This window comes from Pistacia vera, unplaced genomic scaffold (genome assembly GCF_008641045.1).
Source record: "Pistacia vera cultivar Batoury unplaced genomic scaffold, PisVer_v2 Contig798, whole genome shotgun sequence".
NCBI classification, from domain to species: domain Eukaryota; kingdom Viridiplantae; phylum Streptophyta; class Magnoliopsida; order Sapindales; family Anacardiaceae; genus Pistacia; species Pistacia vera.
Genome location: NW_022196665.1, coordinates 101,885 through 173,973, shown reverse-complemented (window position 1 = coordinate 173,973; position 72,089 = coordinate 101,885). Strand labels below are relative to the sequence as shown.

Sequence of the window (72,089 nt, the reverse complement as noted above, 5' to 3'; positions counted from 1 at the left end):
CCCCCCCCCCCCCCCCCCAACCCCCAACAGCGCGCCAACAGCGTAGAAAAGAGGAACCAAGCACCTTCTGCGAGAAAGAGGCAGTCTCGCTTGCACCATCCTCATGAGGATGCTCTGGTGCTTCACCTCCTGATAGGGTGTCACAATGTCTGCAGAATGCTTGTGGACAACGGAAGCGCTATGAACATTCTGTTCAAGTCGCTTTCGATGGATACTGGTCGAGGCAGCTGAAGCAGCCTCGATGCCTCTGTACGGTTTTACCAAGGATCACCTATCCCCAGCGGGACAATCCAGCTCCCAGTCACGCTGGCAACTACGACGAGGTGACTAGGGTTACCGAATTCTTGGTCGTGGACTGCCCATCGGCCTTCAATGGAATCTTGCGCGACCTCGTGCTGAGAACTTTCAGGGCAGTCACTTCCATTATTCACCTCAAGATGAGTTCTCCACTCCATCGGGGATACGGGAGGTAAGCGGATCGCAAAGCGCATCTCGCGATGCTATATAAAGGCGTCCAAATGGCCGACAAAGGAAAGGCATTTCACATGTGCGCCCCGCCAGGCCATGGCGATCACCGATCGGCCACCATCTGGTTCAGCGGAGGATAATATAGATCCGCGATTCAAAAATCCCCCTGAGCGGCCCGGTTGAGGATCTGTCTGAAGTTCCGGTTGATCCAAAAGAGCCGAGCCGAATGTTAAAGATCGGAAGCTGCTCAACCTCAGCTCGCTTCCGAGCTGGTGAGCTTCTTGAAGGAGAACATTGACGTGTTCCCTGTTCGCCCCGCAGATATGGTTCGGGATAGCCGGAACATTATTTTGCCATTCACATGACGTCAGCAGTTGAACCAAGCCGTTCGCCAAAAGAGAAGGGGATGGATCTGGAGCGGTACGCCGCATTAAAATCAGAAGTGGAGAACCTTCTCCGCAATGGATCTGTTCGCGAGCTCTCTACTCGACCTGGGTTGCAACCCATCCTGGTAAGAAGCCAAATGGCAAGTGGCAACCTGTGTAACTCACGCGCCTGAACAAAGCTTGCCCAAAGACGCTTCCCCTTGCCAAGAATCGACCAGCTCGTTGATGCCACCTCGGGGCACGACTGTTAAGCTTCATGGATGCATATTCGGGTATAATCAAATCCTGATGTATAAACCAGATGAGAGCATCGACCTTCATATGGATGGGGGTGTACGTTACAAAGTCATGCCCTTCGGCCTCAAGAATCGGCGGGCGACCTTCAGAGGTTATCAACTGATGTTCTCGACGCATAATCGGGGGAAAATGGGGTCTATGTGGACGACATGCTGGTCAATCTCAGGTCGCCTCAGAGCAATTACGCATCTCACTGAGATGTTTGACATACTCCGCTCTATAGAATGAAGCTGAACCCTCTCAAATGTTCATTCGGGGTATCGTCAGGAAGTTCTGGGATATATGGTCAATTAGCGGGCATAGAGATAAATCCCGAAAAGATTCCAGCTCTGCTCGATATGGTAGAGCCCGACCAGCAAAAGCAGGCAGGAGTCTGAACGGGCGAATAACGGCACTAGTCGCTCTATATCAGGCTAACAGACCGCTGTTTACCATTCTTCAATGTTTGAAGGCAATTAAGAAATTCGAGTGGCTTCCGAATGCGAGCAGGCATTCCAGAGTATAAAAGAGCATCTCGGAAGCCACCTCTCTCTCTAAGCCTCTTCCACAGAAATGCCTGCTCATCACCGTCCGTGTCTCAATTCGCTGCTCAGTGCAGCTTTAAACGGGAAGAGGAAAAAGCTCAGGCCAGTGTATTTGCAAGTAAGCGTCTATCGGATGCCGAGATGCGGTATCCGAATGGAGCGACTAGCTTTTGCTCTGTTGGTCACGTTCAGAAAGCTGCGACCTTACTTCCATGCCCATATAATCATGTATGACAAACTTACCCCCTCAGGCAGGTCCTCCAGAAGCCAGAGGCTCGGTAAACTGCTCAATGGGCCATGAACTGAGCAGTTCGACCTACAAGTACAAGCCCAGGTCGACCATCAAAAGGCAGGCTGTTCGACTTCATCTCTAATTTTCCTATCTGCCAAGCGAGCAGCAGCCTAGCGAAGTCGCAAGATACTATTCAGAACCTGTCGACCTGGAACCCTCAACGTCGACGGTCGTCAAACAGGAAAGAGCCAGTGCGGGTCTTCTCCTAGTGAGCCCCGAGGGGGCTCGAATTCATGGATTTCCGTTCGGGTTTAAGGCAACCAAATGAGTCTGAGTACGAAGACCTGCTGCCGGGTTGCGACTCGCCAAAGGAAATGGGTGCAACCGCGATCAGCATTTACAACGACTCCTATGCTGGCCGTCAACCAGATTTCTAGGGGAATACCAAGCCAAGGAATAGAACATGGTCCCGCTACCTGAAAGAAGCTAAGGTCTCTCTAGGGCGTTTAGCGCTTCGAAATCGCTCAGATCCCTAGGGAGAGCAACTATATAGCGGACGCCTTGGCAAAGATAGCCTCAATCATTAGATTCTGAGGCACCGATAGCATTCCTGTTCGTTTCGTCGATGCTTTGACTATCAGCTCGACCGAACAGGCCGTGAATGTGGCTCAGCCAGATTCCTGGATACTCCCATTGTCCAGTACCTCAAGGACGGGATCTTGTCAGACGACAAGGTCGAGGCAAGGGTCCTGCGGTAAGGTCTGCTCGTTTCACACTCAGCGAGGATCAGCTGTACAGGAGAGGATTCAGTGCCCCTTCCTTCCGATGATGTAACCAGGAAGAAACATACTACATCTGAGGGAATTCATGAAGGGATCTGCGGCAACCAACAGCAGCTCGATCTCTTGCGAACAAGGTTGTTCGCCAGGGATATTATTGGCCCCGAATCAAGAAGATGCGCACAACTTTGTCAAGACGTGCGACAAGTGCCAGCGGTTCGCGAACATCCGCGAGCCCGTCTCACGAGATGATTACCATGTCTAGCCCCTGGCGTTTTCCATGTGGGGATCGACCTTATCGCCCCATGCAGTTGGAAAGGGAGGGGTCAAGTATGCCGTGTCGCGGTAGTATATTTCACAAAGGTTGAAGGCCGAACCACTAGCCGCGATCACGACAGAAAGCTGAAAAGACTTCGTTTTCAGAACATAGTGTGCCGCTACGGAATTCCTCACATCCTCATCTAGATAATGGAAAGCAATTCGATAATGAGGAGTTCAAGCAGTTCTGCGACGAGCTGGGCATCCATAAAAAATTTGCCTCATTCGCCAGACCGCAAGCAAATGTCCAAGTTGAAGCAGTAACAAGACCATCAACACACTCTGAAGCCAAGCTTGGGGCAGCCAAAGGAAATTGGCTGACGATCTCCCTGAAGTCTTATGGCGTCAGGACAAATCCAAGACCTCACCCACCCGGAAACCCCTTTTTCGCGAGCCTATATGGCGTGAAGCAATGATCCCTTAAGGTCGGAAACTGGTTCTCTCTCGAGGGACTTGTACAATGAGGCACGAAAACGAGCGCTATGAGAGCAAGTTTGGATCTGGTCGAGGAGCATCGCAACAAGGCTTCGCTAGGATAGCAGCCTACCACCGAGCAAAAGGTTCTTCGACTCAAAGGTCAAGCGAAGAGACTTCCAGGTCGGAGACCTTGTGCTAAAGGAAGTTCTCTCTCAGGACCAGAGAGCCAAGCGTGGGTGTACTAGGACCTAACGGGAAGGTCCGTACCGGGTCGCCAAAGTAATCAGACCGGGGACCACCACCTCAAAGATTGAACGGCTCCAACGTTACTCGAGTCTTGAATGCCGAGCACCTCCGGCCATACTAGCATAATCCACAACTCACTCTCAGTCTTTGTTTAATTTCTTTTCAAGTATTTCTTGTTTCGCTCACAAAAACGTTCGCATATGTTCTGTCGCATGTAAAATTATATGTAATCGCTTAGTGTAAATCACAATTGTAAAGTGTACATATAGCTAAAGCGAACTGCATTGTAAGAAATATCTTCTTTAATGTAAAAGTCAAAAGACCCGATTACATGGGACAACCATTACGCTAAGGCTAAGGCTGGTCGGGGGGATCCTTCGAGCCGAACCCTGCCTGGTAGTCGGGTCCTTGAGCGTGCCGCGGCAGCCTGTCGTCCTCCTCGGCCATGATCCGAAATGTCGCCGCTGCCGCCTCCGGAGGTCGGACCATGTCCAAGTGGATTCTTGTCTCGCAAGGTAAATTAGCCCCGATTGCCCAGTCTGCGGCCGTTTTTCTCCATCTCCTCTAACTGATTCTGCTTTCTTCAATCAGAGAAGCCCTCTTTCCACTCTCTGGAGGTGCGGCCTCAAGAGCTCGCCTTTCTTTCGAAGCCTCCCTTCTCTTCAGCTCGCTGGCCCTGCGAAGTCACCTGGATCTCTGGTCCTTCTCTCCGCCCTCCTTAGAGAGCCTGGCTGGTTGTCCTTTGAAGTTCCTTGCTTCCTCCGCACGTCGATCGAGCTCCGTCTTTGGAATCCACTGTTCGTAAGCAGCGTCCTTTTGGTTTAGATAACCTGTTCGCCGCTTCGAACGCTTGAGTTCTTTTCCGCTTCACGGACTCCAAGCTCTCTTCAGCTTTGCACCTCTTCCTGCGGTCGCTTGTCCCCTGGCGGCCCCCAGCCCGTCTTTTCCATGGACATCCTCATCGCGAGCAACGCCTGCGAGCAAGATAGAATAGAAATAAACCAGAATAAAATTTCAAGTACAGCTCATTTACCTTGCTCAGATGCTGGAATGACGTGTCATCAGGTCGTCGCCCGTGTTGGCAAATTCGTCGTACACTCCGATAGCTCCACTCGAGCAGGCCATAAACTATTGGCTGCAGGTATTCGGGCAGACTCCCCAATGAGTCTAGAAACCGCGCGTCCTTCGCCTTGCCAACAGCGACCGCCTCGCCCAAGGGCTCCTTGCCCGACCTCCTGGGTTCCTGGCGCGACCTCAGAGGCTGTTCCTCAGATTCGGTCTCCGACTCTTCGGGCTGAATCTGCTTCCTCTTCTTTGACCTCTGGGCCGGGCCTTCCTCTTTGGCGAGCAGTTGGCGCCTAGCGGCCTGTTCCGTCCTGGTCGCTTCTTGCACGGCAGGGGGCTGGAAGCCGGGACTGTTCGCACGGCTGTGCCGGGATAGGACGAGCAGCTTGCGGCCGCCCTCTCCTCCTCGATCGAGGGAAGACAAATGGTGCTCGGCGGGGCTGCCCGGACTCCTTGGGGCATGGTTTTCTGCATTTAAGTTCGTTAGTAAGCAAACTTATTCTACGACCAGAAAGGAACCGGTATACTTACCTTCTGGGGGTTTTAACGACCCTTGTCGCTGAAAAACCGTACTTCCGCAAGTTCGCGGTTGTCACAAGCTCCTCGCGTCCCGGCTCTCCTCGTCCGTACTCCGAAGATACAAGCCTGTCTGGGTCGGCGAGTAACGCTTGCTCGTCGTTCTATTAACTGCAAAAGAAACAGGTCTTATTATGGGTCAGCGAGCAGATAATGAACCCGAAAGAAAACCTACTTGGATCCTGAAAACGGCAGTAGCCGTTTAAAAGAAAAAGAAGAACTTTGTCTCGTAGGCCCCCGCATTGCTGAGATAGCTGTGTACCCCGCAGCAATGGTAGGTCACCGAGACAAATAGTACGAGTCCTTGTCCCTACTCTTCTTAAGATAGTAGGCGACGCCGAGCTCCACCGCCGTTGGCTCTCCCAAGCGGCTGCTCGCAGCACGCGATACATCGCGACAGTGATGACGTACGCGTTTGGCGTCAGCTGCATCGGTGCGATCCCGAAATGATCAGGACCGACCTGATGAAAGATGGAAGGGAATCCTCCCTCCACCCCTGAAGATCTCTTCAGAGATCGCGGCAAGGCCATCGGCCGAGTGCCGCGACGGCCTAGTGTGGTCGAGGAACACCTCCGCGCGGATGCAAATTGCTCTTTATTCTATTATATTCCTCGGTGGTGAGAACCGAGTAGACATCGAGGGCTGCGTCCTCGGGAGCTCCTCGAGGACGAGCTGGCTCCTTCCTCGTTTGGATGTTGACGATTCCATTCCAGTCTGCACATCAACAGACACGGTCATTGAGGCCTTCGTGTTTGTCCCGTGCGGCGGCAAGGGACAAATTCTTAAAACCTAACATGACTCAAGCCGCCATCCACGCTCGAATCCAATGACGGTGTCAAGTCTCTGGTGAAACACCAGGAGACCCAACGCATCGCCCACCAAGCAAATGCAAAGAAAAAGAAGAAGAAGAGAATCTTACCTTCAGGGTGAGTAACCGAGACCGAAACTCGTTTCAGTTGCCTGAGAAGCGCCGATCGGAAAAGAGTGGTTTCTGGTTTGCTAAGGTTTGTCACTCGAAACAAAAGAAATCTCGGTACCTCATCTGAAAAATACGAGTTTTTATATGGATTGCGAATCACGTTACCACCTCTTGGACCGAAACGACAGCCCTCTTTCTCTCCCCGCATTAAATGCGCCCCCACGTGGCATTAAATGCCATGATAAGAGTCGTCGTTTCAAATGCGCTGCGCACTAATGCTGTCAAAACGGCGTCGGGTCACACACATGCATTTAAGTGTTCTGACAAACGCTTTAACGTGTGGCAGGCGCCTGCACGCCAGGACCAGGTTCATTGATTCTCTAAGACAGAAGGAGCGTCCATTAGACCCAGGTCGCTAGGACGAAGATTGTCAGTCCGTTTAGGCAAGATACGCGCGAGATCGTGTTCGCCAAGATCCTGTGCCGAACTCACCCCATTCAGGTCGGAGCGACCAAATCTCCAGTGTGACTTAGTTTCAAGGTTCGACCTCAACCTTAAAAACTAGGGGCTTCTGTTATGCCTGGGAAAATAAAGGACTGACGTGGGAAAGTCACGTGAAGGATGACCCTCCCGTCAGAGCACACGCACACGTCAACCTGCCAATATGGGCCACACGCGTCCATTTCCCTGCAATAATCGTGCGAAGTCAGCTTGGAAGAGAGCAATGGGCCTAAAGCCGATTATATCTTGACAGTCACACAACCCATGGATTTAATGATGATTACACGCTTCAGTTTGATATAAAACGAAGAAGACCCCTTCATTAAGGGATTCGGCCATTTTTACATTAGAAAACTCTCTCTCTCTCCTGTAAACACATTTACTTTTTCCAACTCTTCCGTAAGTCAGTCTGTTTTGCGACCTGACCCACACTAATATCAATACAATCAGTGGACGTAGGACTTCTACCTTAGCATCCGAACCACTTTAAAACCTCTCTTACATTTATTTCACTTCATACATTCATTTATCACGTGTGTTTATCCTCCACCCAGTGTTACGCACGTGACAATTAGTTGGTGCCAAAAACGAGTATCACAGAAATAGTCCAATTTGATGAAGGCATAAGCTGACCAGATGCAACCATTAACAAAGCTTGCCAATGAGAGACAGAACGGCATGTACTCCAGACTCTTCGTCTTTATAACTTTTCGCTGTTAAAATCAACGTGAGACAAGGAAAGATTGAAGAAGTGAAATGATTTACAAGTTTAGTTGAGTATTATAATAAAAGCTTATAGAATTGGATTTAGGAGATGCATAACACAATGGTGAGAGGTGAAGCATACAAAATGATGTTGAAGACAACACATATAATTCCAACAAAAAATGATCTGCTGGTCTGGGTGTGAAATCCCAGCGTGTTAGCACTTAGAAGTTATAACTGTATATCAGTCTGCATGCGGATTACTGAATCTGCATGCTCTGAATAAGATTTGACTATCATCTACCTCTATTGACCAATATTTAATATGTATATGTTCATGTTTTATATTAAATTATATTAAAAAGAGCAAAATATGAACAATATTGATAGATATATCTCCATAATTATGTAATTAATATGATCAAAACCAAAACTGAAAAGAAATATAAAACTTTTCAAATATGAACGTGTAACATAACCTTTGAATATTCCATAACTAAGCGAGAAATTAATCAAGCCAAATTTGGGTTTGACTTGAACTATATATAGCACTCATTAATCTTCAATATGTGATTTACAATATTTAAGTAATAAATATGAATAAATTCGCTAACTAATGACTAGATGTCTAACAATATTTGCTCTTGTACTTAAAATATTATGAATATGCATGGTTAAAATACCCTTCAAAATATATATGGTTAAATCATTCCTTATATCTTTGGAAGAGTGAGAATGTGGGAATATAGAATTAGAATTAATTAAGTTAAAGTGGACAATGTCACAAATTAATTAAGTTATACCTATTGTTTTCTTTCATTTTCAAACCATATGAAGCCGAATTATTTTGATGAGGTATATTCAAGTACAATTATTTAATGGCAGTAGATTGATAAGCTGTTCATTTTATTTACTGAGCATTTCAAATTGGCACTTCACTTGTGCGAAATATTACTTTATAGATTATTTTTAGAATTTGATTTTTTAGAATTTGATTTTTCATCATTTTATTATCAGAGTGGCGCAGCAGAAGCATGCTGGGCCCATAACCCATAGGATCCCGCGATCGAATCCTGCTCTGATAGACAGGCTTTTGATTTTTATTTATTTGTTTTTTGTCTATTACATAGCAGCAGCCTGAATGAACCTAAATTGGGCCTAAAGTGCCCACGTTTGAGGGTGTTCCATAATAGATTAAAAGTTTTCAGATTGCCACACTAATATATGAAGTTTGTTCTTTCAGAATTGCGATAGAAAAAGATGGAAGATTTCCTTATAGTAATTGTTGATGTGTGATTTTAACACCAACGACCTACACATACAAAGTGCTAAGCTATTCTAAGAAATTACACGTGATTGATTATGAGAGAGCTAATCAATATAATTGAATGCAAAGACTAAATAGTAAATGAAAAGTGATTTTTAAAGTGGTTCGGATACTTAAAGCGATTCCTACGTCCATTGTTTCTTTTATGTATGAGAGTTTACAAGAGGTCGTGTATAGCGAACAACGAGTAGAGGTACAATAATTGAGTATTTAGAGAGAATATCAAGTCAATCTCTTTCTTGTAGGTTATCTTTGCTCTGAAAATAAAGATTACAATCAAAATCAGAATGAGGGTTCAGGATCCAAAAAATGAGAGGGGGAGTCCTCTATTTATAGTAGCTGAATTTAAGGTAATGATTACAGATCTGCAAGTGGGTAGGTGTCGTGCAAATCCTTCCTTGCCTCATATTAGCTGATAACTTAGGAAATATCCTCAAATTATTTGGGGTTTGGATAGGTGTGCGGTCCTCAGTCACTTATAGATGAAACCTAAATCTGTTAAGTTGATGACAACCGTATTCTTTCTATCTTGGGGTGATATGCATCCTTTGGACAGCGTAAAGCCTTCCTAAACTCTGATTGGTGCTTGTTGAAGTAAGCTTACGTTAACCCTGATTTTTTAGGCATAACAGAAGCTCCCCAGTTCTTAAGGTTCAAGAATTGAATCTTAAGAACTTCATGATTATGTCGCGATCTAACTTGTCTTTAAGAATATCTGCTCGAGCTAACAGCAGAGAACAACCACATTGTCACAAATGACATGAGGCTGATGGCTTGATCTGACCAGCGAACTAAGTGTAGATCGTGACATAGATTTTGAGAATTACACAAGCGACCTGACGTGATTGTCCACAAAGGTCTATTGACCTGAGTTAGATCCTGTTCGGTGCTATAAAAATGTGTTTCGACCTCTCTCTGTCATTCACGACCTGAAAACAATTAGAACATTTTGCTGTCAAAAACTGAGAATCATCTCGTTCGATGTTCGAGTTTGACATGTGGAAAAAATGTCTTATTTGAATGACCTCTTCAAATGTTATTCATTGCGCTTGATAGCTGTCTTGGTCAATAAAATAAACTTTATCTGACAGACATGTCTCTGTGCAATAAGTGTCAGCCATGAGCATTAAATGCAAGCCATGCTGAAACGACATTCTTTTTTGAAGTATTTAATGTGGATGAGGGCGCATTTAATGTGGAGGAGATAATCATGCCGACATTTGACAATTTCAATAAAGAGAAGCGCCGGTTGATCTTCACGTGGATTGGTGACACGTGGTCATGATCAACGGTTGGAAGTGCATTACCACCCAAACGTCACTTATAAAAGAAACCAAATGTCTTCCACCTTATAAAACCCAAAGCCCATTCTAAGTTTTTCACAGAACTCAAATTTTTAGAGAGAAAACAACGCTTTTGCACTCAAAAAATTAGTTCATCCTCTTCCTGATTAATGAGCACTCAACGCTACGACAAAGCATCCGTCCCCAACAATCAAGACGTAAAGAAATTTCTTCCCTTTTTCTCTTTTTCATTTATGTCAAAAAGCTTAGTTTTTATAGTAATGGCAGGTATGGACATCTGATAGACTTAGATGATGAACATTCTTGGATAGTGTTTGAAAGAAACACTTTTAAGAGTCGAAACTTAGGGCATAGATCTTTAGAAAATCATGCTTAAGAAATTTTAGGGTTTTTGGTGGCTATGGAAGAGAAACCAGGGTTTTTTACTCTTCTGAGTCGTCGTACGAGGTAGATTATGTAGAGTTTGAGTCATCCTTACATGTCGCACCTTTACAGATTCCAAGGGCAATGGACATCCCTGAGGCGAGAATAGTTGGAGAGGGAAACTCACAACCACCGGGCACCTCGGCAGGTCTCGAAAACTCGTAACCATCGGCACCTTGGCGGGTCCTAAAAAGGTGATACAATCAATCGTCATGAAGGATGAAATTCAGAAAGTAATAGACTAGTACGAGATCAATGTAGACGTGTATCAATAAAGGTTGCACATGTTAGTGTATATTAGTGTATGCCCTAGAAACCATTCGTGTTGTCGGTTTCAGAGCATTTTGTCTTGTATCTATATATATCATAAATAATAGAAGAAAGAGTTCTTCAATTCATATATGTAAATTGCTTCTTTTATTCAATCATGCATTTAAAATAAAGTATGTATATGAATTGTCCAGATGATTCATTTAATAGGCAAATGAATTATCGAAAAGGGTTCCCTACAGAAGCAATATAAATTTGGGCAACTATATTGCACATTCAGCATCACATGAAAAGATTTTGTCCATTTTGGGATAAAATTAGTAGTTTAATAAAAGTTCCAGAAGATCCCTTCTGCACATTCGGAGAGAGTTCATACATACAGAATAGAAAATAAAAAATAAAAAAATTGATTATTTTTACTCATGCTACCAAATTGAAGGATTAATTTTGTCGAATTTAATAATTAAAATTATATGAAATTAAATGTAAAATTTATTGTTCAATAATCAATGCACATTTATACATATGCTTTAATTTTAAAAGAATAAATTTAACTATCTCTGGATGATCAAACAGTTCGATAGAGATTCTTGGATGTATTACTCAAAATGTTATGAGTTCTAGTCCCTCTTCATTTGCTAATAGGAATAGTCACTGAAATTCTTATTCAGCCAATAGTTTCAAGGTTCCAAATGATTATTTGAGCTCCACATTAGTTGGCTTAAACATCCCAAATCATAAAAAATAAAGAAAATCATATCTCATGTTACTGTTTATAAGGCTCACAGGTGAAGTAAATTGATAAGTACATGGATAATCATGTGACCTGCACATGATTGATTCAATAACTCTAGTAGTAACCACAGGATAAAAATATTTAAATTGATAAATTTATATTAAAATATACATTAAAGTAATAAATATAAAAAAAATATAATTTTAAAAATTTAATATACTAAATTATCAATTCTATAATTATTCTTGACAATTTTTAATATTTTAAACTTTACATAATTGTTTCATTGACAATTCCATCAAATATCTCTTTCATATTCTGCAAACGTTAGTTAAATTGTTTCATTAGTTAGTTAAACCAAATCCTCAAACTCTATAGCTTAGGATTTCGTCAATTCTTTGAACTCATTCAAAATTAACTCAATAATTAATCAAAATATATCAAACCCAACTTAAAGCAATAAGTAATTAACTTATACCTCAATATAAACAAGATTAATTCAAAACCTACATCAAAATCTAAGAGTTTAGTCTTCCAATTTCAAACCCATTTATTAAACTCAATAAAAACTTATAGCTCATGATTTTTCATCAATTACAAAAGCTAAAAAGAAAGATTTTAAACAACCGAAAGAAAAAGAAAAAAGCATCAATATACCTTTTAATTAACCTCTAAAAGAGTAGTATTTCTTGAGTAATTCAACTAAAGGAAGAAAAAAGTATGAGAGAAAATGAAGAAGAGAGAAAAATGTGAAAAATTGTTAATTAATACAATTTTTTATGGGGGCAATATAAATTTAAGTGAGATCAAAATTGTCAATACTTTGAAATATAAAGTTTTTTTTTTTTTTTCTTCTAGAAGTTTGAGGGAGTTCAATGACTTCAGTATTTTATATACTAGCTGATGGGCTGGTGAGGATAATTGATGTGTTTTTTTGTTTATATATGTGTGACTTCCTCTTTATTATTTATATTTGGGATGATATTATTGTATATATATTTTTATTTTTGGGTATATTTAGGATATTATTATAGATATTGGGCTAGTAGATTATATTTATTGATATTGAGTTAATGTTTATTGACGGTGGGAAAATTAAATTGGTAGAGTTTGGAAGTCCACGTGTATTAAGGGTGACTTTGCTCCTCGTCAGAGTCATACACGCCATACCGTTACAGGCCCTGTGTCAAATGATATAGCTCACACGCGTCTTTCCCGCAATAAATCGTGCGAAGTAGCCTTGGGAAGAGAGCAATGGGACATAAAGCCGGATTATATCCTGACAGTCACACCAACCATGGATTTAATGATGATTACACGCTTCAGTTTGATATAAATAGAAGAAGACCCTTTATTAAGGGGATTCGGCATTTTTACATAGAGAACTCTCTCTCTCCTCCTGTAAACACATTTTTTTCCAACTTCTGTAAGTCAGTCCGCTTTGCGACCTGACCCACATAAATAATACAAATCAGTGACGTAGGACTTGCTCCTTAGCATGAACCACTTTAAAAACTCTCTTTACATTTTTCACTGCATACATTCATATCACGTGTGTTTCTTAGCCAATCAACGTTACGCACACAACCGCAAAGATGATTGCTGAGGTCGCTGCAGATTTGTAAGCGCGGCAAAGGCGTCATTATCTGACCTTTGCTACCTTTTGCCTGCTGAGCATCTGGCATGCGCGGTAAGCGCTAAGGGTAGCATGGCAAATAAGTTAAGCCTACGGGCTCCAAGAGGCCAGCGTAATGACAAAAGGATTGCCCGTGGTAGTTGTGTGGTCTGGCAAATGCTTGACGGGAACTCTGCCCGGTGAAAAAACGTGAATCCCGAGCTGTCTCTCAGGCACGTCGCAGGCAAACCCAGCAACAATGTTGGGCGCACTTTTGGTGGATTCCAGTATCACCATCAGAAGAGCGGATCCCGTTCGTTTATGCGGGTGGCTCTCTCACACCGCTCGCGGTGGCGGTCATACCACCTGCGAGGGTAGTGTGTGAAATGGACGCCTCGCGATCCAAAATCTCGCGCCTGTCACACGCACTCTAGTCAGCGTGTTGGTCAGTGCGGCTGGAATATACCAACTGAGCGCGAGGAGGAGATTCCGACCTTTTCGAACCTCCTGAACCGCAACCAGATAGCCGGGCTCGCTTACGGGTGAAGGTAATCCCTAATTGGCTCCGTTTACCGCAAAATTTGGGCTGTGAGTCTTGTTGGATTTTGAAGCAGTCTGATAGCGGATAGCATGCAAAGCGAACTAGTCGCGGGAGCCTCTTGGCATCCCTTTCTCTCTTCCCGGGTGCTGCCTGCCACCACTTACCACCAGGGGTTCAGGATCCACAGAATGCGGGCCAGTTCGATGGAACCATGACCATGTGCAAGTAACATTTATATGAGTTGTCAACGACCTGATCGGAGCTCCACCAGGTTTTCGGACTTGCAAAATGCGTCGTGTTGGCCAGTGACGTCTTGATTCTCATCGTCAATATAACGGTGAGGTTTGTAAACGGGATCTCGCTTCGGCCAACGAGAGCGTGCGACGTTCTGCGGGCATTCAGATGCCAAGCGGTAAATTTCAAATGCCTTTGAGCTGACCTCAGCAACATAGGCAAAGGAAATGAGACGTAATCCCTGCATATTGTACATGTGAGCTGCTTCTCACAGGGAACTCAACAATTGGTGCGGTTTTTTCCTTGCTCCGAATGAGTCCATTTCTGAACTCTTTATTAAGAGTCTTTGGAGTCGCCGCAAAGTCGATCCTGTGGAGATAGACTGCATTGTATGCTGTTGGAGTACGGTATGTTCCTCTCACCTATGATCATCAACTTTGTATGGCAGAAAAGTATACTCGAAATAAGAACTTGCTTGGATGCCGTTCGCGACTGTTGGCACTCGCCTCGATCCTTCTTAGGAGAAGCACTGGGTTTCGGTGGGATAATAGGCGGATGTAGTGACGCAAAGGGCCATTGACGATCAGCGCAAAGGAGAAGAGAAAATCCCTGCTTACAGAGTCAGAAAAAAGTCCGGATATGCTCCTGTTCCTCGTCGCCGACCGCGACGGGACAATTACCACTCACTCTTCCTGAACGTTTTTTTGGTCCATATCTGCAATCCTCGTAAATATTCGAGGATTGGCCGAGCCTGGCTCGGTGTAGCCTTCGAACCCAGTGAAAAACCCATGGCTACGGCCGAGAAACTAGCCAAACGAAAAAATACTGCTACTTTACATCGGGATAAGTGGGCATCTCACATGTATGAGTGCCGAGCTCTAAAGCAGGCTATCGAAGAGCTCATTAAGATAGGGCATTTCAAGGAGTACATTGATGGACTCCCCAAAAGAAACCAAGGGGAGCGGAAAAGAAAGCGCCGTGATGCAGCGGGTACGATAGTGTTAACATAATTTCGGAGGTCACGTACCTCGCGGGAAAAACACGCGAGGAGCCAGGAAAGATATGTACTGTGAAGCGTACCATGATCCGATCAGGGTAATGAACACTTCGCAGTGACCTCAGAAAGCCAGAAAAGAGGAACCAATCACCTTCTGCGAGAAAGAGGCAGCTCGCTTGCACCACCTCATGAGGATGCTCTGGTGATCACACCCCCTGATAGGGTGTCACAATGTCTACAGAAGTCTGTGTGGATAACGGGAAACGCTTGGAACTTACACGTTCAAGGTGGTTTCTTGCTGTTCGATAGATATGAACCCTTGGTCGATGGCCGACGTTTGAAGCCTAGCCTCGATGCCTTTTTTACGGATTTTTACAGGTGATATCACCTTGATCTCCCAGCAGGAAAAAATTCCTGAGTCCCAACACGCTCGGGACTTGCGACGTAGGGACGGTAGGTGACAGATTTTCTGGTCGGTGATCGTGCCATCGGCTTTCAATGGTGATCTACTTAGGGCGGACCATCGCTTAGAACTTTCGAGGTGGCGATGTTCACTTTCCATTTATCATGTATTCAAGATGAAGTCCCACTCCATCGGGGATAGCGGTGAGGAATCGAGGATTCAGCATAAGCGCATCTTTTGACGAACTGCTATTATAAAGCGGGTCATAATTATGTGCCGACAAAGGAAAGGGGCATTTCGCGTGATGTGCGCCCCGCCAAGGCCATGGCTAGATCAGTCGGAGTCTGAGCAACACGAAGCTGGTCAGCGTGAGGATAATTATATGATCACAGAATTCAGGCTAAACTCCCCTGAGCGGCCTGGTGGTTGCGTTATATGTTCCGATTTTCGGTTGATCCAAAAGAGCTCCGAGGTCGAGTGTTAAAAGATCAGAAGTGGTCTACCCTCAGCTCGCTTCCGAGCTGGTAGTGAGACTTCTTTGAAGGGAGACTTGAGGTTCGCCTGGTCGCACGCAGATATGTCGGGGGGTACATCGGGACATATTTGCCATTCACTGAACGTAGCAGTAAGCCAAGCCAGTTGCCAAAAAGAGAGGCGATGATCCGGAGCGGTACGCGCATTAAAATCAGAAGTGGAGAACTTCCGCAAGGATCTGTTCGCGAGGCTCTCTATCCGACATGGGTTGCTAACCGGTTCTGGTAAGAAGCCAAATGCAAGTGTGGCGGACCTGTGTGGACTTCAGCGACACTGAAACAAAGCTGCCCAAAAGACAGCTTTCCCTGCCAAGAATGAACCAGGCTGTTGATGGACCAATCGGGCACGAGCTGTTAGCTTCTTGGATGCATATTCGGGGTATATCAAAATCCCGATGTTATAAACAGATGAGAGCATACGACATCATTAATACGACCAGGGGCTGTACTGTTACAAAGTCATGCCTTCGCCTTAAGAATTGGGTAGTTGGACCTACTCAGAGGTTAGTCAACCGAATGTTCTTCGACAAGATCGGGGGGACATGGAGGTCATTGTGGGACGACATGTGGTCAAATTCTCAGGTGCTTAGAGCATAAGTCTATCTCGCTGAGATGTTTGACATTACTCCATCTATAATGAATGAAGTGAAACCTCTCCAATGTTCATTGGGGTATCGTCAGGAAAGTTCTGGACTATATGGTCAATCAGCGGGGAATAGAGATAAACCCCAAAAGTTCAAGCTTCTGTCGATATGGGAGCTCCGACACAAAAAGCAGGTCATGGAGGTCTGTACGCTTGCATATCAACTGGCTAACAGACCGCTGTTTACCATTGTATTCAATTTGTTTTGAAGGCCAATATAGATAATTCTGATTTTTATTGTGAGATTTTTCCTCCGAATTGGCGGATTGTTAAGCATTACAGAGTTATTAATACGAAGCATTCTCGGGGGTAAGCCATACCTCTTTAATCTGTATAATGCCGTCTTCCACAGGTAACTGCTTCATCTACTTCTGTCTGTGTAAGATTTTGCAGTCTTTAATTACGGTTGAAGAGGATTAAAAAGGCTTAGGTTGGCCAGTTTCAGTGTATTTGCTAAGTAACGCGTCTATTTCGGATGCCTGTATGTATTGTCGGTATACTAGAAATATGGATTTTTTTACGACTATGCGTTTTGATCTGTTTGGCGCGTCCTAGTATATAGCGTGCGACTCTTTACTTCCTAGGCCCATTACAATCAATGTAAGACACGTTACCTCCCCCTGGTAGGTCCTCCAGAAGCCATGATGGGCCTCGGGTATAAATGTATTCAAATGGGGGCCATGGAACTGAGCCAGTTCGATCCTTAAAGTACAAGCCCAGGTCGGACATCAAAGGTGCATGGTCTTGTTTTGTTGCAGACTTCAGTCTTCGGCATTGTTGCGCCTATCTGCAAATCGCGAGGCAGCGAGTTCATAGCGAAATTGGACAAGTGATACTATAAGATATCTTGTCGTATTTGCCTGGAAACCTGCTACGTTAGTTACGGGTCGGTACAAACAGGAAAAGAGCCGTGGGCGGGTCTCTCCTTGTGTGAGCCCTCTGAGGGGGCCGAATTTCATGGTTATGTCCTGGTTGGGTTTTAAGTTGCGACCTAACAATGTAGGTTTTTCGTTGTTTGAGTTTACGATTGTTGTCCTGTCTGCTCGCCGGGTTGTTGATCGTTCCCACTAATAATAAATGGGTTGCCAATCGGTGTGTGCTTGTGAGATCTAGCATTTTACTAGCTGAACCTCTGGCTTAGTGTGCTTGGGTAGGTCAAACAGGTTCGGGGGGGGATATCCTAAAGCCAAGTGAAGCGAACAGTGGTACGCTTAAATGAGAAGATAGCCGAAGGTCTCTCGGGGTCGTTTTGAAGGCTCTTTGAAAATTCGCCCCGATCCCAGGGAGCAGCAAATTATAGCTGATTTACGCCTTGGCAAAAATTAGCTTATCATTATGATTCTGAGGTGCTTCCTGAGAATTTCCTGTCATTTATCGATTGGGTTGCTGTCCGACTACAGCTCGATGTGCCGACGAGGCTCGGGTTTTTTTGTGAATGTGGACTTAGCCAGATTCCTGGTTATTGTACTACCTGACTGTCGCAGTATTCTCAAGGTATTGGATGCTTGCCGTTAGCGACATTGGTTCGATTTGGGCTAAGGGTTCTGGAGGCGAGTAAGCGTTTTGAGCGTGGTTGACAACTCATTGGGGCATAGTTGTACAGTGTGAAGGTTCAGTGACTCGTCTCCTCGCGAGGGTACCATTGTGGAGTAGCAGTACTACAGCATGAGGGAAAATGCTATGATAGGGATCTGCTTGGTGTTGTTGTTTTGTTTTGTGTTTTTTGGTTAATTATCACATTCAAGCAGCTCGTAATCTCTTGCGTAACAAGGTTGTTCGCCCAGGGGATTATTATTGGCCTCCGGAATCCAAGAAATGATAAGATTGAGCACAAACTTTTGTCACATGAAGGTCGGGAACAAGTTGCCGCGGTTCTGCGAATCATTCACGCTGAGCCAAGTCTTAACGAGTGTTCTTTTATTTACAAGTGGGCTTAGCCATTCTGGTCTCTGGGTGTCTCATTGTGTGTGGGGAGTTGTACTCGTTGCTGGCACACATGTCTCAGGTGGAAGGGATGTTTTATTTTTTTTTTTTTTTTTGGGGTCAAGTAGGCATTTGTGTTGGTTTTTTCTGCGGTTAGAATTATTCACAAATATTTGGGTTGTTTAGGAGCCGAACAGCTAGTCCTGCGATCTACGGACCCATGAAAGTGAATAGATCTGTTCGTGTGCTAAGATAATACATGAGTGTGACGTCTACGGAATTCCTTCATTTTCACTTCTCTTGTCTCGAGTATTAATGGAAAGCAATTCGAGAATGAGGTAGGTTCGAAGCAGTTCGGGCGAACGAGTTGGGCATGGCCATAAATTTAAATTTGACTCAGTCGCCAGGACAGTAATGCAAATTATGGCACATAGTTGATTGAGCGTAGGCAACACGCCCATCAAGCATTCCCTGTCTGAAGGCCAGCCGGGGAAGTCCCAAAGGAATATGTGTTTTTTTTTTCCTGGTACGATTTTCTCCGCCGAAGTTTTCTTATGATGGCATGTAACAGGACACTTTCCAAGTTGATTAATTTACTACCTTCGTGTACCCCTTGTTTTTTTGGTACTAGCGTATGGCTGCTGGATAGCAATGTATCCCTGTAGTATTGGTCGATATAGAAATTGGTTCTCTTCGGAGGTGGGGACTGTGTACGATAGGATGTACTAATCGAGTTGTTTTAGCATTTTTGAGAGCAAGTTTTGGATTTGGTCGAAGAGACATCGCAACAAGGCTTCGAAGGATAGCAGCCTACAGCATCGAGCAAAAAGGTTCTTCGACCAAAGGTCATGCAAGAGACTCCAGTTGTAGACCTGTTGCTAAAGAAAGTTCTCCTCGGGACCAGAGAGCCAAGCGCGGGTTGTGGGTACAGAGCCTAACTGGGTAAGGTCCGTACCGGTGACAAAGTAGATCAGACTGGGGATCCTACCATCTCAAAAGATTGACACGGCTCAAAGTACTTCCGAGTTATTGGGAAATGTCCGAGCAATCCTGTTGCCGGCCTTTATATTCAGTAACCTTTGAACGTCTATTTGTCTCTCCTTTTTGTTTAATTTCTTTTTCAAGTTATTTTTTGTTCGTACATCAAAACAGTTCGCATGAGGTGTCTGTTCGCATGTAAGAATTGGTATATGAATAGCTAGTTAAACTCATCAAGATTGTAAATGTGTGACATTTATATTGAATATAAATTGAGAACTGCAATGGTAAAGGAAAATATCTTAAGTTGCTGGTATATATGTCAATAAGACTACGGTATTATCAATTAGGGACAATCATCCATGTACGCTAAGGTTAGTTAAGGCTGAGCGTGGGGGGGGATTATCTTTCGAGTCCAGGGATTCCCCCGTGGTCTGGTCGGGTCTTGAGCATGGCTTTGCGACCGCTTGTGGGTAGGGTCCTTGGAGCGTGGTATGCACTTTGGCCAGCATGTCGTATCTCTCTTTTTGGTCGGCCTGTTATGATCAGAAAGGGTAGTGCATGCTCGAGTCCTTCCGGGATGGGTTTGGACAGTTTGCCATAGTCTGGATTCCTTGCTCGCAGGGAGTAAATAGCCCCGATTGCCCAGTCTGCGGCCTTTTCCTCCATCTCCTCTGACTGATTCTGCATTTCTTCAGTCAGAGAAGCGACTCTTTCCCGACTCTCCTGGAGTTCGGCCTCAAGAGCTCGCCTTTCATGTTCGGAGGCCTCCCTATCTTCTTCAGCTCGCTGAGCCCGTGCGAAGGTCGCCTGGATCTCCTGGTCCTTCTCTCCGACCTCCTTAGAGAGCCTGGCGGTTGTCCTTTGAAGTTCCTTGACCTCCTCCGCACGTCGATCGAGCTCCGTCTTTTGGAAGTCCACTGTTCGTAAAGCAGCGTCCTTTTGGTTCAGATACCTGTTCACCACTTCGAACGCCTGTGTTCTTTCCGCTTCGACGGACTCCAAGCTCTGCTTCAGTTTCACGACCTCCTCCTTCGGGTCGCTAGTCCCCTTTGCGGCCCCCAGCCGCGTCTTCTCCATGGACATCCTCATCGCAAGCAACGCCTGCGAACAAGATATGAGTTAGAAATAAATCGGTCAGTGAAGTTTTAAGTACAGCTCGTTTACCTTGCTCAGATGCTGGAACGACGTGGCCATCAGGTCGTCGCCCGTGTTAGCAAACTCGTCGTATGACCCCGATAGCTCGCACTCGAGCAGGCCATAGACGATCGGCTGCAGGTACTCGGGCAGACTCCCCAATGAGTCTAGCACAGGTGCGTCCTTCGCCTTGCCGGCAGCGACCGCCTCGCTCGCGGGCTCCTTGCCCGACCTCCAAGATTCCTGGCGCGACCTCAGAGGCTCTTCCTCAAATTCGGTCTCCGACTCTTCGGCCTGAATCTGCTTCCTCTTCTTCGACCTCTGGGTGGAGCCTTCCGCTTTGGGCGAGCAGTTGGTGCCTGAGCGACCTGTTCTGTCCTGGTCGCTTCTTGCGTAGGACGGGGTTGGGGAGGCGCGACTGTTCGCACCGGCTGTGCCGAAATAGGACGAGTAGCTTCGGCCGCCCTCTCTCTCCTCGATCGAGGGAAGACGAATGGTGCTTGACGGGGCTGCCTGGACTCCTTTGGGGGCATGGTTTCTGCATTTAAGTTCGTTAGTAAGCAAACTTGTTCTACGACCAGAAAGGAACCGGTATAACTTACCTTCTGGGGGTTCTAACGACGCCTTGTCGCTGAAAAAACCGTATTTTCGCAAGTTCGCGGTTGTCACAAGCTTCCTCGCGTCCCAACTCTCCTCGTCCAGTACTCCAAAGGATACAAGCCTGTTTGGGTCGGCAAGTAAGTTTTGGCTGGTCGTTCTATTAACTGCAAAAGAAAACAGGTCGTTACTACTGATCATGCAAGCAGATAATGAACCCAGCGAAAGGAAACCTGCTTGGATCCTGAAAACGGTAGTAGCCGTCGTAAAAGAAAAAGAAGAACTTTTTCTCGTAGGCCCCCGCGTTGCTGGGATAGCTGTGTATCCCCGCGGCAATGGTAGGTCGCTGAGACAAATAGTACGAGTCCTTGTCCCTGCTCTTTTTGAGATAATAGGCAATGCCGAGCTCCACTACAGTTGGCTCGCCCAAGCCGCTTTCGTAGCACGCAATGTACATCGCGACAGCGATGACGTACGCGTTTGTCGTCAGCTGCATCGGTGCGATCTCGAAATGATCCAGGACCGACCTGATGAAAGGATGGAAGGGAATCCTCCCTCTACCCTTGAAGATCTCTTCAGAGATCGCGGCAAGGCCATCGACTGGGTGCCGTGACGGCCTAGTGTGGTCGAGGAACACCTCCGCGTGGATGTCAAACTGCCTCTTTATTCTATTATATTCCTCGGGGGTGAGAACCGAGTAGACATCGAGGGCTGCGTCCTTAGGAGCTCCCCGCGAGGATGAGCTGGCTCCTTCCTCCGGTCTGGATGTTGACGATTCCATTCCAGTCTGCAACATCGACAGACATGGTCATTTAGGCCTTCGTGTTTGTCCTGTGCCGCGGCAGGGGACAAATTCTTAAAACCTAACAGTGACTCTAGCCGCCATCCACGGCTCGAATCCAATGACGGCGTCATGTCTCTGGTGAAACACCAGGAGACCCAACGCCATCGCCCAACCAAGCAAATGCAAAGAAAAAGAAGAAGAAGAGAATCTTACCTTCTGGGATGAGTAACCGAGACCGAAACTCGTTTCAGTTGTCTAAGAAGCGCCGATCGGAAAAGAGTGGTTTCTGGTTTGCTAAGGTTTGTCACTCGAAACAAAAGAAATTTCGGTGACCTCATCTGAAAAATGCGAGTTTTTATATGGATTGCGAATCGACAGTTACCACCTCTCGGAACCGAAACGACAGCCCTCTCTCTCTCTCCCCGCATTGAATGCGCCCCACGTCGCATTAAATGCCGTGATAAGAGTCGTCGTTTCGAATGCGTTGCGCAACTAATGCTGTCAAAACGGCGTCGGGTCAGCACACGATGCATTTAATGTGTCTGACAAACGCTTTAACGCGTGCAGAGCGCCTGACAGCGCAGAACCAGGTTCATTGATTCTCTAAGGTACAGAAAGGAGCGTCCATCAGACCCAGGTCACTAGGACGAAGATTGTCAGGTCGTTTAGGAAAGGAATCGCGCGAGATCGTGTTCTCCAAGAGTCCTGTGCCGAGCTCACCCCATTCAGGTCGGAGCGACCAAAATCTCCAGTGTGACTTAGTTTCCAAGGTTCGATCCTCAAACCTTAAAAACTAGGGGGCTTCTGTTATGCCTGGGAAAATAAAGGACTGACGTGGGAAAGTCACGTGAAGGGTGACCTGCTCCCGTCAGAGCAACACGCACACGTCAGGCCCGCCAAATGATATGAAGCTCACACGCGTCCATTTCGCTGCAATAAATCGTGCGAAGTCAGCTTGGGAAGAGAGCAATGGGACATAAAGCCGGATTATATCCTGACAGTCACACCAACCCATGGATTTAATGATGATTACACGCTTCAGTTAGATATAAAATGAAGAAGACCCCTTCATTAAGGGGATTCGGCCATTTTTACATAGAAAAACTCTCTCTCTCTCCTGTAAACACATTTACTTTTTCCAACTCTTCTGTAAGTCAGTCCGCTTTTGCGACCTGACCCACACTAATATTAATACAAATCAGTGGACGTAGGACTTGCTTCCTTAGCATCCGAACCACTTTAAAAACTCTCTTTACATTTATTTCACTGCATACATTCATTATCACGTGTGTTTCTTAGCCAATCAACGTTACGCACGTGACAATTCGTTGGTGCCAAAACCCAGCATCAACAAGGTGTGAGTTCAAATTCATGCTTAATTAACATGACCAGCAAGACTACGAGACATTGGTGGCTACTCTGACTAGAGAAATCTCATTTATAATATTGGAAGTCAATAACCATGTAAACCCTCATTTTTGTTATTCTAAAAATTTCAATTTTATAATTTCTTTCAACCAGTATGAGTTCAATTAAGAGAAAATTTAAACTAATCTATTGTTTCAACATGTTGGTACATTTTTCATTGCGACAAGAATTTGAGGCAAATCATTTTCAAAATTTAAATCTTAATTGAATGATCGTTGAATCTTTCTGACAAATGAATGGTGAAATAATGTGACAATTAATATGTTTATATAATCTAATAGTAATTATCTCAATTAAGACAAATTAAATTTAGGATATAAGTTAAATAAATACTAGTATACTCCCAACAAATAACAAAAGTGATATAATGTGTTGAAATTATATAAAAGAGCTCCATGCAATGTTTTTCATGAGCAATCCCAGATGGACATGTTGAAAGTGAAGAAAATTCTATGAATAAACTAAAAAATCTTAAAAGCAGAACTTCTCCAAGTAAATATAATTACCAAGAGTGGAATCCCCTGATAATCTTCTGAAGTCAAAAATTAGTAAAATTGCCCAATCATAACGAGGTATTAATGTACTTGTATTGCTTAGGAGTCTTCAATTTTTCAATCGGGGAGGTCAAGCAACTTATGTTCTTCATACTTCAACCAGAACCCATGAGACTTTCATTCTAAAGAAAGTTAAGCATATATAGCTTAAATTCTCTCTATATATAATCCAATTGGAGATACACAACTCTTCAAGAAAAGCCATAGTGAAATTTGCCTCACTTGAAAACTCCATCTCTAGATTCTTAAGACATTCTGCTAATATCTAAACATGGCATTTTCTAAATGCTGCCTTGTTCTATGTTTGTTCATGTCACTATCATTGTCGATCATTGATACAAGTCTAGCAGCTCGCCGCCTTTGGGACACACCGCTGGCTCCACCACCGTCATTGACACTGCCTACAATTCTACCTCTGTCTAAGCCCACATTGCCTCCACTGCCATCATCGCCAACTTTGCCTAAACCACATTGCCACCAATGCCTTCCACTCCATTGCCAACATTTCCAACTCAACCAACTCTTCCCAAGCCCACATTGCCACATTTGCCATGCACCCAAATCCCATATTTGCCTAATCCAACATTGCCTTCCGTGCCTACAATCCCAAAGGTTGCATTGTTGGAAAATTTCCTAATTATGGGCGAACATGAATTATGTTTTGATTTAATCAAACCGGTAAAAAGATAGTCCAATGAGATATATTGATTTTGTAATTTAACCTTTATGATTCAATGCATTGATTTATATTCTGATTTGGTGATTAGTTCTTACATGTGGTATCAGAGCCACACATATTAGTTTATAAGATATGATTTTTGAGGTTATAATCAGGATCAAAATCAAAATTGATTTTAGGGTTCATATTGAAAATTAGGGTTCTTGAATTAATAAGGAACCCAAATTGGGGCTTTTATGTATTGAAACCATATATGGTTTTTTCCGGCCATTAGAAAGACTTTTTATGGCCATTGAAGGGTGGAAAGACTTTTTTTTTTTTTTTTTTTTTTTTTTTTTGCTGGAGTGGAAAAATACAGATCTGGAATTTTCCACATCGCAGGGGTGAAATTTTTATTTTTCAAACCTTTAGGGGCTAAAAAGCCTTACAAAAGTTGAGGGTGATTATGATATTTATAGAATTAGGGTTAGCCAACCCGATTAAGTCAAACCGAGTTAACCCAACTTGGTCAAACAGGGTCAACCTGACTTGAAACGTCAATATCAAGTCAACCTAACTCGAAAAGCCGAACCGGGTCACTCAACCCGACCCCGTAAACAAGGGTCAACCCGACCCAAAAAATCAAGCGGGTCACTTGACCCGATTAGATCAAACAAGGTCAAATCGACTTGGTCAATGGGGGTCAACCCAAATTGATCAACCCAGATCGGCCCGACCTAGTAAACTCGGATCGACCTAACCCGTTGACCATGCACGTAGGTGGACTTTCGACGTGTGATAGAGTATGACAGCGGGTGGATCGATACTCCGGTGCATGACAGCCCGCAAAGAGGTGTTTCTCGGCACGTGTTGTGTGTGATGGTGCATGAAGAAGTTTCTCAACGCGTGAGTCTGGATCTCGGCTCGTGAGGTGGTATTCCCCTATTACTCGGCGCATGTAGTTGAGCGTGGGCCTATTTAGGTATTGTTGGAGAAGAAATTACATCATGTTTCCCTCTATTATTGTGGATCCATCTACGTGTAACAATTATATGGAATATAATTTATAAGGAGTGATTGTTCTTTTTTGGTTGGAACAATTGTCAAATTAAGAATGTCAGAGATAATAAGGTATTATATCTCATGAAATCTTAATTAAGGCAATTAAAATACAACAAGATTAAAATTGAGATTGTCCGAGATAACTAGGTCATGAAATCTTAATCATGACTATTAAAATCCAAAAAGGTTATTGAATTAAGATTGTTAGAGATAATTAAGTGTGTATCTCAGAAATCTTAATATTTAAGGCAATATTATTTAGTATCATTAGAACAATTTTGTGAGTTGTTAGAATGTTTAATCGCCAAAGTGATGCATTCATTGAAGCTTAGCTTGCAAGATTTTGCATTAGATAAATGATACATTATTTAGTTTATGGCAATATTACTCAGTATCATGAGAATAATTTTTGACTTGTCAGAATGTTTATTCGCCAAAGCGAAGCAATCATTGAAACTTGTAAAATTATTCATTTGGAAAATGATACATTCTTCAATTTTAATGCACATAATTTCCTGCCAAAGTAGGTTATTATATTTATTAAAATTAAAAGGTTGCACGAGATTGAATTTTGGGAAATACACTAGTCCTGAAAAATTCAATACACATTTAAGTGGATGATTTTTCAATTAACATGCATTTTCCTCTTTAGTGGAGAATGAACTATGACCTAGAAAGTTTTATCTGTGCAAAAAGGGCAATAGTCTTTTGAATGTCATATGTTCTCATAAGTTATTTTTGATAAACTAATGTGTAGGGTCCTAATAGCATGTCATTTTCTTTGCCAAAGTGGAGTTAATGATGATGCACCAGGAATCCCTATAAGATGTAGCTTATCAAGTTCTAAGCTACTTTAATTATTTATTGCCTATAGTTCTATACTTGGGATACTAATAGCCAAGGGCGTAGCCAGAAATAATGTATAGGGGGGTCAAAGTTAAAGGAACAATACAATTTTAAAATAACATAAGCATGAGTTTTGTATTTATAAAATTCTCATTAACTAGTGCATTTATAATTGTCCTCGACGGGATTTCATCTTTTGAAAGTATTGTATAATGACTTCATTATCAATACTATCAAATACATCTTTCTCTATATACACAACTAAGCTATCATTCAACCATTGATCACTCATTCTATTTTGCAAACGATTCTTCACAAAATTCATTGTTGAAAATACTCTATCTACACTAGCAGTGGTAACGGGTAGAATCAATGCTAATTTCATCAACAAATAAACTAATGGAAACACTCTATCCTTCTTAGTTTCAACCATCATTTTTGCCAGATCTCCAATCCCTTTCAATCCCATAAATTTGACATTAGAGTGCATATCCAAAATGTAAACATCAAGTTGAGAATCAAGTGCCATGAGTTCTACGTCAGAAAAATCATCAGGATAAAGTTCGGCAAGGCGTGTCAATTTCTGTTAATCAAAAGCAACAAATGATTCATTTGGACATAAACATGCCAAACAAATAAGCAATTCAGTGTTTTCCTCATTGAAACGATTATTCAACTCTTGAAGCTGCATATCTAGGACATTATAAAATAATTCAATGCGGTAATGATGCACGTTTGTGATACCTTGAGCCTTAAGTTGTGATCGCCCTTGAATAAAAAACTTGTCATCCATATTAGGAACATCAATGTCATGATTGGCACAAAAAGAATAAACTTTGCTTAATAAAGTCTCCCATCTATTATCCCTCATCAATTGTAAAGCTTGCTTACATGCTTCAACCAAATTCATAGCATTTACAATATCTTGATCTTTTCTTTGTAATGCTTGAGAAAGTTCATTTGTAAATCCAAGTATATCTTTCATAAAAAATAGACTAAACACAAAGTCAAATGATTGCATAAATTTAAATATGTTTTTTTGCATGAAATCTTTGCTCAGAGTTTGACCCATCTTTTGCCACAATTTCAAGAACATCGATAATGGATTAAAACATCAAGATTATCCTCATTAACGTAACATAATGTGAGCCCCAATGCGTATCACTGGCATGTTGTAGATTAGTCTCTTGATTGAGACCTTTCCCACTTGAAAGTTCACCATTAGAAAGAGCTTCAATAACTTTACAAGCTTGCTTATCTTTAAGAAGATTGCAACGCTTTGACGAAGCACCGAAAATATTAACCACAATCGCCACAATATTAAAAAGATCATTAACATCATCATGGTTCTTTGCCAAAGCCACAAGAGCCAACTGGAGTTGATGGGCAAAATAATGAATATAATAAGCACATCTATTCTCTTTCAAAACCAATGTCTTCAAACCATTAAATTCTCCTTGCATATTACTAGCTCCATCATAACCTTGTCCTCGTAGTCTAGAAAAATTCAACCCATGCCTTGAAAAGAAATTATCTAGTGTTGCCTTGAGTGAGAGAGTTGTGGTACTAGTAACATGTTCAACACCTAGAAAACACTCCACAACAAGTCCATTCTTGTTAATATAACGTAAGACAATAGTCATTTGTTCCTTCCTAGAGATATCTCGAGATTTATCAATCATTATAGTGAATAATGAATCTCCTAAATCTCTAATGATAGCACTTACAGTTTCATTTGAAGCAGCACTTAAAATGTCTTTTCGAATCTCAAGTGATGTCAATTTGAGATTATCAGGAGCATTCTTGAAAGCAATAGCATTGTAATCTTCATTATGATTAGCAAGAAATTATAGAAGCTCGAGAAAATTCCCTTGGTTGCTTGAATCATAGGATTCATCATGACCACGAAATGCAAGTCCTTGCCTTAGAAGAAAATGAATACAGTCAACTGTAGCATTTAAACGAGTTCGATACTTTGTTCATGCTTGAGAAGAATGTCGATAAAAAAGGTCTGAATATGTTGGTCTTGATTCAATAATGTTTCACACATTCTTCGAGCTTGGTTATGAGCACTATTAGAACCTCCAACATGAATATTCAATTTTTCTTTCTTTTTCCAATTTGAAAACTCTTGACCAACAGAGCAATCACCACCCCCTTTATCACCATTTGGCTTAAAAAGATAGCAATAAAGACAAAACGTAGCATCTTTGGCTATGCTATATTCCAACCATTGTTCAAATTCACTAAACCAAGAAACAACAAAACGTCTTGAAAATCCACCAAAATACCTAGAAGGAAACTCATGGCCCTTAGGTTGACAAGGACCCCTTTCCAAATATATTATTTGAATTTGATCTTGAATATTAGGATCATAATCTGAAATTTGGGGTCTTAAGCCTGGATCCGTAAGAAGATCTCACAAATCAACATCCACATTTTTACTTGAATCACCAATATTTTCCTCTTGTTCAAATGATGAGATCATTGTTGACTTTCTTTTGAAATATCTCTCCATATATTTCAAAACAATAATATATTATTACTTGATAGAGAAAAATGCAACAAAATAAGCTATGTACCCAGTAAAACCAAACAATAACAATAATCTATGTATACAATAATAATTATTAAGATAAGTGAAATTACAACTACTACAAAAATTTATAAAGCTAATAAGTTAAAGTATTCTAACAATACATACACATCACAACTCACAAGTATATCTCTTTCCTTTTCTAATTTGTAAGTACTTTAACAAAAATTAAATTAAAGTAATAGAAATTGAATTGAAATAGATCTTAATGCAATATTTTTTTAAAAGATATCTTACATTATACACATTGGCTAAAATTCAATTGATATGTGTAAAAAATCTATTCAAATAACCAAACACTTGTACAATTAAGTCCACTTTTTCATAACACTTGTAAAATAATTAAAATTAACTCCCGTTTGAATCAAACACTTTTTTATAACAAATATAAAAATGGGTAAAATAATGTCGTCCCAAGAATGAAGAACCCATCTTCTCCATAGAAAAAACAACACAAAATTGCCATTGGCCAACTCGAAAATCCATTTGAATCAAACACTTTTATATAACAAAGATAAAAATGGGTAAAACAATATGGTCTCAAGAACTCATCTTCTCCATATAAAAAAAAAAAACACAAATTCGGCTATAATGGTAAAACAATGTGGTCCCAAAGCCAACTCCAAAATTCATTTGAATCAAACACTTTTATATAACAAAGATAAAAATGGGTAAAACAATATGGTCTCAAGAACTCATCTTCTCCATATAAAAAAAAAAAACACAAATTCGGCTATAATGGTAAAACAATGTGGTCCCAAAGCCAACTCCAAAATTCATTTGAATCAAACACTTTTATATAACATAGATAAAAATTAGTAAAACAATGTGGTCCCAAGAACTCATCTTCTCCATGTAAAAAACAAAAAAAGGGCAATATGGAATGGGTAAAACAATGTAGTCCCAAGGCCAACTCCAAAATAAGTTTAAAAACTATCTTCTTACTTCCTCTAACTTCAGTATATTACAAATAAATAAAAAAATGGATGCAATTTGTGGTCCCAATGACAATTTCATCTTCCTAAATCCTAATCTATAATTTAATCTTAAACTTTTAAAATATAATAATACAAACATAAAATGTATTACTTGAAAAATTGAAGAAAAAAGGGACTTGTTGGCTTGATAGGAGGAGAAAATTACACTTGTGTGGATAAGGCCTTAAAGGAAAAGAATTGGCTTTATAGGTTATTGAAGAGAAAGAAGACGTCTGAGGGAAGGAGAATGATGGATTTACTTTTAGCAGGAGAACAAAGGGTTTACTTTTAGTTTCACAACCCCCAAAACAAAAAAGTGTAATTTATTGGGTATAAATATATAATGCAGCTTTTTGGTATTTTAATTTTATATAGGGGTACATTAGTAAAAAAATAGCAAAAAACTTTCGAAGTCAGGTGAGGTTCAACTGACCCTCCTTGACACAACCCCCCCCCCCCCCCCCCCCCCCCCTCCGCCCCTGCTAACAGCATGCCATTTTCTCTACCCAAAAGGGAGTTAATGGTGATGCACCTAGTGTACTTATGTAAAATGGCTTATGAAGTTTAAAGTTATTTTAATTATTTATTGTCTATGATCCTAAGATATTAATAACATGTCATTTTCTCTGCCTAAAGGGGAGTTAATGGTGATGCATTGAGAATCCCTATGAAAAACAGCTTATAATATTTTTTTTTAAAGCTATTTTAATTATTTGTTGCTTGTAATATTGAACTGTTGCATCATTTTTTTTAGTGTTGGAATCAAGATAATGAGTCAGCCCTGAGAATGTTCCATAAGTCATGTTATTGATAAGGAAATTTCATAATTCCCATGTTCTCTAATTTATTATTATTATTGTTTTATATATGTGTGAATAGTTGTATATTTGTGGGAATATGATTAAAGTGAATTCGTGTGTATGTTGTTAAGTACATGAATTTCATGTTTGAAGGTGTTGGTACAAAATTTTGCACCAACCAGTGAGATCCGTCGACCTTGCCGAGATCAGAATCTATGTGTGCGTGACTAGTGATAATCAGCGATGAATATGAATGAAATGAACTAAAAACAAAGAGATTTTTAAAGTGGTTCGGCCAGGTTAACAACCTACGTCCACTGTGTTTTTGTATTTGTTGTGAGAGCTAACAATGCAATTCTTATATGAAATTCATGACCCCCTTCTCATTGCCTGAGAGGAGTTTATATACAAGATTTGTACAAAGGAAGCAACAAAATTCAGGGGATTAGAACTAATTTGAATCATAAATCCAATATCCTCGCGATTGGGCGCTGTGATTGCGCAGTGATCACTGTTGATCTAGTCATTCCTGCAATATCTGGGATTTGAAGTAATCTGGGATTGATTGAATGATTCCTTGAATTGTTCGCGACTAGCTTATGCTGGGTCGAGCTATAGTTCGATGAGCTTATGCTAGGTCAATCAATCGTAGTTGTTGAGCTCATTCTGAATCGAGCTATATCCTCGAGTTGGCCCGAGCTTGGCAGAAAAACCACACACAACGTCTGCCCCCTAGTATTCGATGCTTGTTTTGGGCTTCAAAGACTATTGCTCGATTTGATGCCAATGATAAGAGCTTGAAAATACACATTTATTTAGTGGTTTTTGGGGATTAATTGTGGGAAATTAGGCTTAATTTGGTAAAGTTGCTTAATATTTTCATAATTACCTTTAACAGGATCACGAGTGTTTTTGAGTGTTTTTCAGGTTACTAGTGCTTAAATGTTATGCTCGGATGAAGAATCATGTTAGCAATGGAATGAGTGATGAGTGGAAACAAACGGATCAAGAATCGGAGTTGAATTGAAGAAGTTATGGAAGTTGAAGTAAAGAGAAGATTCTAGATTACGTTTCAGCTTGTGCATGCCTCGGTATTTTGAGAATATCTTGGGGTGTAGAAATTTTATTAAGACGATTCTTAGACCGTTGGAAACATGATTCCAAGGGCTACATTTCATATGTTTACAACTTTTTCAAATTCCATTGTTATCAAATCTAAATATCAACATCTCTGAAGAACAGTGGAATGATATGGGAAGAAGGGTAGCAGCTACTATGCTGCGGCACACTTTTTCCAGTAGCTATTGTGCTGCATTATAGTGCCGTGGCATAGTCACGGAAGTTACTAACTTGTTATCCATTTTTAGGTAGGAGAATAGGGTTAAGGGTTCTAAATCAAAGAGAATTAAGGAAAAACAAAACCCTGACCCTTGTGGGATATAAATAGAAGTCTTTTAGTATTATTTGGGGGATTCTTTGGTGAGAAGAAAGGGAGAAAAAATCTGCAAAGAAGAGAAGTAACAGAAGTTCTGGAGCTTTGATTCACAATATAGAGAAGTTTTCCCTGTTCTTTTCTTATAAACTCATGATGAATGTTTTAATAAACATGGTTGCTTCTTTCATGTTTATTATGAACTAATTTTATTCTCTAGGGCTAAGATGTAGCCCAATCTCTTGATTATTATTGATCTTTGATTGTTAATTTTTATTAAGAATTCTTCCTAAGTTTCACTATTATACCTAATGCTTTTGATTCTTAAGGGCCCAAGAATTGAATGAACTAATGGACTAAGTTGCGATCGAGAGATGATAATTAGTTGGTCTACGGTAGTAAAACCATAAGTTGAGCAAACGCTAGAGATAGGTTACCGCGACTTGTGAGATTTTGGTAAACTCCATAGAGCATAATGATCTCCAATTACTTAAATCTGATTAGAGATAATTCGGGCTAGTAATTAGGGTTTAATTTGATAATTGTTCGAGAGAAAGTTATTAGAAATTTAGGGAGTTTGACCTGTAGAAAGAGCTTAATAAAATTAGCATAAGAGATCGATACATATGAATAAGAGTTGGTGTGAAGTCTATGCCCTAGGTCTAGTCATCTTGTTTTTACCCAAACGTTTATTTTAATTGTTCTCGATTCAGTTTTCTTTTTAAATTCAATTGTTAATTTAGTTTAGGTTGTCCTTGATAAAATTTGGATTGATCAAATAGTAATAGGATAGTTTAATTGATAATTGATAATAGTAATTCCCTTGGGTTCGATATTCGTATTTTATATACTTTGTTACTTGCACGATTTCGTACACTTGCGAAAATCAACAAGAAGTTTTTGGCGCCTTTGCCGGGGAGTTATATTTTTTCAATATCATTACGAACTATTTAGTTGCTAGTTTGATTTGTTTTATCTTTGTTTTGAAGTTAATTTTATTTATTTATTTTTATTATTAGTTTTGTTTCGCTTATTTTGTCGTGTGTTTTTGTTTTAGATCCTGGAGAGCTTACGTTCAAGAGGTGGTGGTGATCTTAATCCACTAGATTTTGAGATTGAGAGAACCGCTAAATAGTTGAGGAAAGAAAAGAGGCAAGCTGAATCTAAAAAATCAATGGCTAACACATGAATTGTCAATCCTAATATGGGAAATCAAGAGAATAAGAATAAGGATACCTTAGGAGGAAATGAAATGGGTGGAGCAGCAGTGGTTCAGAGAGCATTGAAGGACTACTCTAGTCCTACTATTAATGGGTGTTATTTAGCATCAGGAGACCACCCGTTCAAGCGAATAATTTTGAGATTAAGCCAGCAATTATTGGAATGATTCAATAGTCGGTCCAATACGCTGGGTTACCTAATGATGACCCCAGCTTGCATATCGCAAATTTTCTAGAGTTATGCGACACATTCATGCATAATGGAGTATCCGATGACGCAATTAGGCTAAGGCTTTTCCCATTCTCTCTTCGGGATAAAGCCAAGGCTTGGTTGATTTCTCTGCCATCTGGGAGCATCACAACCTGGAACGAGTTAGCTCAAGCATTCCTCAGTAAATATTTTCCACCTGCCAAGTCTGCCAAACTGAGGAGTGAGATTACTAACTTTTACCAATAAGATTCAGAGTCATTGTATGAAGCATGGGAAATGTATAAGGATCTCTTGCGGAGGTTCCCTCACCATGGTTTACCACTCTGGTCGCAAGTGCAAACATTCTACCAAGGGTTGCTACCAACTATTCAAGCTATGATTGATGCTACAAGTGAGGGAGCCTTGAACAATAAAAAGCCAGAGGACACATACAATCTGATTGAGGTGATGGTGAACAATAACTATATGAGGACTCTAGAGAGAATTTCAATAAGGAAATCAGTGGGAGTGCACGAATTTGACAGTTACAGTGCATTGGCTGCTCAACTTTCGAACATCCAGAAGCAATTAGGTAATGTGTTAAAAGTAAATGCAATTGAATCTTCTTCTCTAATATGTGACCTTTGTGCAGGAAATCATTCATCAAAGGATTGCCAAGAAGGGAACCCGTTTGCTCAGCCTGAATAAGCCAATTACGTCAATAATTTCCAAAGGGGACAAGGGAATCTATATTCCAATACATGTAATCTAGCATGGAGGAAACACTCAAACTTATCATGGAGCAACAACAATGAACAAAAACAAGCTCCTGTTTTTCAACCTCAAGAGCTAAAATCTAGTTTAGAGAATGTGTTGACCAAGTTCATTGAAGAGACAAGCAAGAGGTTTAAGAAGACAGACGTCCTGGTTCAAAATCAATCAGCCTCTATTCAGAACCTTGAGACTCAAATTGGGCAAATCCACAATATTTTAGCGGGAAGAGTTTAAGGGACATTGCCAATCGATACAGAGAAGAATCCGAAGGAGAGAGTTAATGTTATCATACTGAGAAGTGGTGAGGAGTTGAAGGAGGTAAGGAAGGAAGACGAAACAAAGGAAAATCTCGAAGAAGAAAAAGAGGGCACAAGAGAAAAAAATGTCAAAAATGCCCAAGCTTTGACAAACAATGACTCGACACTCCCGTATCCTCACAGAGTGCAAAAACAGAGATTGGATAAGCAATTTTGTAAGTTTATGGACATTTTTAGAACTTTACATATTAACATTCTTTTTGTAGATATGTTAGAGCAAATGTCGAAGTATGCGAAGTTTCTGAAGGAGATTATCACCAAAAAGAGGAGATTTGAAGAACATGAGACAGTGATGCTTACGGAAAAGTACAGCGCATTGTTATTGAAGAAATTACCACAAAAGCTCAGAGATCCAGAGGGTTTCACAATTCCTTGCACAATAGGTAATGTTCATTTTGATAAAGTTTTATGTGACCTAGGGGCTAGTGTTAATCTCATGCCATTTTCGATTTATAAGAAACTAGGCCTAGGGGAAGTAAAACCAACCACAGTCCATCTTCAACTAGCTGATAGGTCTATAAAATACTCGAGGGGAGTAGTAGAAGATATATTGATCAAGGTAGATAAGTTGATTTTCCTAGTGGACTTTATTGTTCTTGACATAGAAGAAAATCGGGAAGTACCTCTAATTCTAGGAAGACCCTTTCTAGCTACGGGTAAAACTTTAATAGATGTTCACCAGGGGAAGCTAATCTTAAGAGTGGAGGATGAACAAGTAGAGTTTAATGTATTTGATGCCATGAAGTACCCATCTGAGGGCAATACTTGTTTTGAAATTAGTGTCCTTGATAATGTCATTGCCAAAACCATGGAAGAAAATTACCCCAGCTTCCCTTTAGAGAATTGTCTAGTTCATGCAAGAACAAATGAAGATGAAGTGGATGGAGAAGAGTTGAAAGGGTGTTTAAGTTTCTTAAACTCTCTACCATCAATGACATCCTCGCCCACTAAGAAGTTATTTGAGATTAATGCAATAGAAAGTCACTCCAATTCATCAATAAAGGAGCCTCCGAAACTCGAACTTAAATAACTTCCATCTCACTTGAGGTATGCATTTTTAGAAGATTCAAAGTTTTATCCTGTTATTATTAATGCTTCTTTGAGTGATGTAGAGGAGGAAAGGCTATTAAGGGTGCTACGTGTTAGGAAACGGCCCATATACGCAGCGGAAAACAAAATCATAATAACAAGGATCGTTCCCATTGAGCCAAGATCAAAGGTACAATTTTACAGTTTATGTTAAAATAGAAATCTGCAGAAATTAATCATGAGTTTAGAAAAACATACGCACGTTTGGAGGCTCCTCCAAATTTGTCAATGAACGTTTTGCTACCGACCCAAGTGTAGGATCGAACTTATGAAGTCTACACGAAGACAATCACAAAGAACTAAGGAGGGATTTGCTAGATCCTCCTTAGCTTTAAGATAAAGAAGAAAAATCAATGAAATTGATTTTAGGCAAAAATGGATTCTGCTGTGGGAGAGGAAATGGGGTTGCTGTGTTTGTGTTTTTCAAAGAAAAATAAACTAATGAAAAATCACACACACTTTTACAATTACCTTTTCTTTTATAGTGTTACTTTAATGCCCTATTCCCATATGGAATAGGCTTGGGCTCCAACCCAACACCCCATGATACCAAACACTCCCAATTAGATATTTTATTTTTTATTTCATCATTATCTCAATTAAAATCAATTAATATATATTTAATCTATATATTAACATTTAATAATAATGATGATTTAATTAAATATATGTGAACACATATTTAAACGTAATTTCACTTATTTAATTCTTATAATAAATTAAATAAAGGCTAAGACCTCAGCAAATTTAATTGCACTGTGAAATTACCAAAATACCCTTTCGCCTTAAAAAGACAAAAACGCCCTTCTTTTTTACTGAGTCTTAAATTATCTTCTATGTGTGTGACCCATAGGCTCCTCATCATACCAGCAGTGTATAGTATCGCGATTAACACCAATTAATCATCTTACTAATACACAAACGAAGATTGGCCCCTAGCAAGGCATCATGGCCACCTGATAGATTCAGATTCAGCAAAGTAGCTACCTGTCAACGATATGATTACCGTACAATTCGATCCTTTCATCATTAGTTATCTCAACGAGACGAAGGCATAAAAATAGTGTCAACCTTTGGTTACTCTCGATATTATGTATTTAGTTTTTGGACCAATGACATGTATTATAATCCGAATAGAGCAATGACTCAATCCCACTATGGCCACAGTTTTAGTGTCATTGCCATACATTGAATTACTCCGTGAGATAACTTCTCTTGTACCCGACAGTGATGAATCCTCTGTCAATCCACCATAGTCTTGATAAACTCCTTGATGCAGCTAATCACCACCGTATTGACAGCTCTGAATAGAACTACATTAGACTAGTGTCAAACTGCACCAATCGGTGCACAAGGCGCTCCGGTGATCTCAAGTCTAAGGATCACATGTACCACCATTCATTAGAGGATTTGTTCCATAGACACTGGGGTTAACATCCATATGGAATCCTCTGGTGGGTCAGTCCAGTGAACTTGCTGCGGTGTATTCGCCTACAGCAAGCACCCATGTGTTGCACCAAGTTATCACCAAACAACCTTGACAAGTGAGATCAATCACTGCCTTTCGATGGGGTCGTTCAACACTATAATAACCTTACCATATTATTTGTGCCCTTACTTCAGAATAATATTGGGGCTACGGACGTTTCTAGAATGGCCCCCATATGTGCTCATAGGGTTCTCACTATCAAGATTTGAAACACTTGATGCCTTCGTCACGGTTCTACCATTCTAAGGACATATATCAATACATATTGCAATAATAATGATTTATGCGATATAGAATAAAATGCCTTTTATTGATTAATGAACATTATTACAAAGAGTCAATTCTACAATAATTGATTGGCTCTAGGGCATCTACTCTAACACTATGGACATACAAGACAGCTATTGGATCGACAATTGCAGACATCAAAGGTATAAGCCCATCAATTTGCATGCACAAGATTTTAATGGAAGAAAGTTACAAGTCGACGATGCAACCGCAAAGAAGACTCAATCCAGTAATGCAAGATGTGGTGACAAGAGGTTTTAAAGTTGCTGGATGCAGGAATTGTTTACCCAATTTTGGATAGTGCATGGATAAGTCCAGTCCAAGTTGTACCAAAGAAGGGAGGAATGACTATGGTGCAAAACGACAACAATGAACTTATTCCAACAAGAACGGTTACAAGGTGACTGTGATGCAGGAATTGTTTACCCAATTTTGGATAGTGCATGGGTAAGTCTGGTCCAAGTTGTACCAAAGAAGGGAGGAATGACTGTGGTGCAAAACAACAACAATGAACTTATTCCAACAAGAACGGTTACAGGGTGGCGAGTGTGCATTGATTATCGTAAGCTTAACTCTACGACACTCAAAGATCACTTTCCACTTCTGTTCATCGATCAAATGCTAGAGAGATTAGCAGGCCATGCATTCTATTGTTTCCTAGATGGATACTTAGGATACAATCAGATTGCAATAGCACTAGAAGACCAAGAAAAGATCACATTCACATGCCCATATGGAACATTTGAATACCGAAGGATGCCGTTTGGACTTTGCAACGCACCAGCCACTTTTCAACGTTGCATGATGTCCATCTTCTCAGATATGATGGGAAACTCTATTGAGATTTTTATGGACGACTTCTCTGTGGTAGGTAATTCCTTCGACTCTTGTTTATCTAACCTTTCTTTAGTTTTGCAGAGATGTGTGGAGACCAATCTAGTACTAAATTGGATGAAATGTCAATTCATGGTACAAGAAGAAATCGTACTAGGCCATAGAATCTCCTTCAATGGGATCGAAGTGGATTGAGCAAAGCTGGAGGTCATCGAGAAGTTACCACCCCCAAATTCTGTGAAAGACATTCGAAGCTTCCTTGGACACACCGGTTTCTATAGGATATTTATCCAGGACTTTTCCATAATCTCTAAATCTCTTTGTGATTTATTAGCTAAGGATACACCTTTTAATTTTACTAAAGAGTGTTTAGAAGCATTTGAGTACCTAAAAGCTAAATTGATATCTGCTCCTATAATTGTTGGGGCCGATTGGGAATTACCTTTTGAATTAATGTGTGATGCTAGTGACTATGCAATAGGAGCTGTATTAGGCAACGAAAAGGTATAATTTTGCATGTTGTTTACTATGCTAGTAAGACATTGATTGGACCACAATTGAATTATGCTACAACAGAGAAAGAATTTTTAGCTGTTGTTTTTGCAATTGACAAGTTCCGTTCTTATTTGCTAGGTACAAAGGTCATCGTACATACCAACCATTCAGCTCTGAAGTACCTTCTAGCAAAGAAGGATTCCAAGCCAAAATTTGCTTAGATGGGTGTTACTTCCTCAAGAGTTTTACTTGGAAATCCGAGACAAGAAAGGAACTGAGAATCAAGTAGCGGACCATCTATCTTGACTGGAAAGAAGGGAAGACGATCAAAATGACGAAAAGCCTATCAATGAACATTTCCCAGATGAGCAATTATTTGCGGTGCAAGATGGATCTTGGTTTGCTGACATCGCCAATTACTTAGCAAACAAGGTGCTACCTCCCGAAATGACATACCAAAGGAAGAAGAAATTTTTCTCCAACTTGAAACATTACTTTTGGGAGGATCCATTCTTGTACAAGCAATGTACGGATCAAATGGTCAGGAGATGTGTGCCAGAGGAGGAGATGGAGAATGTACTTTGACATTGCCATTCTCTAGAGGTCGGAGGGCATTTGGGAGCAACACGAATAGCCTCTAAAGTTCTTCAATTAGGATTTTTCTAGCCTTCTCTCTTTAAAGATGCATTTAATTATGTTCGAGCTTGTGATATGTGTCAAAGGGTTGGGAATATTTCTAGGAAAAACAAAATGCCTCTTAGTAACATTTTAGAAGTGCAAATATTTGATGTATGGGGAATAGATTTCATGGGACCGTTTCCATCTTCTTTTTCTAACCGTTTCATTCTTGTGGCTGTAGATTATGTCTCAAAATGGGTGGAAACTGTGGCACTACCGACCAACGATGTTCGTGTCGTAGTCAAGTTCATAAAGAAGAACATCTTCACAAGATTTAGCATGCCTAGAGCTATCATCAGTGATGGAGGAGCTCACTTTTGTAACTGACAATTTGAGACATTGGTTAGTAAGTATGGAGTTACACATCGAGTTGCAACACCACATCATCCGCAAACAAGTGGGCAAGTGGAGGTGTCTAACAGGGAGTTGAAGAGAATCCTAGAGAAAACTGTGAATGCCTCTCGGAAAGATTGGTCCGCCAAATTGGATGATGCACTATGGGCGTATAGAACGGCTTTCAAAATGCCAATAGGGATGTTGCCATATAGGTTAGTATATGGAAAAGCATGTCACATGCCTTTTAAGCTCGAGCGTAGGTCTTACTGGGCTATGAAGATACTAAATTTTGATCCAAAGGCGGTAGGTGCGAAGAGATTGTTGCAACTCAATGAGATGGAGGAATTTCGCCACAAAGCATATGAAAGTTCTCGGATTTATAAAGAGAAGACAAACTGTGGCATGATAAGCACATTGTGAAAAAGGAGTTCAGAATAGGAGAACAAGTTTTGTTATTCAACTCGAGACTTAGACTTTTTCCAGGAAAGTTACGATCAAGATGGTCCGGACCATTCATTGTAAGTAAGATTTTTCCGCATGGGGCCATCGAAGTTCATCATCCGGTGAAAGGGACATTCAAAGTCAACGGACAAAGATTAAAACCCTATGTTGAGCATGAATCAGAAGAAGATAGAGTTTCGATTTTTCTCCACGAACCAAAGTGAACATAAAAAGGCATCAAGCTAAGGACGTTAACTAAGCTCTTCGTGGGAGACAACCCATGTTTTAAATTATTTTTATTTTATTTTCCTTCATTTTCATTTTCCATGCATTTATTTATTTTATATTTTATTTTTAATTTTTTCGTAAAAAAAAAAAGAACAAAAAAAAAAAAAGAAAAAGGAAAAAACATGTGTGCGTCGCATGCTGCTGGGTTTTTAAACCCAGCAGTTCGTCACACACACCAACGCTAGAAAACAGAGAAAAAAAAACTAAAAATTGTTGGGGTTTTTTTTTTTCGTTTTTCTTCACCACCTTTTCACCTCTTTCATCTAAAAAAACTCATCCTTCTTCCAAATCACATCCTGATTCTAAGTTTTCTTCCTCTTTTGCAAGGATTCCAAGTGGAAATTCAAGCAAATTCTCTTGGTGGAGTTAGGGTTGTGAAATTGGGGATTTTCAATTTCAAGAGAAATTGGTGGAATTGATGAGCAAGATTGTCTCTTTCCAACACAAATAAGTATTTCTACACTCCATATTCACGAATTTGGCTTCCTATTACTTGATTTGGCAAGATTGCTTGGTGATTTTGGATGCAAATTCGTGGTTGAGAAAATTTTAGAATAAGGGTGATGTGCAATGTTCTTGTGTGGATTTTCAATCATTCCTTGTCGTTCATGGTGTTGTTGATTTGAATTGGTGGTGACTTTGATTGAAATTATTTTGTTGATGGAAACATTGGTGTTTAAGGGGGATAAGTTCAAGCTTAGTTGAAGAATTGGGTGATTGTTTAATAGTGAATGGTGGCAGTTCATTGCGTTGAAAATAGAAAAAAATAATTTTTCATGGCTCCAAAAATAGCTCCCAAGCGAAAAGTGAGAGGTGGGCAGGGTAGTCAAGTGCATGATCCTAAGTTTGTGAGTGGAAAAGCTAAGGGAAGCTTTGAAGATGCTCAACAAAAAGTGAGGGGTTTCATACAAGAAAGGGGCATGGATTTTGATGATGATGACATAGAAGAAATAATTGACATAGTCAAGAAATTAGGTTGGCATAAATTCACTCAAACACCTCCGTCAGCCGTTGATCCAATTGTAGAAGAATTCTATGCTAACTTACCTGACAATTACAATGGGAAGACGAGAGTTCGAGGAAAAGAGGTAAAATTTGATGCTGAGACAATTAACCAATACTATGAATTGCCACAAGTCGAAGAGGACGAATATGAGGAGTACTTGAAAAATGTCGATTATGACAAGGTAATTAGGAGACTGACAAAGGGACAAGCAGAGTGGGTCATGGTGGGTGACCGATATAAGAAATTTTCCGCAGGAAATCTTTGCAATGCTACTCGTGTGTGGCAATGTTTCATGTACACAAGATTGATGCCAACAACCCACAATAGTATTGTGGATCGAGTGAGGGGAATCTTGCTTTACTGTAATGTGACAAAGAAGTAGCTGAATGTGGGTAACATAATTTTGTCTCAAATGTTATCTTGTGCCAACAATCTTAACACGAGCTACTCCTTCCGGCAACTCGTGACGGCACTATGTCATCAAACGGGAGTTTCTCATACTTCGAGAGAAAAGGTGATTCACCCTAGCATTTGTTTGACTTATAAGTACATGAACAAACTCTCAATAGGACAGAAAAAGCTAACTGGATTAGCGGGTGCTTCATCCTCAAAAGCTCCACAAGAGGACCAAGATGAGAGTTTGTATGATATGGTGGACGCCATAGGCGATTATCAACGTCAACAAACCGAATGGATGAATGCTCAATTTCAAGTTCTCTTCAACATGCAACAAGATCAAATGGAGCAAGCAGGGTGTGAAACTTAAAGGTACAAATTGAGCAAGATGATTTATCACCCGAGTGAGGCTGATGAAGAAGACAACGAGGAGACGTCCGATGAAAGCATGGAGGAATAAGCAATGAGATGAGCTCTAGTTGGAAAAGGAAAATTGATGTGTTGCATTACATGTTATTTCCTTCGCTTTATGTACTTTTATTTTTGTGTTGTTTCGATTCTCATATGGCTTGTTTGTTTGATGTAGGTTTTATACGGATTGTCGTTTAAGGATTTAAGTTGTGACAAATTTAGTGTGGTTTGGCATGTTAATCATTTGTATTCACCCATAAGTTTCATTATGCACTCTAAATTGGCCAAGCATGGCACATAGTTTGTTTTCTCTTGGATTAGATTCCCGATGACTATTGGATACAACAAACAATATGCATGCCTTCACAAGATTATCTCCACATAAATGTTGCGCACGAAAGGTAGTGTGGTTGTTCTCTCTGCACATTGAGGACAATGATCATCTGTAACATTGGGGGTAAGGAATATTTTCTTATGGTCAAATTGTTTTTGTGCTTTGAATTATCTCTTTAAAAGCTTTTCGGTGAAATTGTTTTAGGTATGGTCCTCAAACATAAGTCAATGATAAGACCATGATAGTGAATTTGTAACATTGAGATTTTATTAACTTTCGCGTAATGTGAAGATGATAGTAGATGACAATTGCATTTAGTTATAACTCTCTTGGGAATGAGTTTGATTGGTTGAATAATTCGGAAACTTAGAGACGTTTTATGTGTGTTTTCATGGGCAATAATTTTTTTTTGTGAAAATTGGGCATAAACACTAGAACTCATTTGATAACCACTTGAGGCAAAATCCTAGAATCTGCATTGCTTAGGATATGATTTAGGCAATTTTCTTTGGAACGATTGAGCCTTTCAAGCCAACCTATATTATTTTATCCCTAGGTAACTCTTTGAGCCTATATATACACTTGGTAAGCCTTATTTTTTTGTTGTAAACCTACTATATCTCACCTTGACGATGAAGCCTAAAACACTTTCCGACTCATCATATTGTGAGAGACTTAATTTAGGGTGACCTTATAGGAAAAACTCATGAAAAGAAGTGTGGTTGAAGAAAATAAATATATCTTTTGGACCACAATCTGAGTATGTGCAATGAGATAGGTTGGGGGTTGTGAAAAGAAAAAAAAAATTGATAGTAGAAGCAAGGTGGGGTAGATGAATTTTTTTGAGTTACTATCCAAAAAAAAAAAAAAAAATTGAAAAAAAAATTGAAAAAAAAAAATTGTAGAAAAATAGGAAGAAGTAGCTTGGGAGAAGAACTTGAAATGAGGTACATTACATGAGGGTTTGTGCTATAGTTGGAAGGAAGAGTTCAATCAATGTGAAAGGGTAAAGGGTGAATGAGAAAGGAAGCAAGAAAGAGATTGTTCATGGTCATTTATTGTAAAATATTAAGTCTTTTACATTTTGTTAGAAAATCCTTTCTGTTCTTTCATAAACCATTACCCTAGCCTAACATTGCAACCATTAAAAAGACCTAATGATCTGAGGTAGTGATTGGATTCTACATTAGTGGAAAGTGGTTTGAAAAGTGAGCCTATGGAGTTTGATTGCACATTTGTTTTATTTTCGTATTTTGTCTATGGAAGCTATGATAAAATCATCTGGGTTTTTGGATGAATGGTTTGTGAATGATTATGAGAGAGTCAATAACAAAAGTATAGTTGAAATTCACTTTTTCTTTTTCTTTGCGTGTTGTTAGTTATTCGATTTGTTCACATTGTCACAATTTTTGAGACTATTATATGCATGGATCCTAAAATGTTTGTTTGAGTCGTTAGTTTTGAGTCTAGGTGAGGTTAGGTTTGGATGTTTGTGGGTATCATCGCTGGAAACCCTCATGAGACTATAACTCATCCAATTAGGGCCGCCTAGGGGTTTAAAGGTTTGTTGCATATGCTAAATGCAACCGTGACAATCTACGGAAGTGATTTAGGATAGTTTAGATATAGACTTTATTTTGTTTGTGTTTTCAAGCTAAAGGACTTGTTCTATCGCGTAGCTTGCTAGGGACTAGCAAGAAGCTGGTTGGGGGTTGTGATAAGAGCTTGAAAATACAAATTTAGTTAGTGGTTTTTGGGGATTAATTGTGGGAAATTAGGCTTAATTTGGTGAAGTTGCTTAATATTTTCATAACTACCTTTTACAGGATCACGGGTGTTTTTGAGGTTTTTCAGGTTACTAGTGCTTAAATGTTATGCTTGGATGAAGAATCATGTTGGCAACGGAATGAGTGACAAGTGGAAACAAACGGATCAAAAATCGGAGTTGAATTGAAGAAGTTATGGAAGTTAAAGTAAAGAGAAGATTCTAGATTACCTTCTAGCTTGTGCATGCCTTGGTATTTTGAGAATATCTTGAGGTGTAGAACTCAGATTAAGACCATTCTTAGACCGTTGGAAATCTTATTCAAAGGGCTACATTTCATATGTTTAACATTTTTCCAAATACTATAGTTATCGAGTCCAACAATCAACATCTATGAAGAACAGTGGAATGATGAGGGAAGAAAGGCAGCAGCTACTGTGCCGTCACGAAAGTTACTAACTTGTTATCCGTTTTTAGGTAGGAGAATAGATTAAGGGTTCTAAATCAAAGAGAATTAAGGAAAAACAAAACCCTAACCCTTGTGGGATATAAATAGAAGTCTTTTAGTATTATTTGGGGGATTCTTTGGTGAGAAGAAAGGGAGAAAAAATCTGCAAAGAAGAGAAGTAACAGAAGTTCTGGAGCTTTGATTCACAATATAGAGAAGTTTTCCTTGTTCTTTTCTTATAAACTCATGATGAATGTTTTAATAAACATGGTTGCTTCTTTCATGTTTATTATGAACTAATTTTATTCTCTAGGGCTAAGATGTAGCCCAATCTCTTGATTATGTATTGATCTTTGATTGTTAATTTTTATAATTCTTCCTAAGTTTTTCTATTATACTTAATGCTTTTGATTCTTAAGGGCCCGGGAATTGAATGTAACATCTACTGAAAACTGGTACAATGCATGTATAATAACAATATAAAATTGGGCCCCAAAAATTTCTTTTCATTAGAAATCATATGTCTTTTATACACAAAGATTACTGTTTACAAAAATACATTTTAAAAGACAAAACAGGGGAAAATAGTGTAGCTATTCCTCTTCGCTTGCCGATGCCCCTCCGACTGCGTCATCACCTAGAACCTGCATCCACAAAGGAAAATAACGGGGTGAGCACAAAATAATGCTCAGTAAGTAAAACCCTCTATCTGTCTATCCCCGTATGTATTACTCTTAATTCTTTCCTCACACTTTCTGTTGTTTCCTACTAAACGTCATGGCCTCATCTTACCGGAGGTACGGCCGGATGGCGTTCACACAGCACCATCTCACTCTTCATGACTATCGGGTGGAATTCACACAGCACCAACCCGTTCTTAGTGACTACCGAGTGGGGATCACGAAGCACCTACCCGGTTTTCGTAACTATCGGGTGGAGACCACATAGCACCTACCCGTTCCTCATGACTTTCGGGTAACGATCACCAAGCATTAACCCGTTCCTAATCACTGTCGGGTGATGATCACAAAGCATCAACCCATTTCTAATAAATATCGGGTGATGATCACAAAGCATCAACCCCTTTTCTAATAACTAACCGGGTGATGGTCACAAAGCATCCACCCGTTTCTAATACCTATCGGGTGATGATCACAAAGCATCAACCCATTTCTAATGGCTATTCGGGTGGTGATCACAAAGCATCAACCCGATTCTCATAACTGTCGGGTGATGATCACAAAGCATCAACCCATTTCTAATACTCTTCTCATTCACTCTACTCTAGCACTTCTCATTCTCTCTACCCTTAGAGTAGTTGCATCCACCAAGTTCTCTACTCATAGAGCAAGTGCATACACAAAGTTTCCTACTCTTTCTTAGGTCACTTCTCAATGCACAATTAATGCCTATGGATGGTTCATCTCTACTAATGCACTTATGAAATGCCAACATGCAATGTTGCAAGAATTAAGGTTCATTACTCACACTCAAACCTCTATTAGGCATTTCATCAAACAACTCATGTGCACTATAAAACTCTATCATAGCCATGAATCTAAAACTTTTCCTAACCATCCAAAATGGGGAAAAACCCCTTCACAAAGTCATAATAACCTGTCAAACAACACACTTCCAAAAAGGGTTTCATAACACCCCTTCAAATCCATCTCAACTACCTTGTCAACCCAACAACCCATTTCTCATATTTGCAAGGTATTAACATTCACAAAGCATAGAAATCTCCATTTAATACTCCATACATGGCATATTACATGCACATCACATACATACATCATTTCTATCAAAACCCTAATCAAGAAATTTCATGAATCTCAACTTGGGTTGGGTTTTACTTACCTTGTTATGGAGAGACTTCACAAATTCTTCCTTTCACTTGTTTAGCTTGACTTTCCCTCTAATCTTAACCAAAAGAATGAAAACCCTCAAACTTCAATATGGGTTAAAACTCCCAAATCACACAACTTAAGTAGAGATTCTTACCTTAGGAAGCCTTAGGTTGCTTTTCTACCTCAAATCACTTCAAAAACCCCTTGGAATTCCTTGATCAAAAGAGAAGAGAAGTTGAGAGGAGTAAAGATGGAGAGTTGCGTTTGAGAAGAAGAAATGAGGGGTTTGTTAATTCTAATTCCTTTTAATGAAATATAAACACAAGCATTCCCATTTTGCCCTTACTCTTCTTTGGGAATTCCATCTATATCCTTTGATTCATTACAAACACACCCCCATAGCAACATATTCTCCATGAAAATTCCTTACAATTTACTCCCCACTTTTCCTGCTAATTAGGGGTAGAATGGTCAAATTGCCCTTAGGGAAGAAAATATCTAAAACTTGAGCAACATTTTAATCGGCCTGTCGCCGCGGCGAAGAAACTTCTGTCGCCGCGGCGAAACCGTCCAGAGAGTTTCCGGTGGTTTCAACACATCTTCGCCGCGGCGAAGATTCTTCTTCGCCCCGGCGAAGCTCGGCATACTACACTTCTTCTATTTTTAACCCATTTCAAGGCAATTAACCACACAACACTCATACTAATAACTATCAAACAATATTACCAAAAACAACTCAAATGAGGGCGAAAGAGGAAACAATAACTACGTACCTCAAGTGGGGCGTTACATTGAATGAACTAATGGACTAGGTTGAGATCGAGAGATGATACTTAGTTGGTCTACGGTAGCAAAATTATATTTTGATCGAACGCTAGAGATAGGTTACCATGACTTGTGAGGTTTTGGTAAACTCCATAGAGCGTAATAATCTCCAATTACTTAAATCTAATTAGAGATAATTCGAGTTAGTAATTAGGGGTTAATTTGATAATTTTTCGAGAGAAAGTTATTGGAAATTTAGGGAGTTTGACCTGTAGGAAGAGCTTAATAAAAATTAGCATAAGAGATCGATACATATGAATAAGAGTTGGTGAGAAGTCTATGCCCTAGGTCTAGTTATCTTGTTTTTACCCAAAGGTTTATTTTAATTGTTCTCGATTCAGTTTTCTTTTTAAATTTAATTGTTAATTTAGTTTAGGTTTTCCTTGATAAAATTTGGATTGATCAAATAGTAATAGGATAGTTTAATTGATAATTGATAATAGTAATCCCCTTGGGTTCGATATCCGTATTATATACACTTTATTACTTGCACAATTTCGTACACTTGCGAAAATCAACAACACCAAGCTCGGCTTCAACAGTGAGTCTCCGAGTGTGTGTTCAACTGAGCCCCCATGATTGACCTTGTGCTTGGCCGATGTACCTCATACTTGGATCTTTATTCCTCATGGTACTTGTCAAAACTCAGAATATGAATAGTCAGGGCATAGAGGTAATTTTTGCGTAGTTGTGTCGCATTAAATGCAGCAGCCTTTGTCAGTTATGTTTCGTCGTGCATGGGCGACGACAACTGTTCACATATGAAGTCGAGGCAACGTGCGGCGACGGTTATCATTATAGCAATCTGACGATTCGTCGCTCCTTGCGGATGGTTGACACGTGGCCACGTCTACGGGCTGAGATTGCTTGATGAATGAAGGGTCAAGATCGACTGTCAGTCGACGGCCACGATTAAATCCCGCCCTTTCGTCTTCCATGCAAACCATAATAAAAGTTGGCAAAAAACCTCAAAATAGTTACTCCAAAAGTCATTTTGACTCTGGTTCTCCTTTGTCGTTGTTCTTACGTCGTCGTAGTGGTTTTTCTCATGAGTTCCCTACACTTTCCTTATTCTAGTAAGGCTCTTTCCCGTATTTTCTTCTGTTTTTCTGATTTTTGCATCAAAGGGTGGCTACTGTGGTGGCCACATTGGATGTTTTAAGGTTTTCGTAGGGTTTTTGGTTACGTCTCCAGTGGTCTCAAGTTTTAGAGAGGTTTAACGCGATGGCCGTTGGTATCCCGGGTAGGTCGCGTACCTTTATTATATTGTGCGAGCTATCTCAGGTGCCTGAAATAGAAGCGAGTGTGGAATGGTTGCCGATTTATTCGAGCTCTAACACATGTTCGCTTCTTTTTTCAGGTATCCAAAAGCGAGCTGCAACCATGTCTTCCTCTAGTAGTCATACCATAGACCGAATTTTTGATTTGTCGGTAGGCTTGGCAACCCTTGAGGATGTGTCTCCTGAGGTCTCTGAAGAATTTGTTGCACGAAGCTCGGAACTTAAAGCTACGGGCTCGTCCGATCGTGCTTTGATTCAGCTGGCTCACTCCTCGTCTTCTCTAGCCCATGGGCTACGAAGAGAACCATAATCCTCGATCACCCTCGAGGATTTTGAATGCATTCTACATGCCACAGTTAACTTGATGGTTCCACGGTGATATTCTCGGAAGAACCCCCCACATGGATGGGTAGCAACCTCTGAGACTCTCCTTAGGTGCGAGGTATCCATTCCCCCGCACTACTTCATCAATAATGTGTTGAGGCGATTCAACATTGTTCCTCTTCAACTGACGGCCAATTCTTACGTGATCATTATCGCGATGTACATCGCGTACATGATCGCTGACTTGGGCGAGCCGTTCGTCTAAGAGCTCGTTCACTTGTATAGGCTCAAAAAAGGGCAAGACCAGACGTACTACCTTTCCAAAGTGAGGAGAGTACGTTTCAACGGGCTAGTCGACGTCTCGAAGAAAGTTCCACACTGGAATTCATAGTTCTTTTTCTATGAAGCTCGGGAGACCAGTGTCTTCGCTGTTGAAGTGAGTAAGGCTCGGGCTTCCTGTGTGCATACGAGGATTGTTCTCAAGCTGTACATTCAAACTTATCATCCAGTTTTGTTTTTACAGTTAACATCGAGAAGAATTATCTTCTAGATGCGAGCTTACAGAGGCTGCAATGTTTTAGCAATCTTTTGGACAATCAGCGCAATGTTAACGAGCTTCTCATGCTTCCTCAACTAAAAGCGTATGGTTTTTATCGGGATGAGGCCAGTTTTCTAGCACTTTTAGAGAAATGTTAAGTTGTTACTTGCTTGCGTTTGCTTTTCCACGCAAATAGATTGCTAATTCGTTCGCCTTTTTGCTTATAGAAAGGTGTGCCAAAAAACCAAAAAAGAAGAAAACGGCTGCCTTTGCGGCCACCACAAAGGCTTTGGCTACTTCAGGGATGAAATATCCTGTGGACATCGTCAACTCAAAGCACGCCGGTGGCGAGCTAGGGGGAGGCCTAAGCGCAAAGAAGTCCATGATTGCCACTAAAGCAGTTGGCAGGAAAATCGTTACAGAGCCCCAAAAAGGGCTAGCAAAGAAGATGACTAAGCCAATTGGAGACCTAGGAAAAAATAAAGCACCCGAGTGGTATGATGGCTCGGGCAAAGAGGTCACTACGTAAGCCAGCGGCCTTAAAAAAAAAATGGCCAAAAGCTTGGCCAAGAAGAAATCTGCTCCTGCTGGTGAGGTAGGTGCTGCTGGGGAGAGTAAACCTGGCTTGTCCCAATCAAAGAATAAGAAAATAGACGAAGCAGCCCAAACTACGATCGACAGGCTGATCGACCAACTCCCCGACCATATTGGTGTTGGGGCCGTAGTGGCCAGGGATTGCATCACCCCGTGAACATTCGCAGCTATCAGGGACTCGTCTCCTTCCCAATGTTAGCTTTAACTTGCAGTTACGCAGCGAAGGTGCCAATAGTTCGTGCCCCCTTTTCTTTTGCATGCTATTCTTGCTTCTTATTGACTCATCTTCTCTTTTCAGGTTGCCATGGCAAGCAGACTTTTGGACGATGAATGCAATGACACTTTAGAGGCAAACCACTGGAAATGGAAGGCTATGGAGACGGTGAAGGAGAACGCTCTAGCTAGGGCTAAGCTTGCAGAGAAGGAGAAGGAAGCCATGCGTGCTGAGCTCGAGTAGCTTAGGGGAAAGTTGCAACCTTCCAGGTCAAGGAAAGGGAATTCTTTGACAACCTAAAAATGAATGAGGGTGCTAGGGCTAAGGCGGAAGCTAAGGCAATAGAGGTCGTGGAGACTTTGGCACAGTGATGGAATGCCAACAACAAATTGAACTCTGAGCTATCCTCGGCTTAGAAGGCTGCCGTGAGCTGGGAGGCCAAGTCCAAACGATCTTCGCTCGACCTTGGCCAAGAGGTGGCGAGTCGCCAAGAGGCCAAAGCTAAGGCTTGACAGCTCGGGCTTCAGATTGACGAGTTGAACGAGGCCATTACTATTCAAGCTTGGGAAACATCTGTCTTCCTCGTCCAAAAATTGTGGGAAGCCCATCCTTCAATCGACTTTTCTTTCCTTCCCCGAGCTTATCAGAAAGAAATCAAAAGGATGAGGGTTGAACCTCGAGGGGAGACCTATGTTTACTCAGACGAGTCCGAGGAAGAAGGCGAGGATCAAGGGGAGGTCAAAGGAGGCCGAGCCCTAGCTCCAGGTCGAGGATCCAACTCCCCTGACCATAATTCCATCAACTGAGGTTCTCGCCCTTGGAGAGAAAGTCACCATTCCTTTTGTTAATGAGTCATCTCTTCCTCTCAGCGACGACCTTCCTGGACAGGTCGAGGATGAAGCTCTTGCTCCCCCACTCACTTGAAGAGTCATTTTCTCTTTTTTTTTTTTGTTTTGTTATTGCCTCTGTAATTAAACTCAATCAATGAAAGAAACTTTTATTGTTTCCATGTCAAGAAATATTTATTATACTTCTACGGAGTTGATTTGTCATCCTAGTAGGACTTGTAACACTAAATCTGAATTTGCTTAAAGTTATGCATAGCTCGCTTCTTAATAAGCTTTTTTAGATTTGTATGAGGAAATCGTATGCGCTATTCAACTTCGATTTTGGACTTTATCGCCCTTTCAAGTTTTTTGGGCCCTGGCTTAAGGCCAATTTCCATCGACATGTTTTTCCTTGAAAAAATTAATTTTAAGTTTAACTTCGTCGATTTGGGGATGTTTCACCCTCAAAAAGTTGGATTTTGGCATGGCTTGTTCGAGATAAGTTGCCTTTCCTGGACTCTTGACTCCAAGTTTTTTTTTTTTTTTTTTTTTAAGAATATCATTGCTTAGGTTGTGATTTAGTAAAATGCTAATGATCTTAAGATGTTAACAATGAATCATAGAAAATAATGCATAATACTTCGTTTATTGATAAAGTATTTTGGCCGTGAATGGCCTTACAACGAACATGAATGCAGAACATAAGAACAAGTGAAACCTAAGCTGCTTATTGGTAATACCTTCGCTAGTGCTCTCGATGTTCCAGGCTCACATTATTGCTTTGTCGTTGAGGTGTTCTAGGTGAAAAGATCTTGGTTTGAGCTTTTCGAATATCCTGAAGGGACCCTCCCATTTGGGCCTAAGTGCCCCTAAGTTCGGGTTTTGAATACCTTGGACGACATTTCTAAAGACCAGATCGCCCACTTCAAAGTCTATGTTTTTGACCTTGGTATTGAAGTATCGCTTGGCTCACTGTTGATACGAGGTGAGCCTTAGCTGAGATTTGGTCTGATGTTCTTTGATTAGGTCTAGCCTCAAGCGAAGAAGGACTTTGTTTGCTTCTTCGTTAAAGACTTCTCTTCGGAACGAACTGATTCCTACTTCAACCGAGATCATCGCCTCACATCCATAAGATAAAGAAAATGGGGTTTCTCTCACCGAGCTCTTAGCAGTCATTCTGTATGACCATAAAGCTTTTGGCAGCTCATCAACCCACCTCCTTTTAAGGTCGTCGAGCTTCTTCTTTATGGTGTGCTTGATTACTTTGTTCACAGCCTCTACTTGTCCATTGGCCTGAGGCCGATAGACAATAGTGAAACTCTTCTTGATACCAAAGGTCCTGAAATCTTCACTGTCGAACTGCTTTCCATTATCAGTTATTATTGTGTGGGGAATCCCAAACCGACAAATTATGTTCTTATAGACAAAATCCTTTAGCATGCTTGATGTTATTGTTGCCAGTGGTTCAACTTCCGCCCACTTGGTGAAATAATCCAAGGCAACTACTGCGAATTTAATGCCTCTTTTTCCCTAAGGCAAAGGACCAATAAGGTCAATGCCCCAAATCGCGAATGGCCATGGGCTTGTCAGAGTGGTCAATTCTTACGATGGAGCTCGCGGAATATCTATAAATCTCTGGCATCTATGTAACGCCCCACTTGAGGTACGTATTTAAGATTTGCTGTATTGCTTAAATGTTCATTGAGTCAGCTTTAACTGCGTTTGTATGTTGAGTTGGTTGAGTGTTCGCCTTGAATTTGGTTGAGATTTGAGGAATTTTGGAAGAACAGTCTTCGCCGCGGCGACGTTGACTTTGTAATTGCGGTGTCGGTTCTGTCAGTTTTCGTTGGGGCGATGGAATTGCTTTGCCACGGCGACGGGACAGCAGAAAAGTTTTCTTGAGGTTTCTAAAGAATTCTCCATAGGGGCAAAATGACCATTCTACCCCTAATTAGCAGGAAAAGTGGGGAGTAAAATGTAAGGAAATTTCATGGAGAATAAGTTAGTGTGGGGGTATGAATGCAATGAATCAAAGGATATAGATGGAATTTCCATCTAAGAATAAGGGCAAAATGGGAAAAGAAGGTTATAATATGAGCTAAAGAGGGTTAAGTGACATAAACCCTTCATTTTCATTCAGTTCCACCGCCATACCCATTCTCTAAATTCTCTCAATTTTCCTTCAATTTTCCTAAGATTTCTAAGGAGTTTAAGAGAGCTTTTGGGTAATTTTAGTAGAAATTTCATCTCAAGCATCCTAAGGTAAGGATTCTTGCTTTAGATGTGAGTTTTGCTTATGGTTATATTGAAGTCTTATATTGTTATTATTGTTCTTGTTGTTGTTTTAAGTTGAAGAGAGAAGACAAGACAACAAGGGGAAGGAAAAGTGGTAGAGAAGTCACTTTTTCACAAAGTAAGTAAATCCAACCAAGTTGAGATTTGAATAAGTTTTTGAGTAGAGATTGAGTAGAGATGTATGCATGTATAAGTATGTAGTATGCTTGATGAGAAATTTAGTTGAGATAAGTAGCTATTTTGTGGTTATTGGATACACTTCATGTATGAGAAGTGTTTTAGTGTGTATGGAGAAGTGGAGATTTAGATGAAGTTTTGGGAGATGTTTTGTAAACCTATTTGGAAGTGTTTTCTTTGACAGGAATTTAGAGTGCATGAGAGAGTTTTCTCCCATATTGGGAATGTTCAAGAGAAGAGAAGAGTTATTGTTACAATAAAGTTTTATATGCACATGAGTTGTATGATAAAATGCTTGAGTAAGGCATGAGTAAGAGTAGAGAACCTTAATTATTGCTACATGGCACAATTGCATTTCATGAGTGCATTAATGAGCATGAGCCATCCATATGCATTAATTGCATTAGAGAAAAAGAGTAGAGAAATAGTAGAGAATTTGAGTATAAGCTACTCTAATAGTAAAGAGAAAGAGAGATTGAGCACTAGAGACTAAAAGAGAGAAAAGAGAATATAGTAGGTTGTGCGATGGGGAACCCATGAGTAATAGGTAGAGTATTCCCGCATGTACGCCGCATTGAGAGAGCGGCATGAGTATGAGAGAGAGAAGTGGTGTAGCCCGTGAGAGTGCATGCGGATGAGGGCTATACCCGAGAGTACCCGAGAGAGAGATTATATACTCACATGGCCAAGGGTTCCGAATCCATGCATAACCGAGTCCGATCGGCTAGAATGAGGAGAAGTCACGTAGAGCGGGAGCGAGTCCCAGCCGTGCCTTTCGTAAGATGAGGCCATGACTACTAAAGAGAGTTAGTAGAAAAGAGTTACGAGAAAGAGAAAATAGAGAGAAGTATAAGAGAGTGAGAGAGAGAGAGAGTAAACAAGAATTATAAGGAAAGAATTAGAGAGAGAGTTACGGGGATAGATGAGTAGAGGATTTGCTTACTGAGCATTAGTTGTGCTCACCCCGTTGTTTTCTATGTTTTTGCATGATCTAGGTGAGGACACAGTCGGATGGGCGTCGACAAGCGAAGGGAAATGGCTACACTGTTCACTTTGTTTTAATCCTTTGTACATGATACAACTTTTTGTAAAAGAATGTATATGTTTAATAAAAGAAAAATTTGGACCCAACCTTTTTATGCTATTTTATATGTTTTTATAATGTACGTGTTTTATGAATATTTGAGTAGAAAGCGGCTATTACAATCTGTCACATCTGCGGACATAGTGTGTTTAATCATCATAAACCGTTGGCCAGTAATATCCCTGGCAAAGCACCTTGTAAGCTAGAGATCTACCTCCTATGTGGTTTCCGCAAATTCCCTTATGTATTCACTTAGAACATAATTTGTATCCTCGTAGTCAATACATTGCAGCAGCAGTACATTAAACCCACGCTTGTACAGTCTATCGTTGATGAGTGTGTACCAAGCTACCTTTGTGCGGAGTTTTCTAGCTTCGGTTCTATCCTCTGGCAATGTGCCGTCCTTCAAGTAGGTGGTGATTGCATCCATCTAGCTATAGCTTTGACTTGTGGTTAGCATTGGTTCTCGTAGAGTGGAGATGCATGGTTTTGGGAGAAATTTAACTAGGATCGAGTTGGCTTTCTCATTGTTCATTATAGAAACCAGGCAAGCCAATGAATCTTCTTGCAAGTTTTACTCCCTTGGGATCTGGTGAATGGTAAAGGGTCTAAATATCCGAGCTTGATCTCTACTTGTTGGAGGTAGGATGCCATCCTATCTTCCTTTGCCTAGTATTCCCCAATAATTTGATGGACCACGAGCTGTGAGCCACTATAGATCTTGATGGACTCTGTCCCTATTTCCTTGGCAAGACGGATACCTGCGAGCAATGACTCATATTCAGCTTCATTATTGGAGGTGTTGAACACGAATCTTACTGTGACTTTGATTGGGTCTCCTTTTGGACTTTCGAGCAAGAGGCCCGCTCCTGCTCCCTTTTCATTCAAGGTGCCATTAGCCATAAGTCGTCACCCTTTTGTTTCTATTGCTCGATCTCTCCCAAGGTACTTGCCTTTGGCAGGCTTGACTCGGCCTCTGGTTGATAGGAGAACTTAGATATAAAATTTGCCATGACTTGGCCTTTGATCGATGTTCTTGAAATATACTTAATGTCGTGCTGACTCATCCCCATCATTCACCGAATCAATCTACCTGATGCCTCGGGCTTCTACATTATCTTTTTCAAGAGGTAGTTCGTCAACACATGGATGGATTGTGGCTAAAAATAAGATCGCAACTTCCTGGCAGCGACAACAAGGGCGTAGGCGAGCTTTTGCATCTTCGGGTACCTCATCTCTGTGTCGAGCAGTCTTTTGCTCACATAGTACACTGGTCATTGTATGCCTCCCTCTTCACGTACCAACGTTGCGCTGACAGTGAACTTTGATACCAACAAGTATAGTAGTTGCGGCTCGCCCTAGATAGGCTTTGACAGTAGGAGAGGCTGCCTGAGGTGTTTCTTCAGCTCCTAGAAGGCTCTTTCGCACTCCTTTGTCCATTTGAAACCCTTCTTCCTCTTCAAGGTCTCAAAGAATGGTAAACACTTATTCGTGGCTCGAAAATGAACCTGTTGAGCACGGCCACACGTCCAGTCAAGCTTTATACCTGTTTTATGCTAGTAAAGCTTTTCATGTCAAACAGGGCCTGAATCTTCTCTAGGCTAGCTTCTATACCTCATTGGTTCACGAGGAAGCCTAGGAATTTTCCGGAGCTCACCCTAAAAGCATATTTCAGTGGATTGAGCTTTATTTGATACTTTCTGAGGATGTCAAACATTTCCCCTAGGTGCTCAATGTGACTTTCAGTGACCTTTGATTTAACAAGCATGTCGTCAATGTATACTTCTATGGATCAACCGATTTGGTTGGTGAACATTTTGTTCACCAAACACTAGTAGGTCGCCTCAGCGTTCTCGAGGCCAAACGACATAACCCTGTAACAATAAATTCCACAGTTAGTAATAAAAGAAATATATTCTTCATCAAGCTAGTGCATCAAGATCTGGTTATGTCCCGAGTATGCATCCATAAAGCTCAGTAGTGTGTTTCCCGCTGTCATGTCTACTTGTTGGTCCATCTATGGTAGTGAAAAACTGTCTTTTGGACATGCTTTGTTCAGATCCGTTAAGTCGATGTAAGTCCGCCACTTGCCATTCGACTTCTTGACTAGGACTGGATTGGCGAGCCAATTGAGGTACTTGAATTCCCTAATGAAGTTGATTTCTAGGAGTTTGTCGACTTCATCCTTGAGCACTTGAGAGCGCTCTGCATCCATGGCCCTTCTTTTCTACCTTATAGGTCGAGCATGTGGGTTGAGGTCCAACCTGTGGCACATCACCTCAAGGTTGATCCCAACCATATCCGTATGCACCCACGCAAATACGTCGAGGTTCCTCTTTAGGAACTTGACCAGATTATCGGCCATTTTTCTGGTCAAGCTGCTGTCGATTTTCAGCACGCGAGTTGGATCTTCCTCACTAACACTTATTTCTAACAACTATTCAGTCGGTCTCGCTGCGGGCTCTTCTTTGTGGATGTGAGATCTATAGTGTCCTCTAGTGGCCTGGGGTTCGGCTTGGATTATGCGATGATCATTGTCTTTAGGTGCGGCCATTTCTGTGCAGCATTTATAGCCCAATTATACCATTCTTGAGATTCCTTGGTGTAGCTCCTGATCGTCGTGACTCCCCTGGAAGTCAAAAATCTCATTGCTTAGCAGCGCACCGACGTGACTACACTTAAATCATCCAAGATTGGCCTTCCAAGGATGACATTGTATGTGGTCGGGCAGTCCACTACTAAGAATTCAGCCACCATTATTATGACCTTTGGTTTTGCCCCTAGAGTTATGGGAAGGTTGATAGTACCTTTGGGAACCAGGCTATCTTAGTGAACCCATAGAGCGGCAAGGGCACACTTGCAAGTTCCTTTCTGTGAATCCCATTCCTTGGAAGGCTCCTAAGAATATGATGTTTGACTTGTCAACCATAACCCTTAAAACTCTTGCATTGCCAATCTTGGCCACGATTACAATTGCGTCATGATTATGATGTGGGGATGTTTCCCACTCGTCAATTGTGAACCCTACCTCGCTTTCCTGTTTGGGCCGCTTGGGTGGCTTCCTGTCACAGCTCATTATTCGGGGGACCGAGTCTGTCCTCGCTTCTCAAGCATACTGCTCGCGAGCCCGTCTCGAGCTCCCTGCTATGTCAGGCCCTCCATAGATCATATTCACGAAGACTTCATTGGGATTTGGTTGAGGTTGTTGAGTTGGAACTTGAACCTGTCCTAGGGTCTGGCTACTTTGCTCGCCAGGGTTTTCGCGAGCCGGTTCTACCTTAACAAATTCTTTTAGGTGGCCTCTTCTTATTAGGTCTTCGATGGCGTCTTTCAAGGCTCGGTAATCATTTGTGTTGTGTCTGACATCCCTGTGGTACCGGCAATATTTCTGTCAATCTCTTTAGCCTGAAGCTTCCCTCATCCTTTTTGGAGCGGGCAGTGTCTTCGCCTCATGGGACATTTTGTAGATGTGGTTGATGTCTTGAGTGAGAGAGGTGTATTCTGCATACCATAGGAAAGGTTATCTGTCACCGCGGTTATCTATCCTCTATTTCTTCTAGGACCTGTTGCGATCCCTATCATTATGATCTTGACCCCTAAGCTTATCTAAGGGGTGATCTTGTCCCCTGTCTGGGATCCCCCGCGTTGAGCTTCTGGCTAGTGCTGCCTACGAGCTCTCTACTTCTTGGTATTTCACGGCCATTTGGTAGAATTTGGCCAAGCTCACATGATTTTCACTCTAGAGCTCTTTCCACAGCTCCATGTTAAGTCTGATCCTAGTGATCAACAAAGTTCAAATGGATTCTTCGAGGGCATCAGCGACTTTTGCCTACTCGTTTTGGAACCTTGTTAAATACGAGGTCAGTGATTCATCTCGCTCTTGGCGAATGTTGCTCAAGTAGCTAAGCGGCATCGCGAATTTCCTCCTTACCTGAAATTGCTATAAGTACAGCTAGGAGAATTGTTGCCAAGAGTTGATGGAGTTCGCCTTGAGCCTTTTGTACCACCTCTTGGCATCTCTGACTAATGTGATTGCGAAGCACCAACATTTCGCTAAGTCACTGACCTGGTGTAGCTCCATCAAGTCATTAAAGTTGTCGAGGTGGTCTCTGGGGTCCCCTCTCCTGTCGAACTTACTTTTTGGTGCCCTAAACCCTTGTGGGAGCGGGGCCTAACAAACGTCCTCCGTAAAGGGGGAACTTATTACTTCCTTCACCAGGTTGTTCTAGCGAGCTCTTAGATCATCAACCATCCTTTGCATGTGATCTAAGTCTTAATTTTGGTTGCCCTGGCTGGCTCTGTTAAGCCTTACCTTGAGCAAATGAATCTACAAGTTTGTTGCTTGCGAAGCTCCTCCGGCGTGCGTTGATGTGCAAGATCGAGTCATGATGGTTGGGTTGATATATGTTATCATGCTCACCAGTGTGTTGCTCGGGACGTCGGTCATAACCAAAACGTCGGTCATTGCCAGATTGACGCACATGACTCATTTCGCGAGCCTGTGAAAATTGATCTTGCCTTGGGTGTGGGTTAAAATTAGCACGCTAACGCTGGGGATACCGTCGAGCTTCTTGGTGGTGTTCGTCACCTTCGCTTTCCCTCAACGGCTGCTTCCCTAGCCGCCTCCCCTAGTTTGTTTGCTAGCGAGACTCACGCTCGTGCGTAGAGTGCTGCCTACGAGGTTGGAGGTGTTGATCGCCCTTTAACAGTGACGAAACAAACTATCCACTTGAAGAATTCATACCTGTTGGGATTGCGTTGGCGAAACACAGCTAGTCGTGGTTCTAGGCAACTGGTTGTTGGTTCCTCAACTGAGCTACGTTCTGTTGCACCGCCTATGCAACCATTGTCCTGATCATCTCTATCAGCTGGTCATTCTCAGGGGCTGACATCCCTGCCCCCTGGTTGTTCGCAGTGTGCTGAGTTAGCGGCACAAGTGGTCGGCGTCCAGCGTTCTCTTGTTGCACCTCCTGGTGGGTGGTTTGCACGTTCTCGTGATTTTTTTATGGTAGTTTTCAATCTGGTGTACACCATTTTGGCCCTGGAACAGGTAAATCGCAGTGAACGTTTTCTAGAATCTTTGAAATTTTGGCGGGGCCCTCCTTCTATCGCCAAAATGTTGGTACAGAATTTTGCACCAATCAGTGAGATCTGATCGACCTTGCCGGGATCAGAACCGATGTGTGCGTGATTAGTGATAATCAACGATGAATATGAATGAAATTAACTAAAAACAAAGAGATTTTTAAAGTGGTTCAGCCAAGTTAACCACCTACGTCCACTGTGTTTTTGTATTTACTGTGAGAGCTTACAATGCAATTCTTATCTGAAATTCATAACCCCCTCCTCATTGTCTAAGGGGGGTTTATATACAAGATTTGTACAAAGGAAGCAACGAAATTCAAGTGATTAGAACTGGTTTGAATCCTAATTCCAATATCCTCGCGATTAGCTGCTGTGATTGCGCAGTGATCACCGTTGATCCAGTCATTCCCGCAATATCTGGGATTTGAAGTAATCTGGGGATTGATTGAATGATTCCTTTGAATTGTTTGCGACTAGCTTATGCTGGGTCGAGCTATAGCTTGACGAGCTTATGCTGGGTCGATCAATCATAGTTGTCGAGCTCATTTTAGATCGAGCTATATCCTCGAGTTGGCCCGAACTTGGCGAAAAAACCACATACAACAGAAGGATTTATGGGTGAAATAAACGGTAATTGCCAAAGTAGTCCATTTATTGATACTTATAAATTTCTCTGTCTTTAATTTGGGAAGGTTGATTCCTTATACAATAATCTACTCAAAGGGGTTTTTTGTGTATTTTAAAGTGAAACCATGGGTAAATCAATAGTAGCATACCGCAAAGGTAATTTTTCATCCTAAAGGAGATTAATTATCCAAAAGTTGGGCGTTATTGTTGATTGGTTTATTATTCCACACATAAGGTAAGTGTGCAATATTTCAACTGGAGATCCTGTGAGAATAATACCCATGGTGACATATTATTAATAAAGTATTGATATTCGTTTTGAGTTATTTCTTGTTCATCTTACCATACGACTCTCCCCATGTAGTTGATTTGTTAAAGATAATCTTTAACACTTAAATAGACAAATGAGATTCTATGAATTGGATCTTTATATTTGTCCTTAAGAGGAAGAGAATTTGCTCTTGATAAAAGTGCAAATGTCCTTATTAGCTTTGTCTTATTTAGATTTCTTAAAGACTTAATCTGCTTGTAATGAGAATCAGGGTAATATGTTGAAATTGAGTTCCATGGATAAAAAGGTGTACATTTTTGTATGAAAGAAGGATACAAGAAAATTATTTTTTTATTTTTATTATTTTTGTAGTGCTTAATTTGTTTAACTCCTTCCTTGATGCACTACATATAGTTGAATTCTTTTCCTTGGCTACCTCTAAAATTTGTTCAAGAAAATGTGAATTTTTAAGATGAAGACTTTCTTCATGCTTGTTTTAACATTTTTGAAACCATGTTTTAATGATGTTAAAAATTGTCAAGATTAAAAATTTTCCGCATATAAAAGTTTTCTTTTTCTAACAAATAAAACTTTAGTTTATTCTTGACAATCCCTTTATCTCCTTTAAGGGGAAGGCTTTTTGCTATATTCTTTTTATACATCATCATTCATATATGAGTCTAGAAAAGTTTCAAAGCATTTGTTTAAAGCTTTAATTGAAGGTTTTAAAGGTTATAAATAAATTTGAGGTAATAAGTATTGTGGCAAACATGCAACTATTATTTATATATAGTTGTTATGTCTTGTATGTAACAACTTCTTTCTACTATCATATTCATAAAATATATTAATAAAAAGACACGTATATTTATCAAAATGGTTAGGACTAAAAATTTTCTTTACTTAATAAATACATTCTTTACATAGTACAACATCATTTGTACAAAAAGACTCTCAAAAAACAGTGGACACTGCAGCCAAGTCTCCCCGCTTGCCGACGTCCATCCGACCACGTCCTCACCTATGTCCTGTAAAACATAGAAAACAACGGAGTGAGCACAAAGATGCTCAGTAAGTAAATCTTCTACTCTATAATCCCTGTGCATTACTCACAATCTTTTCGTACTCTTGTCACTTTCTCTAATTCTAGTTCTCACTATTCTTTTCTTTCTTTCTATTCTCATCACCCATGGAGAATATCATAACCACATGGATGAGACACTAAAGCCTAACAATGCATTTCTTTCTTTCTTTCTTCTATTCTTCTTTTATTTTTATTCTTATTCTTTGTCAATCAGTCTTGGTCGATGCATGGATTCGGAACCCTTGACCATGTGAGTGTACTCTCTCTCGTGCATAGCTCTCATCCGCATGTATTCTCACGGCTATACAAATTCTTTTTCTCATTCTCATTCCACTCACTCATGGCGGAGACCGCTCTCTCTCATGGCGGTTTACATGCGGGTACTCTAAAATCCAGGTTCCCCATCGCACAACCTATTTCTTTTCTTTTCTGTAGCACTTAATATTCATTTATTCTCTAGTGCTAATTCTTTCTTTCTCTTTATTCTAAGAGAATTGGTTCTTTTCTTTATCTTATTCTTAGAGTGTTTCTTTCTCATTTCTCATATTCTTTCTCATGTGATACTTAAAAACAATGCATATGGAGGCTCATGCCTAAAATCTTCTTATATGCATTCATGAAATGCAAATATGCTATGTTGCATAAAGTAAGGTTCTCTACTTCTACTCATGCTTCTTTTAGGCATTTCATCAAGCAATATGTGTGCATACCTAAACTCTATTCTAACTTTAATTATACTTCTTTCTTAACCATCCAAAATTGGAGTTCAACTCCTTTAAATCATCACACATCCTACAAGAAAAACACACTTCAAATTCCTCTCAAATCTTCTAATTCTATCCATACTTCTACCAAATTTATCAACATAATCCACCTTTTTCATGGTGGAAGTTCCTTCATAAAACAACATTGAACTCATTCATAAACATCAACTCATTTCAAACATAAAAAAAATTCAAGCATTAATCATGTATAAATCTCTACCATCATTCAATCATGCAAATCACAACTTAGGTGGATTTACTTACCTTAGGCTAAGTAGAATCCACTTAAGCTCTCTATCTTGATGGCTTGATACTTTCTCTAAACCTTCAATACAAACTCAATAAGGATCCTACTCTTTCAACAATAAAATTCACATCTAGAGTAAGGATTCTCACCTTTAAGTGCTTAGGATAACTTGCATCAATTTCTAGTCAAAAGCTCTTCAAAGATCCTTGGAAAATTGAATGAAAGTTTGAGAGAATTGAAGCATGAAAGAGGCGGTGGAGAAGAATGAATGAAAGGGTTTCTAAAGCTAAACCCTTAATATCTCATATTTTCTCCACTCTTTTCCAATATACCTTGCTCCTCTTTGAAATTCCACCTATGACCTTTCATTCTTTGCAAAACATCCCATTCAAACTATTCTCCATGCAATTTCCTTGCATTTCAATCCCCATTTCCTACTAATTAGGGGTAGAATGGTCATTGAGTCCCAAAGGAAGAATTCTCTAAATCTCAAGGGAAATCTCAGCGGTCTTCGCCGCGGGAAGCTATTTCTTGCGCCGGTGAAAACTCACAGTAGCTACACGGGGTTGTAGCACTTCATCGCCGCAGCAAAGCTTCTTCTTCGCCCCGGTGAAGACGTAACATCAAGATTTCGCTAAGTCTTACAAATTTTCAGGACAACCACTCAACCAAACCAAAAAACCCTTTCAACCAAGGGTCAACCAAATAATATTAACAACATACTGACTCAAATGAGGATAAATCAATAAATATTCAAGCCATTCATCAAATCTTAACTACGTACCTCAAGTGGGGGTTGCATTGTACATCTAAGCAATTGAGATGGCTAAGAGACAAAGTCTCACTAGTAAAGGTATGGTGAAATATTGAAGACTAGAAAAATTTTTCTATATTATTTTGAAAAATGTCTTTTCTCACATTGGCTAGAAATTTCTAGTAAGCTGATTCTAGTTTCTTTTTTAATCTTTGGATTGTTTGGAAACTCAAGTTTAACACATTAGCTATCTTGAAACTCTAAATTTTATAGGTTATTCTTTGTATCATAGCATCAAGATTATTAAAGCTATTAAAGTTGATAAGGTTGAATAGTTAATATCTCACATGGAAGCTTTTAATCAAGTTTTCAATTCTCATTAACATTATGTTATTAGAGGTTACGAGGCATAATATGGATTCTATGAAAAGTAATTGTTGTGATAGCTTGTGTTTTCCCTTAATAAAGTTGTACTCATATGTATGGATGAGTGTTTAAAGCTAAAGGGATTAAAGCAATTAAAATGCTTTAAGCAAAATTATTAGCTATGAGCTTCACATAAGGGTATATTGTTTCATAGAAATGTCATTTCTCTTATGTTTTCTAATGCCCTTTTGTAAAGATTTTTGTATCACTAATTTTTTGACCCTAAACTTCATATTTATGCTTTATATATATATATATATATTATTATATTATATATATATATATATAAATATATATATATATAATATATTAAGGTTAGTGGGAGGTACTGGATAAATTTTCTTTAATCTAAGTATAGATCATTGACTTATTAAAGGAATGTTTTTTTTTTTTTTTTTGACTATTTGTTTTATGCTCACATTTGGTATTCCAATCTCTTTAGAGGTAATTAGAAATAGTGAGCTGGCTGAGTCAAGTCTTATTTTTAAAAAATAAGCTTTAGTATATGTCTTAAATGGCTTATGGGGCTGTCTCGCATATATTCTTGCAATATTACATGTATTGATGTCCTCATTAGTATGGTGAAGAAACTATGATTACGGTGAATGCATGCTATAGTGGCTGTTATGGCTGACATTAACCAAGTGTTAAACTTGTTAATTTTTATATACATGTGATAACATGCGTTTTGAGTTTTTGATACACGGGTAGTGGGAGTTTTCTTCAATCTATTACAGATATCATTTTTATTTGTAATAACTGGATATCATATTTATATTGTGTATCCACGACATTATGAAAAATGATATGATATTGTTATATATAAGTCAAATGCATGCAAAAGATATTTTACACTGTGACAGGCAGGACTAAAGTTTGTTGACCTATTGTTTCTATAAGTTGTTTGCTTGTTTTCCTGTATAGAAGTTATTGTTGTCATTTGAATGCATATGGTTTTGTTTCATGATAAGTGATTGTGATGTTAATATTAACATTTGAGGATTAATGGAGAGTACATCAATACTGATTTTATGGTTGGATCCCTAACTAGAGGACCAAGGCCTGTGGTTTTAAACGTCATGTATAGAACATTGGCGTTTTAGGGTCTTTTGATATTTTGGGTTAGTGGGAGGTTTGACATATTTTTTGTTGACTTATGTCATTTGATTTTGATCATGATCATTAGTTCTTATATATTTGGTACATATACATATGTGCATATGGATGATGAAATACAACATTGTGTTCAAGAATAAGGTTTCTCTTGAGAATGATAGTTGCATATGGATGATGAAATACAACATTGTGTTTCAAGAACAAGGTCTCTTGAGAATGACAATTGTATATGTTTGGTGAAATACAACATTGTGTCTCAAGAATAAGGTTTCTCTTGGAATGATAGTGTATAAGTATGTCTATTTGTATCTCGAGATAATGGTTGAAACATACTAGCTTCATTGAAGTTACGGTAGCTTCATTGGAGCCTGAGTGCTTGATGCGCTAGTAGCTTCATTGGAAGCTGAATAGCTTTGTTGTAAGCTGTGCATTTCTCTAGCTTTTCTCATAGCATAAAGATTGTAGAGAGATCATAAAGAGGACTGACAAGGGAGCAAACAATTTTTGTTTTGATCACTGGAAGCTGAGTAGCTTCATTAGAAGCATGTGTAGCTTCATCGGAGGCTGAGTAGCTTCATGGAAGCTGAATAGCTTCGTTGTAAGTTGTGGATTTCTCTAGCTTTTCTCATAAGCTAAAAGATTGTAGAGAGATCATAATGAGACTAACAAGGGAGTAGCACATGTTTTGTTTTGATCACTTGTTGAGTGCTATCACCACACCCCCAGATTACTAATCCTGTGATTGTGTTATTAATAATTGTAATCATGGATTGATCTTATGTCGATGTAAGGTATAAAAATTGCCATGGTTCATTATTGATAATCATATTGACAAGATTGTTGGTCGAAGTGTTATCTCTGGACTATGTTTTCTTAAAACGTTACCACTTTGAATAAAAATGTTTGTTAACCCAGGAGTCAAATTTGTTTTCTTTTATTAAAACAACTAAAATAATTCATGTACCCAAGTGGGAGAATGTTGGAAATTTCCTAATTATGGGCTAACAGAATTATGTTCTAACATGAATTATGTTTTGATTAATCAAACAGGTAAAACACAGTCCAATGAGATATTTTGAGGGCTTAGTGATTATTTATTTTGAAAGCTTATACACTTCATACTTAATTGATCTGGGTTATGACTACTAGTGTGGGCTACAGGATTAGGCCCTTGATTTTGGGGGGGGGGGGGGGGGGGGGGGGGGGGTGGGTTTGTGGACGCAATAGACTAATATATAAATTGACAAGTCCCCTTTCCAAACGTACAATTGATTATTCCCATTAAATTATTAGCCATATTTGCACATTCTGGGAAAGGAAGACAGCCTTCTTGATCGACAATTGATCTCCTTCAAGAATCAGAAATAATAGCAAAATCAGGCTTGTCTTATTCCTGATTTAATATCAATATTTTAAAAACTAGTATGTGGGTTATTGAGATCTGAATGCATTGATATTATATATTGATTTTGTAATTTAAACTTTATGATTCAATGCATTGATTTATATTTTGATTTGGTGATTAATTCTTACATGCATTACCTCATTTGCCTGCCAATCCATTACCAACTATTCCCACAACAATTCCTTCGATTCCAACCATTCCATTCTTTTCCCAGCCCCCTTCAAAGTGAACAGTTAGTGCTTGAGATGCTGCAGTTTAGTTAAATTGGATTATGCCTCTACCGGCTTCAGAGGCCCATGCGTTTGTTTGTTTAAATCAATGGATGCAGAGGTTGTTCTTTTTGTGAAGTCATTCATTCACTTTAATTTTACTTTTGTGGTTACTTTCTGTAAAATTGTTGAATGTAATTTGCTGTTGTATTGCCCTTTGCTTAATAGATTAAAAATGATTTTTTTATTTTAAAGGAGTTTAATAAGCATTGATGTTTGTCAAGAGAGTAACTAATAACCAATTACTAATCAACACTTCCCACTCATATCTATAAATAACTATAAGCATTGATATGAACTATAAATAACTGCACTACTACACTAAAATAGCCAAGACAATTTCTATCGATGTTATGCTTTCGTGCATAGCTTCCTTTTAACTATACTTCTTCTAGCATTATCATTTTCAACCTTTCATATGAACCCGGCAACTGCATCTTGCCAACCTTCCCTTCTTCTTGGGACGCCGTCACCAGGAGCACCGACGGTGCCCTCCACACAAGTTCTCATCCCTCCAAAATGGACTACACGAACTCCTGAATTAACATTATTGCTTGCTAGTAAACATATGAAATGTAGCCCTTTGAATCAGCTTTCCAACAGTCAAAGAATCGTCTTAATCCGAGGTCGAAACACCGAGGCATGCTCAAACTGAAGCGTAATCTAGAGTCTCATCTTTACTTCAAAGCTCCATAACTTCTTCAATTCAACTTCAATTCTCGATCCGTTTGTTTCTACTCGTCACTCATTTTGTTGCTGATATGATTCTTCATTCGAGCATAACATTTAGCACTAATAACCTAAAAAATACTCAAACACACCCGTGATCCCATAAAAGACAATTATGAAAATATTAAGCAACTTTACCAAATTAAGCCTAATTTCTCACAAATAATCCCCATAAACCACTAAGTAAATATATATTTTCAAGCTCTTATCACCTACAATGCCAAAGTCAAAATCGCCTCTTAGTCCTACCTGTTATGGGGATTTAATTGGATACTAGCAAATCCTAAATCCCTAAAAGCAAAAATAATGCAAACAAAGGACAAAAATTAACCACACTTACAAGCACAAGATTTATAGTGGTTCACTCTTCGTGTAAGAGCTATGTCCACTTTGTCGCTATGGAATTTCACTATGAAGAAGAAGAAAAATTACAAGAATCTCTAGCCTCACAAATTGACTCACTTAGTAAACCCTTTTTTTGGTAGCTCTCACTCTCTAATTGTGGTTTTGCCTTCTATTCTCGTTGCGATATCTAACTCTATAACTTAAACCCTTTTTATAGGTAATACATGTGACACTACTCCTAATAAGACTCAAATCACATATCCTAATAGGAATTTATTTTAATTCCTAATACAGTTATATTCCTATTTCTAATTGTATTCCTAAAGGAAAACAATTCTACATAAACACATATTAAGAGAACCCTTGTCCTAATCCAATACAAATTTGGATTGAATTTGGCTCTATAATCTCAACACTATCACAAAGCCAACAGTGCCTAAATCTCCTATAGCAAGTATACCACTGCCTAAATTTCCTTTTGTGCCACCAATTTTTTTGCTTTTTCATTCCACCTCCGGCTCATACTTGAACTATTATAAACTTCTTGCTGATTATTCCAGAGTCTCTTAATCCTTTGGTCTTTTTAAAATTAATTCTTCTATACTAATAATAAATTTGAATGTGCTTATTGGATCAATTCACTCTATGTCTCCTTGTTTCTAAGATTTCAAGTTTTTTTCTTTATGTATTTTACTGTCATACTTAACTCCTCCACATGCGTAAGCTATTTTTTTAGCAAAGTGAGAGCAAATCTAATAATAAGGGTGTGTTTGGTTCAACAAATGTTATATAACTGGGAATGTTATATTAATAGAAAAATAAATATTTTGAAGATTACTGAGAATATTTAGGGAAATGTGTTTGGTTAGGTTGGAATAAATTGGTGGGTATGTTATATTTATATGTTTGGTTGGGAGAAATAAATTAGTGCGTATGTTATATAGATTATCGAATTGCCTTTCTATAATAATAATAATATTATTATTATTATAGATTATTTTTTTAACCCCTTACATTTGTTAATTTAGCTAAACACCCCAATAATAAAAGTTTAAAAATTAACTAAAACACCCCAGCCACCCAAGAGGACAGTCGGCCATTGCCCATCACAGCCAACAGTTGTCAAAATTGTGTACGATCTAGCCAGTTGTGCGCCGATATAGCCATTTTCATCCAGATCTCTGGCCATAGATATGGCCGTTGGCCTAGGTCTAACCGGTCTTGCATTGCTACAGTCACGTTGGTCGGCGGTGGTTGCTGGAAGGCAGTGGTGGTATTGGGTGGCCTGCAATTTCTTTTAAATGCAAGGGCATTACTATCCAAAAACTTAATTAATTAGGGGTAAAATTGTAATGGTAGGTTCATGTAAATAATTTCAAAATAAAGGCATTATTGTCCAAACATTTTATTAATAAGGGATAAAATTATAACAAAACTTACATTACCAAGTAATCTTAAAATACCTAAGAAAATGGAGGTAATTAGATTACCACCGATATAAACAACAGTAATTACTATTAGTTTTGAAAGAATACCGGAATTTTATATTACTTGACAATCAAACGTGGTAATCTAAATAATATAAGATGACATTACCTCAGTAATAGTAATCTGAACCGATTTGATTCCGGTTTGAGATTATGCTTGAACTTATTTTCTGGTTCGGTTAGAAAAAAACCTGGTTAGAACCAATTAACCGGTTTTGCACACCGCTATAATTACTCATTTATTTAACATCGAACCTTAAAGTCCAATTGTACATTTTGAAATCGAAGCTAGTACCAAGAACCTACCCATTAATTTATGATAAAATTACCTAATACTCAACAACTTCATTTAGAGTTGATTATTTGTACTGAATAATTAAGAAAATGACTAATATAAGAAGTAGAAAAGGATATCCTATTGGCCATTGCTTGCTTTAAAACCAGTTGTTCCATTGACCATTAGTGAAGGTCAAAGATAAACCATCTGTTTTGGTAAGAATAAATATGTAGTTCAATTCAGGTTAAGAAAGTGAACTAATAATCGTCCCTAATTGGATCCTTTTTCCAACCAAAGCTCATCAAACTTAATCTCGTGCTTCCAAATGTGCATAACCCTCCAACATTTCTTCTCTATAAATTCCATCCCGTAAAGGTTGCTCCTTCAAAATCACCTGATACAACTTGCCCAAAATCGAATCCTTCAAGCTTTCTTCAATTTCTTCTTCTATGTCAACAATGGCTTCTTCTAAACATTGTTTCATACTATTAATTGTTGCATTATCTTTGTCAAGCATCAACATTAGCCTGGTTAAGAGAGATCAGCCATTTAAGCTGGTATCAAAAAGGGAAAGAATCTCAAGTTTTTTATTGATTAACTTGATGAAGAAGGTGATACAGGTGTTTATATACATGTGCATTACATGTGCACTGTAACAGAAATGTAACTAACTCCCTAACACGTCAGTTATATCAATGGCGGTCAATTTTCTTCATATCCTAACATCCCTTCTTAAACAAAACTTCCATACTTCTTCGCTTTTCTTATTACATTCTTTCTCATATCCTAACATCCACCCTTAAACAAAACCTTCTCAACTGATCAACAAAGGAAAATCAACCACTAGTAACTCTAGTAGTATTATTGGAGAGTTTGAGAGCCACAACTTTTTAAGAGCCATAACTCTTTAGAAAAACAGTAACATCTTGAATAGTACTTGTCAATAACACATGAGAACCACTGCAGATTCAAAATATAGCCCAAGAATAGACCACAGTGAATGTTGTTGCATTTCTTCAAAAATATCAAAACACTTCAAGAATAAATGGCAGAGCTCTGCATGTCATAAGCTCAAAACACTTACAAGGATAAACTACAGATCAAAATACAGGATAGATTGCAGGATACTATAAGAAATCTTGCTGCATTTCACAAACTGCTCAAGATGGTCAAATATTCTAATTAAGCATTAGAAGTAGAAGCCACTGAACCATAGGTTTCATGCACAGCAAAAGGTGGTTTAACATATTAAGCTTTTCATGAAGTAGTTCAAATCTAGAAGCTATGAGAGATTTAGTAAATATGTCGGCAGTTTGATGCTCGGTAGGAACAAATTAAACTTTAAGCTTGTTAGAGGTGACCTGCTGTTGGACATAATGAGCATCCAACTCAATATGTTTTGTTCTACCATGGAAAATAGGATTTGAGGCAAGTGACCCTGCATTCTGGTTATCACACCATATGATAGGTATCTCTGGTAGCAGCAGTCCAATTTCAGAGAACAAGCTACAAAACCAGGCTAATTCAATAGAACCTTGAGCTAAGGCTCTGTACTCTGCCTCAGTGGAGGATAATGCCACTACTTTTTTCTTTCTGGAGTTCCATTGAATTAGGTTAGACACAAGGTAAACACAACAGCCACTGGTAGAATGTCTGTCTAAAAGATTGCAGGCCCAGTCAGCATCTGTATAGCAGATTAATTTAAATATGTTGTTAGGACTAAATAACATACCATAGTTTAAGGTACCTTTGATATAGCGGAGAAGCCTTTTGCAAGCTTACTAGTGCAACTATGTTGGAGCCTTCAAAAATTGACTCAATTTATTGATTGAGAAAGAAATATCAGGCCTGGACAACGTTAGATACTACAGTGCACCAACCGTACTTTGATAAAGAGCTAGATTCTCAAATGGTTCACTATCTTCAAGGGCTAATTTAGTGCCAAAAGCCATGGGAGTAGTGTAAGGATTATAGTCCAGCATTTTAGTTTTGATCAGCAAGTCTTTTGCGTACTTTGCTTGGTTTATGTGTAGATTGGATTCATCTCTATTCACTTCGAACCTGAAAAAGTAGTGTAGTGAACCTAAAGTTTTTAGGGCAAACAGAGTGTTGAGTTTTGCAACTATTTTGTGAACCAGGCTTAAGTCATTGCTCGTAAGGAGTAT

The 72,089-nt window shown here is 40.0% G+C and overlaps 2 protein-coding genes and 1 non-coding gene across 3 annotated transcripts; 1 reads left to right on the top strand and 2 right to left on the bottom strand.

The window, feature by feature from the left end:
* Window positions 1–27,532: 27,532 nt before the first annotated feature.
* On the bottom strand, window positions 27,533–28,914 carry LOC116117080 (zinc finger MYM-type protein 1-like). The gene is made up of 3 exons (XM_031403110.1): window positions 28,850–28,914; window positions 28,509–28,645; window positions 27,533–28,251 (listed from the first exon to the last, which is right to left on the bottom strand). Exons 1-3 carry the CDS (start codon window positions 28,912–28,914, stop codon window positions 27,533–27,535), a joined length of 921 nt encoding a protein of 306 aa, XP_031258970.1.
* A 4,958-nt stretch (window positions 28,915–33,872) lies between these two features.
* Window positions 33,873–33,979, bottom strand: LOC116117090. The gene has a single exon (XR_004125916.1). It is a non-coding gene; the product is annotated as a small nucleolar RNA R71 (small nucleolar RNA).
* Window positions 33,980–34,952: 973 nt separating this feature from the next.
* Window positions 34,953–35,762, top strand: LOC116117079. The gene has a single exon (XM_031403109.1). It carries the CDS (start codon window positions 34,953–34,955, stop codon window positions 35,760–35,762), a length of 810 nt encoding a protein of 269 aa, XP_031258969.1.
* Window positions 35,763–72,089: the final 36,327 nt, after the last annotated feature.

Excerpts from the sequence above, each read along its gene's own strand:
- LOC116117080 (XM_031403110.1), bottom strand. The coding sequence starts at position 28,914 with ATGATCTCATCATTTGAACAAGAGGAAAATATTGGTGATTCAAGTAAA. Across the intron at positions 28,646-28,849 it reads AAAAATGTGGATGTTGATTT|CATAGCCAAAGATGCTACGT; the intron begins GTGAGATCTTCT and ends GTTGGAATATAG. Across the intron at positions 28,252-28,508 it reads ATTGAATATTCATGTTGGAG|ATTACAATGCTATTGCTTTC; the intron begins GTTCTAATAGTG and ends ATCATAATGAAG.
- LOC116117079 (XM_031403109.1), top strand. The coding sequence starts at position 34,953 with ATGTCGAAGTATGCGAAGTTTCTGAAGGAGATTATCACCAAAAAGAGG.